The following is a 72,089-nucleotide window of genomic DNA, read 5'->3' as shown; positions in this document are numbered from 1 at the left end:
CACGGCCCTGTGATGCACCTTATACCATCTCTCTTATAATTTGGTGCATTCCGCTAGCCTTAAAATTACACTAGCGCCAGGGTCTGGCTAGTAATGATGGACAAACAGCAATCCTTGCTGTACATCCAGCAGCTGGAGGGTAGATTGGTGGCTCTCGAGCACACAACATCAGCTGTGGATGTAACCGCAGTTGCTGTTCAGGCTGCTAGCGTGGCTGCAGCAACCTTGTCCGCTGCCACCCCTGTTCTGACTCTCGCCTCCCGCTGCCAGAAAAAATTTCTGGTGATAGTAAATCTTGTAGGGGTTTCGTGAGTCATTGCTCTATACATCTCAAGCTTCTGGCCGCATGTTTCCCCACAGTGTGGGCAAACGTGGGATTTATTGTGTCTCCCTTGTCAGACAGGGCGTTGGAGTGGGCTATGCCGCTGTGGGAGCGTGGCGATCATGTGGTGCAGAGTGCTTCGTTGTTCCTAAGCACTCTGAAACAGGTCTTTTTAGGACCTCATGTCACCCATGATACGGCACTCAAACTGTTGGCATTGACTCAGGGCTCATCCTTGGTCAGCCATTTTGCCGTCCACTTTCGCACACTAGCATCTGAGTGGGAGTGGTTTGCTAAAGCCCTTATTCCGATATTTTGGAGGGGCTGGCTGACCACGTGAAGGACGCTCTGGCCACCAGGGAGATTCCGGCCACACTGGAGGAGTTAATAGCAGTGTCCACTCGTATTGACCTACGTTTTCACGAGCGGAGGTTATAGCGAGCCCAGTGTAGGCAGAGGTTTCGGCTGGCTCCCACCTTCGCCAAACCTTTGGAATCTCCAGTCCAGGCCTCTGAGTCACATGAAGCCATGGAAGTGTCACGAGCGGGATCTAAGTACCGGACCGCTCGTGCACTCCAGGTTTGTCATGTTTGCCAGCAGTCAGGACATCTTGCCACCAGATGTCCCCAGCGGTCGAGGAAACGTCAGTGTCTAGTGGTAGTAGGTGGAGGTACACTAGACACGGCGACGTTTGCCTCAAAATTGTCCTTTAAGGGGACAATTATTATAGGCTCATTCTCCCACTCAGTAGAGCTCTGCTTTGATTCTGGGGCGGAGGTCAATTTTATGTCATCTGCCTTCGCCCAACGTCACGCAATGCACCTGGTAATGTTAGCTCAACCAGTGACTGTACGTGTGGTAAATTAGTCGACACTGCCCTCACAGATAATACACCAGGTCATCCCTTTCACTCTGTCCATGTCGCCATCTCATCAGGAGATTATAGCTCTGCTCATCATTCCTGAGGGAATTGACGAGGTCCTGTTAGGGATGCCTTGGCTACGGTACCATTCTCCTCATATTGAGTGGTCCACAGGCAGAATTTTGGGATGGGGTGAATCTTGTGGGGGTAGATGTCAGAGGGAATGTGTTCAGGTTGCTACTACTGAGGTACCCACAGATCTATCCTCTCTCCCCAAGCAATATTGGCCCTATGCGGACGTGTTCTCCAAAAGAGCTGCAGAGACCCTTCCGCCTCACAGCCCCTATGACTGTCATATTGACCTCTTGCCTGGTGCTGAGCCTCCCCAGGGTCAAGTCAGGGGCTTGGTTATTCTTCGTGCAGAAGAAGAACGGGGAACTACTTCCATGCAAAGATTACAGGGGTCTTAACGCCGTCACCGTTAAGAATAAGTATCCTTTGCCCCTGATATCTGAGCTCTTTGATAGGCTTCGGGGAGCAAGGGCATTTACAAAATTAGATCTGCGGGGTGCTTTCAACCTGATTCGCATCCGTGAGGGGGACGAATGAAAGACGGCTTTTAACACCAGGGATGGGCACTATGAATATCTGGTAATGCCCCAGCCGTTTTCCAAGACTTTGTGAACGACATCTTCCAGGATATGCTCTCCATCTCAGTCGTAGTCTATCTGGATGATATTCTCATCTACTCTCCATATATTGACTCCCACCAGATAGGTGTTTGCAGAGTCTTCGACCTCTTATGGGCAAATTCCCTCTAATCAAAGTTGGAGAAATGTGTGTTTGAGCAGGAGTCCTTACCTTTCCTGGGCTATATCATCTCTGCCCAGGGATTGGCTATGGATCCTGCCAAACTACAAGCTGTGATGGACTGGCAGGAACCCTATTCTCTGAAAGCGGTGCAGTGCTTTATGGGGTTCATTAATTACTATCGCCAGATTATTCCACACTTCTCAACTTCGGTAGCTCCCTTGGTTGCCCTCACCAAGAAGGGAGCAAATCCCAAATTGTGGTCTGAGGAGTTCTTCAAGTCCTTCACTTCTATTAAATTTCATTTTGCTAGCGCTCCCATCCTACATCACCCCGATGTAGATAAGCCATTTATAATGGAGGTAGATGCCTCATCTGTTGGTGCTGGGCAGTCCTTTTCCAAAAGGATGCTCAAGGTCAAAAGTATCCTTGCTTCTTTTTTTCTAAGACCTTCTCACCAGCAGAGAGGAATTATTCCATCGGGGACAGGGAGTTGCTAGCTATGAAGTTGGCCTTCTCGGATTGGAGACATCTCTTGGAGGGAGCTCGTTTTCCCTTCCAGGTCTTCACAGATCACAAGAATTTGGTGTACCTGCAGACAGCCCAGCAGTTAAATTCTCACCAGGCAAGATGGTCCTTGTTCTTCTCCTGGTTCCATTTCACCCTCCATTTTCTTGCCCTGGAGAAGAACATTCGTGCCGATGCTCTCTCTCGCTCCATTGCACCATCTGGGGAGGAGGAAGAGGAGCCTCGGCTTATTGTCCCCACGAGAGCCTGAAAACTGTGGCCCCATTTTCACTCGAGTCTGTGCCTCCGGGCAAGACTTTTGTACCATCCCATCTGTGTCCGGAGGTTCTCTCTTGGGCTCACTAGTCCCGGGTGGGTGGACATTTTAGGTCCAAAAGGATATCTGAGCTACTGGTGAGGACATATTGGTGGCCGCATATGGCTTGTGACATCGCAGACTATGTTCGGGCGTGTGTCTCATGCGCCAAGTACAAGTCTCCTCGGCAACAGCACGCTGGGTTGCTTTACCCCCTGCCGGTGATGGACAGGCCCTGGGAGATGGTCGGGATGGACTTTGTGGTGGGCTTACCCAAGTCTCGTAGGTGCACCATAATATGGGTGATCACCGACCATTTTTACAAAATGGTGCACTTGGTGCCTCTTCCACGGCTGCCTTCTGCACGGGCTCTGGCTGCATTGTTCATTAAGCATATCTTTCACCTACACGGTATGCCAGACAAAATTGTCAGTGACCGGGGTCCCCAGTTTGCATCTCGATTCTGGAGAGAGATTTGTCGTCTACTCAGTATTGAGTTGAATCTCTCCTCGGCATATCATCCTGAGATGAATGGGTTGGTTGAGAGGGCCAACCAGACCTTGGTCACATATTTATGAAATTGTGTTTCTGCCAGGCAGAATGACTGGGCATCCTTACTACCGTGGGCAGAGTTTGCGCTTAACAGCGCCATAGCTGACTCCACCAGTTAGACTCCATTCCTCCTAAATTACGGCCAGCATCCGCGTGTCCCTGTGCCCATGCCCGTGTCTTCAGCTGACTTCAGGGAGATAGGCAGGGAAGTGGAGGCATGGGACATTTGGGACCGCACTCAGAATGCCATTCGGGCCTCCAAGGAGAGAATGAGGACCTCCGCCCGCTCTGACCTTTGCTCCTGGTAACTTGATGTTGCTCTCCGCCCGTAACAACAGGCTGCGAGTTGAGTCCACTAAGTTTGCACCTTGCTTCTTGGGGCCCTTCATGGTCTTCGAACAGGTTAACCCTGAGGTCTACCGTCTGGCACTTCCTCCATGCCTTGGTATCACCAACACCTTTCATGTGTACCTCTTGAAGCCCTTATACATGTCCCGGTTTTCCAAATCATCTGCCTGGACATCGGTTTTGTCTACAGATGATTACAAGGTGAACGCTATTTTGGGGTGCAAGGTGGTACCTGGCAAAAAATTCTATTTGATGGATTGGAAGGGTTATGGCCCAGAGGACAGGTCCTGGGAGCCTGCTGAACACATTCGAGCTCCACAGCTCATTGCTGCCTTTGAGCATAGCGAGGTCCAAGGAGGGGGGCCCTAGGAGGGGTGGTAATGTTAGCTGTCGAGATCCCGCCTCTGCACAGGGGGAATCTTGAACCATCTCCGCTGCGGTCTCTCATTCTTCTCCAGCCGCAGTGGAGGTGGAGTCTGCTCAGGGAAGACGTCGGTCCCAACGTCTAGCTCAGGCTGATACTGGACAACTGGTTACTGCTGCCTTTCCAGCTTCTGCCATTGTAGCCAGTACTGGGCAGTGGTGAGCAGATGTGTTTGGGACTATGTCCTGCTCTTCCTTTTATGAGCATGCCCAGGACAAGATCTCTCGTTGAAGATCAAGGGTCACAAGCTCAGATACTGCAGCAAATCCCATTGGTCCTTTAGGAAGGTCCTGATGGTGTTCTTCTTCTGTGGCTGACTCCCATTGGTCCTTCTGGGAAGGTCCTGTTCTTGCTGCAGCTATAAAAGGTTCACATGGCCGCACGGCCATGCGCTAGTGTACATTTGGAGTCGTGTGTGTGTTGATGAGTCCAAGTCGTTCTTTAAAAGCCCCTCTATTGTGTATAACTGTTCGCAAAAGGCGGATGCTTGCTGTCTAGCACCCAACTAAGCTGTCAACATAAAGACACACGATACAGCGTCTATTGCTGTAACCGCCAGTGCGGCGCCATGCGCTTATAGAGCGCTTTCCTATCCCAAGTCTGGGTGGTTAGTGCGTCCGCCAAAGCGGCACAGCATGCACTCTTGTGCTTTAAGTTATATTTTCTGTTACGTTAACACCCCAGTTGCGGTGTCGAGCGCAAGTGGTCTGAATGTACTCTAATCCTGTGTCTGGGGATAGAGTCCTGAGACTCCTTGCTTGCGCTCTTGGTGCGGTACCACGGCCCTGTGATGCAACAGGGTTTGCTTCCTTCACACAGGGTGAAGTTAACCCGTGTGTGTATCTACATTGTACCGCCATATAATCTGTCATTACTCAGCAGCAGGTTCCATCTCTGCACGGTGGACCCCGGGCGGCGAACGCACCTTATACCATCTCTCTTATAATTTGGTGCATTCCGCTAGCCCTAACACACAGTAGTTTGACAATAAATGGCTTCACCCAACCACTAATCATGAGAGGAGAAAGAGTTTTGGTGTTATCATTCATATTCTCTGAAAAAGGTCATAAAGCAAAAAATTCTGCTGCAGTACGTAAACTTTTGAGCACAACTGTATATATTAATTACAGTAGTTATGCATTTCAAGGAATTCACACTACATCAATTATGTACAGCAATTGTGATGGCATCCCAGCTCACCCTATTATCATTTGGCCTCGATCAAAATGTGTTCCAATACACCTGCATTAGTGAAAAGAAAATTAGGGACATGTTCAGAGTATCTTAATTGTTATTGATCTTACAATCTTGATGCTAAACTTGCACTAGTGGGGTGTGCACACTACAAAGACCAGATAGTCCTTAAAGATAGAACTGATTTTACTGTAGGTACTACATTTCTTATTATATATTTTTTGGGGGTCCAGTCAACTTTGGTCCTAATACATAGTATTTTATTTTATTCTATTTTAAGTCTGACATAATTAATATTCTCTTGTGTGCACACTTTTAATTTACTATTTTTTGTATTTCTGTCACTTGTAGTAATAAAGACATTTTTATATTAGTATTTCCTCTGTCTGGGATTTTTTTATGGTCTTCCATAGTGTTGGTCTCTTTCACTGTGTGAGTAATGATTTACTCTGTATTGTTCTGTAGTACACCGGGTGTTTTTATGTAATACTACACTTTATACATTTATATTTATATTTTTTTTTATACTGTATAATTTCTATCCCGGAAGGTGTTACTATTGTGGTTTGCAGTCATTCCAGCAAAATGCACTTTAAGAAAACTTTACACAATGCATGTTTACATGGATTCAGATGCATATGTCTCCTGCAGTGTGGTCATGTACAATTATTCTAATAAACAAAAGTGAGATGATTTAAAAGCAAGAATAATTAAGTGAATAAGTGAGTGGCCACGCTGTAAATGAAATCTGCAATATCCCTGCACCAGTGCGATATTTCCAGTGTTTTCTTGCATAATCACCTAATCTTGCAGGGACACAGCTGTTTAATCTGCAAGATAAAGTGATTTTGCCGTGGAAATATTGCAGTGAGTGGTGCAGGGATATTGCAGTTTTCAGCTACAACGTGACCGCTGCATGTGAACACAGCTTAAGACTGGCGTCACACTCAGCGTATAAAAATACGTTCCGTAATTTACGGCCGTAATACGCAGAAAAGTCCCCAAAATAGTGGTCCGTATCTCATCCGTAGGCAGGGTGTGTCAGCGTATTTTGCGCATGGCATCCTCCGTATGTAATCCCTATGGCATCCGTACTGCGAGATTTTCTCGCAGGCTTGTACGGACATACAATGGATCCACGTGCTCCAAAAAACATAAAAACATATGTACTGTCTATATATATATATATATATATATATATATATATATATATATATATATATATATAATTTATATAAATAAAATTTATATAATATAAATTTATATAATATAAATTTATATAAATATATGTATGTCAGTGAGACACATATATATATTAATATTTCATCCAGCGCGAGATAGCTTAAAAGCCGGTAATTCAATTGCCGGCTTTTGCTATCTCCTTCCCAAACCCGACATGATATGAGACATGGTTTACATACAGTAAACCATGTCATAGCCCCATTTTTTTGCATATTCCACACTGCTAATGTTAGTAGTGTGTATGTGCAAAATTTGGGCTGTCTAGTAATTAAATTAAAGGGTTAAATGGTGGAAAAAATTGGCTTGGGCCAATTTTCTCCACCAAAGTAGTAAAGCCAGTGACTGAGGGCAGATAATAATGGCCCAGAGAGGGTCCACGGTTATTGCCTTCCCCCCCTGGCTTAAAACATCTGCCCCCAGCCACCCCAGAAAAGGCACATCTGGAAGATGCGCCTATTCTGGCACTTGGCCACTCTCTTCCCACTCCCATGTAGCGGTGGGATATGGGGTAATGAAGGGTTAATGTCACCTTGCTATTGTAAGGTGACATTAAGCCAGATTAATAATGGAGAGGCGTCAATTATGACACCTATCCATTATTAATCCAATAGCATGAAATGGTTAAAAAAACTCACACAATATTGCAAAGTATTTTAATGAAATAAACACACAGGTTGTTGTAATATTTTATTCCACTCTCAATCCACCTGAAGACCCTCGACCTGTAACAAAGTAAAAATAATAAACCAACAATATCTCATACCTTCCGTCGATATGTCCCACGATGTAAATCCATCTGAAGGGGATAAATTATTTTACAGGCAGGAGCTCTGCTATAATGCAGCTGTGCTCGTGCCTGTAAAAACCCAGGGAATGAATGGAATGTAGGTCAATGACCTGTAGTTACCTTCATTCGCGGTGAAGCGCCCTCTGCTGGATGTCCTCATATGAAAATATTCAGAAAAGTTCCCAAGCTCGAGGTCATATAAGGACATCCATCAGAGGGCGCATCACCGCGAATGAAGGTAACTACAGGTCATTAACCTACATTCTATTCATTCCCCGGGGTTTTACAGGCAGGAGCACAGCTGCATTAGCAGGCTTCTGCCTGTAAAATAATTTAACCCCTTCAGATGGATTTACATCGTGGGACATATCAACGGATGGTATGAGATATTGTTGGTTTATTATTTTTACTTTGTTACAGGTCGAGGGTAGTGTTGAGCATTCCGATACCGCAAGTATCGGGTACCGGCCGATATTTGCGGTATCGGAATTCCGATACCGAGTTCCGATATTTTTGCGATATCGGGAATCGGTATCGGGATCCATATTCATGTGTAAAATAAAGAATAAAAATAAAAAATATTGAGATACTCACCCTCGGACGCGCCCTGGTTGAAACCGCTGTAACCGGCAGTCTCCCCTCCTAAGAATGAGCGAGTGAAAGACCTGCGATGACGTCGCGGCTTGCGATTGGTCGCATGAGCGGTCACATGAATGGTCACGCGACCAATCACAAGCCGCGACGTCATCGAAGGTCCTTCACCCTGCATTCTTAGGAACAGAGGCTGCCGGTTACACTGCTTATAGCCAGGGTCCGCCGGAGGGGTGAGTATATCGATATTTTTTTTTTTTATTCTTTATTTTTTACATGAATATGGATCCCAGGGCCTGAAGGAGAGTTTCCTCTCCTTCAGACCCTGGGAACCATTACAGGATACCTTCCGATATTTGCGTCCCATTGACTTGTATTGTTATCGGATATCGGTATCGGCGATATCCGATATTTTTCGGATATCGTCCGATACAATCCGATAACGATACTTTCAAATATCGGAAGGTATCGCTCAACACTAATCGAGGGTCTTCAGGTGGATTGAGAGTGGAATAAAATATTACAACAACCTGTGTGTTTATTTCATTAAAATACTTTGCAATATTGTGTGTGTGTTTTTAACCATTTCATGCTATTGGATTAATAATGGATAGGTGTCATAATTGACGCTTCTCCATTATTAATCTGGCTTAATGTCACCTTACAATAGCAAGGTGACATTAACCCTTCATTACCCCATATCCCACCACTACACGGGAATGGGAAGAATGGCCAAGTGCCAGAATAGGCGCATCTTCCAGATGTGCCTTTTCTGGGGTGGCTGGGGCAGATGTTTTTAGCCAGGGGGGCCAATAGCCATGGACCCTCTCCAGGCTTTTAATATCTGCCCTCAGTCACTGGCTTTACTACTCTGGCGGAGAAAATTGCACGGGAGCCCACACCAATTTTTTCCGCCATTTAACCCTTTAATTTAATAGCTAGAGCGCCCAAATTTTGCACATACACACTACTAACATTAGTAGTGTGGATTATGCAAAAAAAAAATGGGGATATGACATGGTTTACTGTCGGGATTGGGAAGGAGATAGCAAAAGCCGGCAATTGAATTACCGGCTTTTAAACTATCTCGCGCTGGATGAAATATTATATACCGTATATACTCGAGTATAAGCCGAGATTTTCAGCCCAAATTTTTGGGCTGAAAGTGCCCCTCTCGGCTTATACTCGAGTCAATGTGGGTGGCAGGGTCGGCGGGTGAGGGGGTGAGGGCGCTGAGGTATACTTACCTAGTCCCAGCAATCCTCGCGCTGTCCCTGCCTTCCCACGGGCTTCTGTGCTGCAGCTTCTTCCCCTCTTCAGCGGTCACGTGGGACCGCTCATTAGAGATATGAATAAGCTGCTCCACCTCCCATAGGGGCGGAGCCGCCTATTCATTCCTCTAATCAGCGGTGCCGGTGACCGCTGACAGGAAGAGCTGCGGCACCGAAGACCAGGCAGAGGGACAGCGCGAGGATCGCCAGGACTAGGTAAGTATAGCATATTCACCTGTCCTCGTTCCAGCCGCCGGGCGCCGCTCCATCTTCCCGGCCGGCGCCTCCATCTTCCCGGCGTCTGCGCTCTGACTGTTCAGGCAGAGGGCGCGATGACGCATACAGTGTGCGCGGCGCCCTCTGCCTGATCAGTCAGAGCAGAGACGCCGGGAAGATGGAGGCGCCGGAACGAGACGCCGGGAGCTGCAATCAAGGGAGGTGAGTATGTGGTTTTTTTTTTTATTGCAGCAGCGGCGGCAGAGATTTCTATGGGGCACAATGAACGGTGCAGAGCACCGTATATGGCACAGCAATGGGGCACAATGAGCGGTGCAAAGCACCGTATATGGCACAGCAATGGGGCACAATGAACGGTGCAGAGCACCGTATATGGCACAGCAATGGGGCACAATGAACGGTGCAGAGCACCGTATATGGGCACAGCAATGGGGCACAATGAGCGGTGCAAAGCACTGTATATGGCACAGCAATGGGGCAAAATGAACGGTGCAGAGCACCGTAAATGGCACAGCTATGGGGCACAATGAACGGTGCAGAGCACTATATGGGGCACAGCTATGGGGAAATAATGAACGGTGTAGAGCACTATATGGCACAGCTATGGGGAAATAATGATCTATTTTTATTTTTGAAATTCGCCGGTAAATGCTGCATTTCCACCCTAGGCTTATACTCGAGTCAATAAGTTTTCCCAGTTTTTTGTGGCAAAATTAGGGGGGTCGGCTTATACTCGGGTCGGCTTATACTCGAGTATATACGGTATATATATATATATATATATATATATATATATATCTCAATGACATATATATATACCCCTATTCTATGTGTACACATTTATTCTACCTATTCTATTCTAACCTGTCAGTGTGAATTTACTGTACACCGCACTCAATTGCCGGCTTTTCTCTCTAACACTGCTGCGTATTTCTCGCAAGTCACACGCATGGTCCGTGTGTAATCCGTATTTTTCTCGCCCCCATAGACTTTCATTGGCGTATTTTTGCGCAATACGGTGACAAACGCAGCATGCTGCGATTTTATATGGCCGTAGAAGACCGTATAATAAGGATCAGTAAAATACGGCTGATAGGAGCTGGGCCATAGAGAATCATTGTACCGTATGCAATCCGTATTTTCAGCACCTCTCTTACGTCCGTAAAACACGGTAGTGTGACGCCGGCCTAAATGTGAAATCAGTGTGCGATACAAAGAAAAGTATATTATGAATTTATTATTATAAGAGTATCTTGTTGAATGCAGGATGCAGTTTTTCAGAATTAATAGCAGTAATGGATCATAAACTGCTAAATGATCAGGTGAAGTAAAGTAATTAAACTATTACTTCTTATTCATATAAAATAATGGTTTTGGTTGTAATTAGTAATTATTCAACGTGAAGTGTTTGTACTGTTATAAAGCATATAATAATGGTTAAGTACTGAAACAAAACTGTGTTTCTACATTAATGGCTCATTACCAGTGCTCTTTGCTTGCAGCAGAATACCGTAATATCATGATGTATTCTTAACACTGACTTCAATACCAGAGCGGATAATTGGGGTGTAGACCATGACTGATAAAATAATTAAAAAGAAAATAAATTTGTTTTAGATGGGTAATTGAAAAAGCTATAAAAAAAATAAAATAGCAATTTACCTAATAAAATAGAATGATAGACAAATGTATTTCTCTCTTTCTTTCTCCTTCCTTTGGTATTTGAGATAACTTGATAGTGCTATTACATAGGATTGATTGTCTAGCTAAGCCATTTTTTCTATTTTAGTATTAATAATTATGGTTTATAATTTATGGTTAATTTCTAAAAGAAAATCAGGTAAGGTACATATTATGTTTTTCCAGATGAGGTTTTCCTGTGACAGCCATCAATCCTGAGATCCCATCCTACTAAAGCACTGCAGTCAATTATTATTCGTCTCATCAGACATGCCTGAATTTGCAGCACAAGACCTTTGAGTCCAGTAATTGTCTGCAGTGGTCACATTCACTGCAGTCTTGACAGCCAGTGAATAAATACAATGCCAGCAGCAGAGATCCAGTGCTGGGTCTGAGGAGGGTGAACATTAGTATGCATATTAGTTTTATGTCTGCCAGCTTATAGTTAAAGGGAACCTGTCACCCCGTTTTTTCAGTAGGAGATAAAAATACCGTTAAATAGGGCCTGAGCTGTGCTTTACAATAGGGTATTTTTTGTCCCCTGATTCCCTACCTATGCTGCCGAAATACCTTACAAAAGTGGCCTTTTTCGCCTGTCAATCAGGCTGGTCAGGTCGGATGGGCGTGGTCACAGTGCTGTTTCTTCCCCCAGATCTTGCTTATGTTCCCGTTGGTGGCGTAGTGCTTCTCGCATGCGCAAGTCTTGAATGCACTGCGCAGCTGTAGAAAAAGAGCGCGCTCGCCGCTATTCAGCGGCTTCTCGGTGGGCGCGGCCATCTTCCTGAGGCCGCGCGTGCGCAGATGGAGTCTCCTGCTTCCCGGGGCTTCAGGAAAATGGCCGCGGGATGCCGTGCGTGCGCAGATGGACATCGTGGCGGCCATTTTCATGAAGCCGAGTAATCTCAGGAAGATGGCCGCGCCCACCGAGAAACCGCTGAATAGCGGCGAGCGCGCTCTTTTTCTACAGCTGCGCAGTGCATTTGGCACTTGCGCATGCGAGAAGCACTACGCCACCAACGGGAACATAAGCAAGATCTGGGGGAAGAAACAGCGCTGTGACCACGCCCATCCGACCTGACCAGCCTGATTGACAGGCGAAAAAGGCCACTTTTGTAAGGTATTTCGGCAGCATAGGTAGGGAATCAGGGGACAAAAAATACCCTATTGTAAAGCACAGCTCAGGCCCTTTTTAACGGTATTTTTATCTCCTACTGAAAAAACGGGGTGACAGGTTCCCTTTAAAAACAAAAATATTCCAAGACAACATCTTTAACATGTAAATTGAACTTATAAGAAGTGAAATGAACTGGATCAACTGGATCAATAATATTCCCCAGTTTATTCATTGGGCAATAAATGGACAATGTTGTTTTGGCATCTTAGGGAAATGCTATTTGGGTACTGTAGGGCATGGTCTTTGCACCCATGATTGAAGCCCTCTATAACTTTATTTAGGGCCATCAAAATGTATAATTGTATTAGTAGTGACACCTTTACTTATAGAGTTGGGCAAACCTGAACAGTAAAGTTTGGCGTTTGTACCGAACACCAACTGTTCAGGCACGGACACTGAACACGAACTTCATCAGGAAGTCCTTGTTACTGTTCGGGTTCGGCTGCCCAAACACCGGGTGGTTGTCACACTGTCATGTGCATGAGAGCATAGCAAACACCGTTTCTGATAGGCAGAGAAAACATCCCCACCGGTCAGAGAGCCATGGTTACCATGCTGTCAAAAGACAGCGTAAGCACTCAGCTGTGATCAGAGGTATAAAGTTTACCTCCGGTCAATGGTGTCAACTGATGGGACTACTGCTCCCATCATCCAACACCTGCTGACGCTAATAACAGCGACAGCAGGAGAGACTGATGGAGTATTCATTTGCTGGCTCCTGCGCTGTATATAAATATTTAAAAAAGAAAAACGGCATGGGTTCCACTTCAGCAAGGCTGGTTATCAAGAATAAAGGGGTCCCCACGCTGTATTTTTAATTAAATAAATAACTTTAAAAAAACATCATGGGGTCCCCCCATTTTTCATAACCAGCCTTGCTAAAGCAGACAGCTGGGGGCTGGTATTCTCAGGCTGGTAAGGGGCCATGGATATTGACCCCCCAGTCTAAAATAGCAGCCTGCAGCTGCCCAGAAAAGGCACATCTTTGCATTGTCAGGTGACATCAAGCCCACAAATTAGTAATGGAGAGGCGGCTATAAGACATCTATCCATTACTTATACTATGGAACTCTCTGCCGTATGATGTTGTAATGAGTGATTCATTACTTAAATTTAAGAGGGGACTGGATACCTTTCTGGAAAAGTATAATGTTACAGGGTATATACACTAGATTCCTTGATAGGGCGTTGATCCAGGGAACTGGTCTGATTGCCGTATGTGGAGTCGGGAAGGAATTTTTTTCCCCAATGTGGAGCTTACTCTTTGCCACATGGTTTTTTTTTGCCTTCCTCTGGATCAACATGTTAGGGCATGTTAGGTTAGGCTATGGGTTGAACTAGATGGACATATAGTCTTCCTTCAACCTTAATAACTATGTAACTATAGTTACATGGCAAATAAAGACACAGCAAGAACAAAGTCCTTTATTAGAAATAAAAGAAAACACACTTTTACTGTTTTATTTAAAAATAACAAGCACAGTTATACTCACCTAACACCCAATTCCACTGAAGCCCTTGTCTTCTGTAATAAACAAAAATACAAAAATAAAAAACAACAATATCCCCCACCTATGCATCCTTCTGTCCCATGCCATAATCCATGTCTGGGGGGAAAAGCACTTTTCAACCTGTACGGTGCCAAAATGCGACCATCCAGGCTGAGAACCACCGGTGACTGGACAGCAGAGAGAGCAACCTCAGTGACCGACAGTGACGTCATTGAGATTACCTCCGATCTCTGAGGCTGCGTTCCCAGCTGGGCTGAACTGCTGTTACCTCAGTGAGATCACCACTAGCACTGTGAGAGTTGATCTCCCTCTACAATTTTTGAGGGCTGCCTGCTGGCCCTAGAAGTTTCAAGCTTTACAGTATTGATACGAAAAAGAAAATTTGGCCACCTCAGATGGATAAATTATATTGCAGTAGCTGCAAAAATGCTTAGTGAGGGTTGGCTTCTGGCCCTCTAAAATAACAATAAGTGCTGCCTGATAGCACTCTGACAGTAGTGAGTGCCGACTGCTGCCCCTCTAACAATAGTAACGGCCTCCTGATGTCCCTTTACAAATAGTAAGAGCTGCCTTAGACTTTCAGAGTCCCTCCTTCATAAAATACAAGGATGTGCCTGATCAAGTGTCACACACCATTACATTTTCTAATGAATATTTTTTTCACCAAACGTGCAAAAACACTGCTAGTAAACATAGCCCAAGGTGTGGAGGAGCTTTTTTTTTCTTATTTATTTTAACTTATATACAAGTCATTATTAGTGTTGAGCGATACCTTCCGATAGCCAAAAGTATCGGTATCGGATTGGATTGGCCGATATTCAAAAAATATCGGATATCGCCGATACCGATACCCGATACCAATGCAAGTCAATGGGACCAAAATATCGGAATTAAAATAAACCCTTTCTTCCCTTATAGGTTAATTCTACATGAAGGAAAACAACTAACAATAATGTAGGCTTTATTGAAGGAGGTGGAGGAGACATTAAAGGCATAGAGGTTTAGCCCAATCAAGTGGAATAGCAGTAATTATTATTTTTTTAAGACATTCAGAGTTACAAAGCTATTTACTATGTTACGATTTTTTATATTTAGTCAGATATTTATGTTTCACTTCTTCCATGCTTTTCACCTTCTTTTTAACTTCTCCCACACTTTCTTCTTCAACATCCTCAGTCGTTTTTTCCAGGGGCACCACGAGGAGGAACGGACTCACCCCCATGCACTGCTTAGTCTTCTTCTGCTTATAATTTAGATAATATCTTTTGCTCTGATTTTTAGTCTTATGCTTAATGTTCTTCTGCTTTTTGTTCTGCAGCTTCTTGTTCTTCTGCTTCTTGGTCTTCAGGGTCATCATCTTTAGGGTCTTGAACTTGAAAATGTGGCACAAGGTACAAAAAAAAAAAAAACACTGCCGAGAACCAGTAGACGGTACTGGAACCCGGATGGCTAGCCGAAGGTACAAGAGCCAATGGAACTACCGAGGACCAGCTGACGTTACTGGAATCTGGTTACTAAGCAGGAGGCACCCATGCCAGAAAGCACTACCAAGGACCACCTGACGTTAGTGGAACTCGGATACCAAGAAGGAGGCACCTAAGCCAAAGGCTCTGCCCAGAACCAGCTGACGGTACTGGAACCAGGATGGGCAGGAGGGACTACCCGTGACAAAGACACTTCTGAGCAGCAACTGGCGGTGTTGGAGCCCAGGGAATCCAGGAGAAGCAGAGCATAGGCTGAGGCCTAATTGGAGCCAGTTGAAAGGGAACCTTTAACCCCCAAAGGTGTTTGCAACTAAAAGAGCCTCCTTGTGCGGCACTAATGCTGCACAAGGAAATGTGCCTCTTTTCGTTATGCTCCTTGTACACGCTGAAGCTAACACTTATAAAATGTGTCCCCTCATACCCTGAAACCGTCCCAGAGGCGGGACTTTCCTTCTTAATGAGACGCAGCACAGCTGTCATTCACACCCCCTTGGTGCCATGCGCCGCCTCCTCAGCATTGTTTGAATCTGTCCCGGAGCCTGCGCTGTTATGTTATCCCTTGGCCATGCGCAGTTAGCGCTGCCTGTCTTCAGACATCATTTGTTGTCAGGCTGGCTGAGGCTGTGTGGCTGCCCTGCCAGAGATCCCGCCCCGCCGTGTCTTCTGATTTATTCACACTGCGGGCCTGGGATTCATGGGCATCCGCAGTGCATATCTTCGCCACTCACTCATCTCCTTTCACCTTCTTCAGACTGAGCTGCGCCAGTTGATCCCAAATTGCATGTCACGGCCGTGACACGGCACAGTCAGAAGAAGGCGGAAGGAGATGAGTGAGAGGCGAATACATGCACTGCGCATGCCCATGAATCACAGGCCCGCAGTGTGAATAAATCTGAAGACACTGTGGGCCTGGGATTCATGGGCATCCGCAGTGCATATCGTCGCCTCTCACTCATCTCCTTCCGCCTTCTTCAGACTGTGCTGCTCCAGCTGATCCCAAATTGCATGCCATGGCTGTGACGCGGCACAGTCAGAAGAAAGCGGAAGGAGATGAGTGAGAGGCGAATAAATGCACTGCGAATACCCATGAATCACAGGCCCACAGTGTGAATAAATCTGAAGACACTGCGGGCCTGGGATTCATGGGCATCCGCAGTGCATATCTTCGCCTCTCACTCATCTCCTTCTGCCTTCATCAGACAGTGCCGTGCCAGCTGATCCCAAATTGCATGCCACAGCCGAGACGTGACACAGTCAGAAGAAGGCGGAAGGAGATGAGTGAGAGGCGAAGATATGCACTGCGCATGCCCATGAATCACAGCCCCGCAGTGTCAATAATTCTGAAGACACTGAGGGGCGTGATCTCAGGTAGGGTGGCCGCACTGGCGCAGCCAGCCTGACAACAAATGTTGTCTCAAGACGGGCAGCGCTAACTGTGCAGGGCCAAGGGACAACATAACAACGCAGGCTCCGGGACAGATTCAAACAATGCTGAGGAGGCGGTGGCGCACGGCACCAAGGGGGTGTGAATGACAGATCTGCTGCGTCTCATTAAGAAGGAAAGTCCAGCCTTCGGGATGGTTTCAGAGTATGAGGGGACACATTTTATAAGTGTTAACTTCAGCGTGTGCAAGGAGCATAATGAAAAGAGGCACCTTTTCCTTGTGCAGCATTAGTGCCGCACAAGGTGGCTCTTTTAGTTACACATGCCTTTGGGGGGACAGGTTCCCTTTAATATTTGTTGTTGTGTCAGCGTGGTGGTCGCAGGAAACATTGCGGCTACACAGCAGGGGAACAGCTGACGTTACTGAACCCCACTGACACAGTGGCAAGTGTTTTTCTCTGTGCAGCCAGCACTTCCGAGCAACAACTGGCAGTAATAGAGCCAAGGGAATCCAGGAGGAGCAGAGTGTAGGCCAAGGCCTGCACTGGGGGCAGTTTAATGTCTGTTGTTGTGTCTGGGGGCAGTCGCAGGACACATTGCCGGCTACACAGCAGGGGAACAGCTGGCGTTACTGAACCCCACTGACACATGAGCGAGTGTTTTTCTCTGTGCAGCCAGCACTTCCGAGCACCAACTGGCGGTATTGGAGCCCAGGGAATACAGGAGGAGTAGAGTGTAGGCCGAGGCCTGCACTGGAGGCAGTTTAATATCTGTTGTTGTGTCTGCATGGCAGTCGCAGGACACATTGCCGGCTACATAGCAGGGGAACAGCTGGCGTTACTGAACCCCACTGACACATGAGCGAGTGTTTTTCTCTGTGCAGCCAGCAGTTCTGAGCACCAACTGGCGGTGTTAGAGCCCAGGGAATCTAGGAGGAGCAGAATCTAGGAGGAGCAGAGTGTAGGCCGAGGCCTGCACTGGAGGCAGTTTAATATCTGTTGTTGTTTCTGCGTGGCGGCCGCAGGACAAGTTGCCGGCTACACAGCAGGGGAACAGCTGGTGTTACTAAACCCCACTGACACATGAGCAAGTGTTTATCTCTGTGCAGCCAGCACTTCCGAGCACCAACTGGCGGTATTGGAGCCCAGGGAATCCAGGAGGAGCAGAGGCCGAGGCCTAATTGGAGCAAGTTGAAAAGGAACCTTTAACCCCACCTGGCGTTTGAAACTGAAAGAGCCACCTTGTGCAGCAATAATGCCCAGTGGCCCACAGTGTGATTAAATCAGAAGACACTGCGAGGCGGGATCTCGGGCAGTGCGGCCGCACAGGCACAGTCCGCCTGACACCAAATGATGTCAGAAGACTGGTGGCTCTAACTGTGCATGGCCAAGGTTGAACATAACAGCGCAGGCTATGGGACAGATTCAAACAACGCTGAGGAGGCAGCGCCTGGCGCCAAGGTGGTAGGAATGACGGCTGCATTGCGTCTCATTAAGAAGGAAAGTTCCACCTCCGGGCCGTTTTCACGGTGTGAGGGGGCACATTTTATAAGTGTTAAGTTCAGCGTGTGCAAGGAGCATTACTAATAGAGCCACCTTTCCCTTGTGCAGCCTTAATGCTGCACAACGTGGCTCTTTCAGTAACAAACGCCTGGGGGGACAGGTTGCCTTAAATTTCAGATGTTGTGTCAGTGGGACACATTGCCGGATACACAGCTGGGGATCAGCTGACATTACTGAAACCCAATAACACTGGGTCATGTGTTTTGACTGTGCAGATGGCACTTCTGAGCAGCAACTGGCGGTGTTGGAGCCCAGGTATTTCAGTTCAGGTGGTAGAAACATGAACGCAACAGGAGACCTGGATATTGTAGCCAACCAATTTTTTAATCTGGAAGAGGAGTTGCAAATTCCTGCGAGATCCAGGCCTTATTCATTTTCAGAAAAGTAAGCCGGTCAACGTTATCGGAGGATAGTCGCATGTGATGGTCTGTTAGTACACCACAAGCGGCACTAAAGACACGTTCCGATAATACACTAGCAGCAGGGCAAGCCAGCACCTCCAACGCATGCTGGCTAAGCTCTGGCCATGTATCCAGCTTAGAGACCCAAAACTTGAATGGGGAAGAGCCGTCTGGGAGTACACTGAGAGGGCAAGCCATGTAGTCTGTCACCATCTAACGGAAACGTTGCCTCCTGCTGACTGGAGCCGTCTGTGATGGTGTAGACATTTGTGGCAGGCACACAAAAGTTTGCCACAGTTGGGCCATACTGGTTTTGCCTTGTGCTGAGTCACTGCTTCTGCTCCCTCTTTGTGCTGACCTTCCTCCTCTGCCTCGACGCACTGAGCTGCTTTGTAAAGCATTAGCAGCACTGCTCTCAGTTGGACAGGAGAAGATGATGGAATGCACCAGTGTGTCTTGGTGCTCCCGCATTTTATGCTCGCGGTTCAACGGTGTTATGAGGGTTTGTAAGTTGTCCCGGTAGCGCAGATCTAGGAGGGTGTACACCCAATTATCAGCCGTGTTGAGAATGTGGGCGATGCGGCGGTCATTTCTCAGGCACTGCAGCATGAAATCAACCAAGTGCTGCAGACATTTTAAACTGGCCAAGAAACGCTGTCCCCTGCTTGAGGCCTGATCTCTGCCTGCTCTGCATCACCCTACCCTCGCTCTACACACTGACTACTTGAGAATTGTGTAACTCCCTCCTCTGGACCGATGTCTTCCTCCTCCATTGACTCCTCCTCATCCTCCTCACAAAGTGTCTTCTGCCTAGGCCTTTGTGAGGAATCACGTTGCGCTGACTGTCCAGAAGCAGATGGAATTGGTGACTCCTCAGCCTCCACCTCTTCCACAACATCATCCCTTAGCTCTTGCAGTGTTCTTTCAAGCAGGCAAATAAGGGGGACAGTCATACTGACTAGTGCATCATCCGCACTCGCCATCCACGTGGAATCATCGAAGGCACGCAAAACCTGGCAGATGTCCTTCATAGTGGCCCACTCAGTGGTTGTGAAGTCTGAACGGTGCGCAGTGTGACTTCTTTGTGCTGATGCAGCTGGTACTCCATTAGTGCTTGCTGCTGCTCACACAACCGCTCCAACATATGTAACGTGGAATTCCACCTGGTAGGTAGGTCACATATGATGCGATGTTCCGGAAGGCGGAATCGGCGCTGCAGAGCTGCAATGCGCGATCTTGCCATGCTGGAATGCTGCAAGTGAGCATACTCTAGGCGGACCTTGTGCAGCAGTGCATCAAGATCCGGACAGTCCCTCAAAAAACTCTGCACGACCAAGTTGAGCACATGTGCCAGACATGGGATGTGAGTGAGGTTGCCTAGGGCCAGAGCTGCCACCAGATTTCGGCCATTGTCACACACTACCATGCCTGGCTGGAGATTCGCTTGCACAAACCACACGTCGCTCTCCTGCTTGATGGCATTCTAAAGCTCCTGCGCTGTGTGGCTTCGATTCCCCAAAGAAATTAATTTCAGTACGGCCTGTTGACGTTTGGCCACGGCTGTGCTTATATCGGTCGTAACAGGTAAGCATTCATGAGTCAAGGTGGAGGTAGACCGTGACGGCTCCAGCAGCGATGATTCTGAGGAACTGGAGTATGAGGAAGAGGCAATGTGTACAGACTGGATTCCTGCAATCCTTGGAGTTGGCAGAACACATCCTGCGCCAGTCGCACAATCTGTACCCGGCTCCACAACATTAACCCAATTGGCAGTGAGGGAAAGGTATCGCCCCTGTACATCGGTGGTGAGGTGGACTTTGCTACCGACGGCGTTCAGTAGCGCATGTTTTATGTGTCCCTCCACATGCTTTTGCAGGGCAGGGATGGCTTGCCTGCTGAAATAAAAGCGGCTGGGCACATTGTATTGTGGGATTGCCAATGCCATCAAGTTACGGAAGGTGTCAGTCTCCACCAGCCTGAATGACAGCGTTTCAAGGGACAGTAGTTTTGCAATGCCAGCATTCTCTGGACAACAGTGCCAGAGGTTCTTCCATGGCGATCCTGTGAGGAAGACGAACCAGCTGTGTGTGAGCTGGAGGAAGAGGCAACAACACAAACTGAAGAGGTGGTAGCTGCCACTGTAGGTTCTTCTAGGTCTTCAGTGTGTTTTTGTAACTCCACCGCGTGCTTGGTCCGCACATGTTTCCACATATTTGTGGTATTGAGGTTGCTGACACTTTTTCCTCTTTTGACTTTCTGATGACACACCTTTCATTTGACTAAGCAAATGTCATCTGCAACTGTGTCAAAAAAGGACCAGGCACTGCAAGTCTTGGGAGCGCCCGTTTTGGCTTTTGGAAGAGCAATGCTCCGATAGGGTGCCGAAGTGGAGGCTATAGGCACCGCAGTCTTCCCCCTCCCTCTCCCTCTTTGGGCAGTTCGGGGAATCTCTTCCTCAGAGCTGCTCCCACCACCTTCCTATACCTCACACGACAATGGGTCAAGGACCTCATCATCTACACTACCCTCTTCCACCAACTGCTTCTCCTGGGTAGTCTCGGCAGCAGAGTAGCCACCAGAAAGTGGCACCTGAGTCTCATCATCAGCTGCGTACTGAGGTGTGATGACCGCAGTCACTGGCCAACCCGCATCTTCAGAATCAGAGAGAGAAAGCTGTTGGGCATCACTGCATACTGCCTCTTCTTCCATTTCTACAATGCTGCTTGGCTGGCCCTATCTTTCCAAGCCAAGAGATTCAGAGAACAGAAGTAGAGATGGCTCCTGCCTGGGCTCTCTGACTGCCTGAGCAATTTGGCATGTGGTGAAGAGACAGATGGGCGCTCTCCAGTGCTCTGTGCCTGAGAGGATGTGGCACTAATTGAAGTCGATGCATTAGCTGCCATCCATCAGACAACAGCTTCACTTTGTTCTCCCCGCAGCAGCGGGGTACGGCGATCTCCTACAAAGCTGCGCATGAAGGACTGTTCCCTGCTGAAACTGGGTGATGATGAGTTACCGATGCCCGCAGCAGGCACAGAATCCACATGTCCTCTCCCTGCCCCACGCCCACATGCCTTACTCCCTGCCTTCTTCATCTTGATAGACTGATAAAGATAGGCAGAAAAGTACTAAGGGCTTGGTGTGCTTATTCCTGAACAGCTCCTAACAGGTATAAGAAACACTAATTTTCTAAAGTGTGGACTAGACTTTTATATGAGCTAATGTGGCCTACACAACTGTAAAGTGGTGTGTTTGGTGAACTTTATTATTTTTTATTTTTTTTGCAGAACAGACTAGAGTGAGCTGCACTCACACCCAGACCGTGCAGACAGCCGTGAACGGCGCTGCAAGGCCAAAACAAGCTCCTCTATGTAATCCTATATAGTGTTTTTCCACAATCTAGCAGGATATGGATGGAAAGCCACTAATAGGATAAATTTGAAAAAATGTGCAGCAGGCTGCACTAATTGAGAAACGGACAATGGAATGGTATGAGGCAGTGACGCACCCTGAGCTGACTACAACCGGCTGTGGTGGTAGAACAGACTACAGAGCGAGCTGCACTCACACACAGACCGTGCAGACAGCCGTGAATGGCACTGCAAGGCCAAAACAAGCTTCTCTATGTAATCCTATATAGTGTTTTTCCACAATCTAGCAGGATACGGATGGAAAGCCACTAATAGGATACATTTGAAAAAATGTGCAGCAGGTTGCACTAATTGCAAAAAAGGACAATGGTTTGAACAGTATGAGGCCGTGACACACCCTGAGCTGACTACAACCAGCGGTGGCTGTGGACAGACTACAGAGTGAGCTGCACTCACACACACAGAGACCTTGCTGACAGCTGTGAACAGCGCTGCAAGGAAAAGCAAGGTTCTCACACAGCGGTTGCTAAATTAGCCTGGGTAAAGCACAATGAAGCAAATCGCTATCTCTAAACTGGCCCTCAGTCAGAACACAGCGTCCTGTCCCTAACTGAATTTACAGCAGAGTGAGTCCAAAATGGCGGCGGTGACTTTTATAGTGCATCATGACATCATTTCAGCAGCCAATCACAGCCATTCCAGTAGTTACATGCCTACCTTGCAGAACAGGATGTGCCCACACTTCTAATCATTCCTCATTGGCTGAATTCGGGCTCTTAGAATGTTGGGAACTTCCGATTCCGGTATCCGATATACTAAAAGTATCGGAGCTCGGTATCGGAATTCCGATACCGCAAATATCGTCCGATACCCAATATTTGCAGTATCGGAATGCTCAAAACTAGTCATTATGTTTCTTAACGTTTTTTTTTTCCAGTAAAGTCCATTTTATCTTTGGTTTTGTATGTTATATTGTCAGTCCGTAAAGTGGTGTAATAATCTAACAACATTGTTCCCAGCAAGCGACCTCGAATTCCGAGAAGCTTCCAGGTGTCTGTTCCCATGCCATTTTAGTGCTGTTTCCATCGATTTGAGCAATTTTTAGACACCTACAGACCTCCAGGGTGAGGTCGGCATAAAAAAGGCTTTAGTTTCTATTTGACTTCTATTATACTAGCTAATCGGGTCGAGCACCCAAGCATTACAATTTGTTCGACTCGAGTAACGAGCTCCCACGAATTTTTGTGCTCACTTATCACTAGTGGCAATCACTCAAAAAAGATTGGAAATGACCAGTAACAGTAGCAACATTTTCTGATAGACCCAAGAACATAAGCTGAAAGAAAAAATAATGTACAAGAGAAAACAGGAGGAAAAAACAATAAGGGCTTAGTGAATTATGAGATTGAAATCTAAACATTCACGTCGAAACATCTGAACACGATTCACACCGTGACTGTCACCCCTACATCATGGATCGGGGTAACTTTAGGCCAACAGAAGGCTATCACATGTGCAGGGGGGCTTATCTTAGTTATCCCTCCACTGCTACAATGTGATGAAAACATACACGAGGTTATTGGCCTATCAGTTTACAGCAGGGTCTTATTTTAGTTATCCCACTGCTCTACAGTATACCACCAACTGCAGAAATTTATGTATATTCCACTGTACAGTTCTGCTTGAGAACTTGCAGCTCTCTGGCGTCCCATTACCCTCAGGTCAGACTAGGTACTGCACCTAGGGTAATTAGTCGCCAGAAAAGCTGCCTGCTATGCACTGGCTATTGGGCACGCTGCGTCGAGGGTGATATAACTACTCCCACTCAGACAGGAAAAATAATTATCAACGCTGCCGTCGCTACAACGACTCCCAATTACCCAGAACAAGGTATGCCACCACCAGCTTCGATTAACGGGTCCGAAGCTAACCCAAAACAGTAGCGTAATTCCCTTAAGAAGGCGTAGGGTACGTTTTAGAGCAAGAAGATCAAAACTAGTAGTTTTATAGTTTACTCCAAAATATTAGGCAGTGTTTATAAAAATATCACAAGGATGTTACAATAAAAGACAATTGAAAGTATGTACAAAGTAATTATAAAATAACAGGAATTAAATGAGAAATTAACACTTACATGTGTTCAGATCATTTCAGGCAATATCCCTCTGTGTCTGTACTGCTACATACTTAGGCAGTTAACTGGTTCATGCAGCTTTACATGAACACCTGAGCCTTACACTATGGCTGCTCCGAATAACTAAAGCAATTGTTACCATCCACCTCTCGTGTCTCCCCATTTCCTCATAGTTTGTAAGCTTGTGAGCAGGGCCCTCATTCCTCTTGGTATCTATTTTGAACTGTGATTTCTGATATGCTGTAATGTCTATTGTCTGTACAAGTCTCCTCTATAATTTGTAAAGTGCTGCGGAATATGTTGGCGCTATATAAATAAAATTATTATTATTATTATTATTATTATTATTATTATTAAACATTCAGTTATGTGTAGAGATATTCAACCTCCATCCCTCTCCCACTGGACTGCCTTGTTCGAGGTGAGTCTAGGACTTTTTAAAGAGAATTTCTGCAAGATTTTATATTCTGAGCTATCCAGTGACAGATGCAATCCAAAAAGTATTCCTTCAGAGAAGGCTCAAATGCCCGTAATTTTCATTTGTGTTACATGTGCCATATTGCCCGACCCTGGGTGAGGGTGGGCATCGGGGGGGTGAGCCCCAATTTCCCTCAACTTGCCCTTATCCTTGTCCTGCAGCAGGGGGTTCTTTGTCCTTTTTGGCCGTCTGGTGGGTTCTGCTTTTTCCCCCTCATACTCTGCTGGACATATAGACAGTCTTTGTATTAATTATAGAGCTTTTGACATTGGTCTCGTGTGATTGTTACCATATCATGTGTTCTTTTAGTGCCAAAATATTTTTTCGGCTCCATGTGGAGTATTACAAATAGCTCTATACATAAAAAAATAAAAAAATAAATAACATTCCATACTTTGATTGCACATTTTTGTCCCAGAGCCTAGGTGTCGCCTGTGTGTGCACAATTAAACTTCATCTATAAATGTCAACATCGGTAGATTCACGTTTATTGTGATAACTTACTTATTCTTGTTATGACTGATTGATTTGGATGTTAGGTGTGGCCGTACTTGACTGTTGTTCTGTGTGAATGTGCCGATCTTATGCTATCCAAACTGGCCTTTACGGTATATTGAATTCTCACATTATTATTTTCACACATTAATTGGTTTTCAATTTATAATATTATTTATTTGTATGTATTTTTTGCGGTACATTCACAATATATTTATGTCCCATTCACTTATCTGTCAGACATTTTAGTATTACACGACTTCATTATATACTATGTTAGGTTGTTCTTGTCACTACTTCACATACATTAAAACAAAAATTCAGGTTTCAATTGCCGTCCGATAGATCTACTTTTTGCCATATTGGCACTTCAAGTACTGTGTGCTTCCTCAATTGTCCTAATTGTACACACAATCCCAAAATTATAACATCAAAAATTTTCTTTATCCATTTAGTGTTGCTCTTTTTCAGCCGATGGCCCCCTTTATGTGTTTTTCACACCTTTGTCCAGATTGTATTTTATGGACAAATATTATTTTTGTTCATCTTTGCTGATTGGACTTTAACGTGAAGTGTGTACAACGTCACTACTGTAAACATATTTTTAGGTTCGTTCATTTTTTCCTTACGTGTTTTCCTTTCATATAAGATAGATACAATTTTTGATGTTATTATTATTATTATTTATTATTATAGCGCCATTTATTCCATGATGTTCATGTCTATGAAATTTTGCCACTATTAGGCGAGATTAAATATTTCCTACTCCTATGTTTGAGTCGGGAGATTATTTATCTCTGCCCAGATAAGACAGATTTATCTTTGCAAAGACGCGATGCTTCAGCGAGTCCACCTATGAACAGTAATTCCAGAGCAGCATTTTTGCCTGATCTGTGCATTACTTCATTACACCTTGTGTGTTAGCCTTTTCTATCACTGTAGGTGTGCAGCTTTGATTGGCGCACTCCAGGGGATTCGGCAATTCTATGCCCCTTGAGTGCGTGGGTGCACAAGTCTCTGTGTATTCATATATGTCCATGGTTCACTTCCGGTGCGCCTAGTGAGTTACACCATGGCTCTTCACTTGCACTTCTGGTACGTGCATGCGCACTTGAATTTCAATCCATAGCTCCGATGGAAGCTTCTCACGGCAGGAAGAAGTCACAGTAATTACTGTACTTACTGTATACTGTATATATTCGACTTTATGAGCCATTTTTTTACAATTTCTCCTATGATGAAGTCACCTTCCTGAGTGGCGATAAATGTGGGGATGGGGTCTATTTTTCTTTTCCGCTCATTGGTATAGGTATCCATTTCCTTCTTAATATTTTTCTATCTTCCTGTTCCAATTGTGTCAGCAGTATTTATTACTTATGTACATAAGAACTTTGGATACTGGTCAGTTATTTCCGCATTGGTACTTTGCTGTTTTTCTTATTGTAACATAGTTAGTAAGGCCGAAAAAAGACATTTGTCCATTCAGTTCAGCCTATATTCCATCATAATAAATCCCCAGATCTACGTCCTTCTACAGAACCTAATAATTGTATGATACAATGTTGTTCTGCTCCAGGAAGACATCCAGGCCTCTCTTGAACCCCTCGACTGAGTTCGCCATCACCACCTCCTCAGGCAAGCAATTCCAGATTCTCACTGCCCTAACAGTAAAGAATCCTCTTCTATGTTGGTGAAAAAACCTTCTCTCCTCCAGACGCAAAGAATGCCCCCTTGTGCCCGTCACCTTCCTTGGTATAAACAGATCCTCAGTGAGATATTTGTATTGTCCCCTTATATACTTATACATGGTTATTAGATCGCCCCTCAGTCGTCTTTTTTCTAGACTAAATAATCCTAATTTTGCTAATCTATCTGGGTATTGTAGTTCTCCCATCCCCTTTATTAATTTTGTTGCCCTCCTTTGTACTCTCTCTAGTTCCATTATATCCTTCCTGAGCACCGGTGCTCAAAACTTGACACAGTACTCCATGTGCGGTCTAATTAGGGATTTGTACAGAGGCAGTATAATGCTCTCATCATGTGTATCTAAACCTCTTTTAATGCACCCCATGATCCTGTTTGCCTTGGCAGCTGCTGCCTGGCACTGGCTGCTCCAGGTAAGTTTATCATTAACTAGGATCCCCAAGTCCTTCTCCCTGTCAGATTTACACAGTGGTTTCCCGTTCAGTGTGTAATGGTGATATTGATTCCTTTTTCCCATGTGTATAACCTTACATTTATCATTGTTAAACCTCATCTGCCACCTTTCAGCCCAAGTTTCCAACTTATCCAGATCCATCTGTAGCAGAATACAATCTGTTAGGGTTGGCGGAACGCACCAAATATATAATTTATTAAATGGAATTGGTGCGTTTGCAACCCAGGATCCACCGTGCAGGAAAGCACCTGCTGCTAAATAATGGCGGCTCAATATGGCGGTATATACCACCTCTGTTAGCTTCACAGAGTAACCGCGAGAGGAAAGCTCTGTGCCCTGTTAGACTTTCACAGAGGCACAGGCCAACTACCCAGATGTGAGCAGTGAGTGGTCATGCATGCATACAAAACTCCTCGCCGGAGATGCCAGCATTCTAGGGGCTTATTTCAGCCGGGTCCCTGAACACACTTAAACACAATCTCCTCGCCGGAGGTGCCAGCATTCTAGGGGCTTATTTCAGCCGGGTCCCTGAACACATTCAAACTCATGACCACATTGGCGCAAAGCATATAGCATAAGACGATACTAGCGCATGGCCGTGCGGTCATGCGCAGTTTATATAGTTGCAGCACAGGAAGCTGCCACTGAAGTTTTTGCCCTTTCAGGACCTTCCAGAAGGACCAATGGAAAGTGCTGCAGTACCTGAGCATGTTTTGCCCTTTCAGGACCTTCCAGAAGGACCAATGGAATGTACTGCAGCACCTGAGCATGTGACCAAACATGTGGCCCTCGACCTCCAATGGGAGACCCTGCCCTGGGCATGCTCAGTGTGAGTAAACAAGGACTTAGTCCCAGAGAGGCTCGCTCGCCGCAGATCAGTGCAGGGTACCATAGGAAAGCCAGAAAAGGCAGTAGTGACCCTATGCACCGAATCAGCCCCAGCGAGACGCTGGGAGCGACGTCTCCGCTGAGCAGAGCCCACTGCGGCCGATACCGAATGGGAGACCGCAGCAGAAACGGATCGAGATTCCCCCTGTGCAGCAGAGGAAACTTGACTCCTAACATTACCCCCCCCTCCTAGGGCCCCCCCCCTCCTTGAGCCTCACTACGCTCAAAAGCTGCGATAAGCAGCGGAGCCCGAATGTGCTCCACAGGCTCCCAGGTTCTATCCTCTGGGCCGTGACCCTTCCAGTCCACCAGATAAAATTTCTTGCCACGTACCACCTTGCACCCCACAATAGCATTCACCTCAAACTCATCCGTGGATGAACCCGATGTCCCAGCAGATGACTCAGAAAACCGGGACAAATGAACGGGCTTTAAGAGGGAAACGTGGAAAGTATCGGTGATACCAAGGCGTGGAGGAATAGCCAAACGGTAGACCACAGGGTTGACCTGTTCCAGAACCTTAAACGGGCCAATGTAGCGAGGAGCAAACTTAGTGGACTCAACTCGCAGCCTGATGTTACGGGCGGAGAGCCACACTAAGTCGCCAGGAGCAAAGACCGGAGCGGGGCGCCGGTGTGTATCAGCCGAAACCCTCATTCTCTCCTTGGAGGCCCGGATGGCATCCTGTGTGCGGTCCCAGATGTCACGTGCCTCCACCGCCCAGTCTGCCACCTTAGAATCGGTGGATGACACGGGCATGGGCACAGGGACACGCGGATGCTGGCCGTAATTAAGGAGAAAAGGAGCTTGACCAGTGGAATCGGCTACGGCGTTGTTCAGGGCAAATTCCGCCCAAGGTAGCAAAGATGCCCAGTCATCCTGCCTAGCAGAGACGAAATGTCGCAAATATGTCACCAGAGTCTGGTTGGTTCTCTCCACCAACCCATTCGTCTCGGGATGGTATGCAGAGGAGAGGTTTAACTCTATGCTGAGTAAACGGCAGAGCTCTCTCCAAAACCGAGATGCGAACTGGGGACCCCGATCGCTGACAATCTTATCAGGCAAACCATGCAAACGGAAAACGTGTTTAATGAACATCGCCAAGGCCCGTGCTGAGGGTAACCGAGGAAGCGGCACCAAATGCACCATCTTGGAGAAATGGTCGGTGACAACCCAAATAATGGAGCAGCCACGCGACTTGGGTAGACCCACCACAAAGTCCATCCCGACCATCTCCCAGGGCCTGTTTGCCACCGGTAGAGGGTAAAGCAACCCAGCAGGCCGTTGCCGAGGAGACCGATTCTGGGCGCAAAAAACGCACGCCTGAATATAGTCCTTGACATCTCGGGACATATGCGGCCACCAGTATGTTCTCGCCAGAAGCTCAGATGTCCTCTTGGTCCCAAAATGCCCACCCACTCTGGAGGAGTGAGCTCAAGAGAGAACCTCCGGTCGCAAGTTAGCTGGTACGAAAGTCTTGCCCGGGGGCACAGACTCTAGCGAAACCGGAGCTACAGTTCTCAGGCTCTCAGAAGGGACAATAAGCCGAGGCTCCTCCTCCTCCTCCGATGACACCACAGAGCGGGAGAGATCGTCAGCACGAACGTTCTTCTCCCCGGAGAGGAAATGGAGAGTAAAATGGAACCGGGAGAAGAACAGGGACCATCTAGCCTGGCGAGAATTCAGCCGCTGGGCCGTTTGCAGATACACCAAGTTCTTATGGTCAGTGAAGACTTGGAAGGGAAAGCGAGCTCCCTTCAAGAGATGTCTCCACTCCGAAAAAGCCAACTTCATGGCCAGCAACTCCCTGTCCCCGATGGAATAATTCCTCTCCGCTGGTGTGAAGGTCTTGGAGAAGAAGAAGCAAGGATGCTTCCGACCTTGAGCATCCTTTTGGAAAAGGACTGCTCCAGCACCAACGGATGAGGCATCCACCTCCAAGATAAATGGCTTATCAACATCGGGGCGATGTAGGATGGGAGCGCTAGCGAAGTGTGACTTGATCGAGAGAAAGGCTTTGGAGACCTCCTCTGACCACAACTTGGGATTTTCTCCCTTCTTGGTGAGGGCAACCAAGGGAGCTACCAAAGTTGAGAAGTGTGGAATGAACTGGCAATAGCAATTAATGAACCCCATAAAGCGCTGCACCGCTTTAAGAGAATGGGGTTCCTGCCAGTCCATTACAGACTGTAGCTTGGCAGGATCCATAGCCAAACCCTGGGCAGAGATGATATAACCAAGGAAAGGCAAGGACTCCTGCTCAAACACACACTTCTCCAACTTGGCGTACAGGGAGTTTGCCCGTAAGAGGTCGAAGACTTTGCAAACATCTCTCCGATGGGAGTCAATATCTGGAGAGAAGATGAGAATATCATCCAGATAGACTACGACCGAGGTGGTGAGCATATCCCGGAAGATGTCGTTCACAAAGTCTTGGAAAACGGCTGGGGCATTACAGAGCCCGAAGGGCATCACCAGATATTCATAGTGCCCATCCCTGGTGTTAAAAGCCATCTTCCATTCATCCCCCTCACGGATGCGAATCAGGTTGTAAGCACCCCGCAGATCTAACTTTGTAAATACCCTCGCTCCCCGTAGCCTATCAAACAGCTCAGATATCAGGGGTAGTGGGTACTTGTTCTTAACGGTGATGGCGTTAAGACCCCTGTAGTCTATGCATGGACGTAAGTCTCCAGTCTTCTTCTGTACGAAGAAGAACCCTGCCCCTGCCGGTGACACTGACTTCCTAATGAATCCTCTTGCCAGATTCTCCTGGATGTACTGGGACATTGCCTCCGTCTCCGGGAGAGATAACGGATAGACTCGACCCCGGGGAGGCTCAGCACCAGGCAAGAGGTCAATAGGACAGTCATAGGGGCGGTGAGGCGGAAGGGTCTCTGCAGCTCTTTTGGAGAACACGTCTGCATAGGGCCAATAGTGCTTGGGGAGAGAGGAAAGATCTGCGGGTACCTGTGTAGTAGCAACCTGAACGCAGTCCCTCAGACATCTACCCTCGCAAGATTTACTCCAACCCAAAATTCTCCCAGAGGACCTCTCAATATGAGGAGAATGGTAGCGAAGCCATGGTATCCCCAACAGGACCTCATCAATTCCCTCAGGAATGACTAATAGGGAGATTATCTCCTGATGTGATGGAGACACAGATAGCGTGAAAGGAATGGTTTGGTGGGTAATCTGTGAAGGTAGTGTTGACCCACTTACCACTCGAACGGTTACCAGCTTGGCGAGCATCACCAAGGATATTGCGTGACGCTGGGCAAAAGCGGAAGACATAAAGTTACCCTCTGCCCCAGAATCCACGCATAGCTTGACCATAAGAGTGAATGGGCCTATGGTAATTGTCCCCTTGAAGGACAACTTTGAGGCAAACGTCGCCGTGTCTAGTGTACCTCCTCCAACTGCCACTAGACGCTGACGTTTCCCCAACCGCTGAGGACCCTTGGAGGCAAGGTGTCCTGACTGCTGGCAAACATGACGGACCTTATGTGCACGGGCAGACTGATACTTGGATCCCACTCGTGTCACCTCTAAGGCCTCATGTGACTCGGATGCCTGGACTGGAGATTCCAAAGGTTTGGCGAAGGTGGGAGCCAGCCGAAACCTCTGCCTACACTGGGCTCGCTCCAACCTCCGCTCGTTAAAACGGAGGTCAATACGAGTAGATACGGCTATGAGCTCCTCCAGTGTGGCGGGAATCTCCCTAGTGGCCAAAGCGTCCTTCACATGGTCAGCCAGCCCCCTCCAAAATACGGGAATGAGGGTTTTATCTGGCCATTCCAACTCAGACGCTAATGTCCGGAAGTGAACAGCAAAATGGCTGACCATGGTTGAACCCTGAGTCAAAGCCAGCAGTTGGAGCGCTGTATCATGGGTGACTTGAGGTCCTAAAAAGACCTGTTTCAGAGTGTCCAGAAACCTAGGAACGCTCCGCACCACACGATCGTTGCGCTCCCACAGCGGCGTAGCCCACTCCAACGCTCTGTCCGACAGGAGAGAGATTATGAATCCCACCTTTGCCCGCTCAGTAGGGAAACGTGCAGCCAGAAGCTCGAGGTGTATACCACATTGGCTCACGAAACCCCTACAGGACTTACTGTCCCCAGAGTATCTCTCAGGCAAAGGAAGGTGAGATAGGGTCGGAACAGAGGTGGCAGTGGGTAAAGCTGCTGCAGCCACGCTAGCAGCCTGAACAGCTATTGCGGTAACATCCACCGCCGAGGTTGCACGCTCAAGAGACGCCAACCGGCCCTCCAGCAGCTGGATGTACCCCTGCAATCGCTGTTCATCCGCCATTACTTAGCCAGATCCTGGCGCTAGTATACTGTTAGGGTTGGCGGAACGCACCAAATATATAATTTAATAAATGGAATTGGTGCGTTCGCAACCCGGGATCCACCGTGCAGGAAAGCACTTGCTGCTAAATAATGGCGGCTCTATATGGCGGTATATACCAACTCTGTTAGCTTCACAGAGTAACCGCGAGAGGAAAGCTCTGTGCCCTGTTAGACTTTCACAGAGGCACAGGCCAACTACCCAGATGTGAGCAGTGAGTGGTCATGCATGCATACAAAACTCCTCGCCGGAGATGCCAGCATTCTAGGGGCTTATTTCAGCCGGGTCCCTGAACACACTTAAACACAATCTCCTCGCCGGAGGTGCCAGCATTCTAGGGGCTTATTTCAGCCGGGTCCCTGAACACATTCAAACACATGACCACATTGGCGCAAAGCATATAGCATTAGACGATACTAGCGCATGGCCGTGCGGTCATGCGCAGTTTATATAGTTGCAGCACAGGAAGCTGCCACTGAAGTTTTTGCCCTTTCAGGACCTTCCAGAAGGACCAATGGAAAGTGCTGCAGTACCTGAGCATGTTTTGCCCTTTCAGGACCTCCCAGAAGGACCAATGGAATGTACTGCAGCACCTGAGCATGTGACCAAACATGTGGCCCTCGACCTCCAATGGGACACCCTGCCCTGGGCATGCTCAGTGTGAGTAAACAAGGACTTAGTCCCAGAGAGGCTCGCTCGCCGCAGATCAGTGCAGGGTACCATAGGAAAGCCAGAAAAGGCAGTAGTGACCCTATGCACCGAATCAGCCCCAGCGAGACGCTGGGAGCGACGTCTCCGCTGAGCAGAGCCCACTGCGGCCGATACCGAATGGGAGACCGCAGCAGAAACGGATCGAGATTCCCCCTGTGCAGCAGAGGAAACTCGACTCCTAACACTATCTTCTCTTGTATTAACTGATTTATATAGTTTTGTATCATCTGCAAATATCGATATTTTACTGTGTAAACCTTCTACCAGATCATTAATGAATATGTTGAAGAGAACAGGTCCCAATACCGACCCCTGCGCTACCCCACTGGTCACAGCGACCCAGTTAGAGACTATACCATTTATAACCACCCTCTGCTTTCTATCACTAAGCCAGTTACTAACCCATTTACACACATTTTCCCCCAGACCAAGCATTCTCATTTTGTGTACCAACCTCTTGTGCAGCATGTAAATGCCTTGCTGCATATAAATTTTATTTTTTGAATGCAATGGCACTTTACACATATCTATATAATTTTAAATTCCAGATAATACACTGTATGCTTCCAATAAGTTACATTCATCATCAAACATGTGTAGATAGATTCCTCTGTATAGTGGATGAATTGGTCTGTGACCTACTTTTTGACACCTAGCAGATTAAAGAATTGGACTTACAACATTATAATGTTGTTGTCCTGTGTTATTTGTTTAAGCTATTTATGCTTTTTTATTGTTTTTAAATGTCTTGCTTGGCTTGTTTTGTTAATAAACTGTTTAATTTTATTTAGTGATCCCTGTCATTGCATACTGATTTTTCTCCATTATTGATATAACTGAGTGTCTTCGGCATGCATGAAAATGAAGTTTGCGTCCTTGCAGCTGCATGTCTTGCCTGTTTGACAGCCGCAGCACCTGCATGGATTGCCTGTTCATTAGGTTAGCACCTGAGCATGCTCAAATAAAGCCTTATCCGAGCATGTTCGCTCATCACTATGTGGTACCCTACTTGAACCTACATAACCACACCCAATGTTTTATAGCTAAAAAGCATGATGTGTAGACATCGGGGGTCACCTAGTGCTCTAGTCCGCTAGCCAGAGACAGCATGGACCAAGGCTAATCCCACTGAATGCCCGCTCTCCTTTATCCATGGGCATAATACAGCTCAGACAACACAGGGTGAGGGTAAAACAGAGTGAAAATGCTTTAGGAAACCACAAAACAGACAATAACACATAGAACAGTCCCAGCAAAATACCCAAGATGGTGCAAAATTACAGAGTCTCACCCTTCTGCTGACTCACCAGGATTTAACCAGTTGTGACTTTGGAGCTTCCAGTGCCACCTACCTCCACCTGTGGCATGCACAGAGAGGAGGTGTCGACAAGGTTAGGAAGCTGGCAACCCATTAAGGTATATGACCAGCTGACCAGAGTGTCACAACCTGACTTCTCCGATGTCTCCTTAGAGCCAGGTGACCGGTGGGTCCCAATCTTGGCTTCTCCCAAATGTATTCACGGATTCAGTGATGGTCAATGGAGAAGATCTGTATTCTTTCAACCAAGGTCATGGTCCCCCCTAAGCTGGCATCCTGTAGAATGTCAAATCTGTGTCCATCGTGATGGAGTCATGATGTCCTGGTTGCTGTCCTGTAGAATATTCCAGCCTGTTGTATTGTAAAGAGACTCTGAAACTCTTGTTACAGAGGCATATTCCCTTTTATAGTTCACAGCTCTTGTCCTTCAAGCCATCATCCAGAGGTCAAGAGGAAGTTGTGATGAGATTAATTTGCATTGTTTGAGTATTTAACCAATCTGCATACTTCGCGCTTCTCTGTATTGCAGGTTAACAAACTAGCTTGACCTATACAATGGGTAATCAACATATTGTCAAACATCTATTGCTGTTCAACTACCCTTTGTCTTTATCCCCCAAAGATAGCAGACACTGAGCTTGCAGCAAACAGCAACTCCAGAGTCACATTCAGGCTAGTACGATCAATAGTCTGTGTTTCTTGGCCAACCAAAGAAAGACACATAAATTGAAAAGTCAACATAAAGATAATAATATATTTCTCAGGGCCTATTAAATTGATGTCTTGGTAATTAAGATCAAATGCTGTGTCGTCACACATGACAAAGAATATTTAATGCAGATATCATATTTTTCCTTCAAATATACCCTAAACTGACATTGATGACCAGTTTTGCTTTTGCCTTCTTGCATACACAGAATATTATCATTATTAGTTTTCACTCCAGATAGTTAACCATGTGTCAGAATTTTGGCTTTTTATAATATTTCTGTTTATTCCATGTAGAAATTTTCTCCCTCAGCATGAGCACCAACTGCTTTTTTTTGCATAAATAAAAAACATTTTAAAGACTTCTGTCAGCTCTGACAAATACTGAAAAATAATATTTCGGCCATTTTTAAGCATCAATTGTGCTTGTGCGAATTTAACAAAATGCTTAGGTATTAGAACAGGAGCTGACTGGGAAAAGAACATGCAGAACTAGAGAATTAATGATGATGGAACAGATTAAAACCATCCATCCCTTCCCAGGAAAATATGCTCTCATACAGAGATAGCAGACTACAAATCAATCATTCCAGAACAATACAGCTCTGTGAGGCTACCCATGTGCTATTTACATTACTAAACCTTTCAGTGCAGCACGATGTTTATATCTTTTCAACATGCAATAAATTTCCCTGTTCGGAATATGAAATATTGTACCCTTGTAGTATTTAATATCTATTATGGTTAATGTCCTCTGTCAAGCCTTGAGTGCACATGTTGTCTTCCCCAACAAAAACCTCAAACAGTACAATCACTAACCATTATTAAAGATGACAAATGAACATGATGTTAGAAGATTATTGAAGCACGGCTCTCTCGCTTATTCTCGATAACTCGGAGTAGCTGCCAGCCAGTGTGACTGCAGAGGAAACAAGCGCAGTGCCAGGGTTTGATATGACATGTGTAAACATTTTTAAAAGCTACCCAAAAAAGCAAAGGGAAAGGGAGCTGGCAAGAACCCAAGATGCAGGATGATGATGACGAAGTGGGCCAAGAATTCAGTTTTGGAATTGTTCCATGTGTGGTTTTGAGAGTAATTTGTATGGTTTGGAAAGGCAGTAATATAGCACTGTGTAGGGAAAGGTTATCTAAGGTAATGTCTGCAAGATGAGTAGTATTTTTCTGTAGACTTCCAATAATGGTTTCAATACAGAGACAGCGCCATAAAAGGAAACTGCAGATGGATAGTAAATTATGTTACATTATTCTTTCTTCCATTGTAGCATTAGCTTTTTAAGTAGAACAGTGGAAAGGGCATTGGAAATGTGTACTTGTTATCTGTGATTCTCCGCTTTCCTCATTCTTTTTTGTGACTGTAAAATGTTCCTATTTCTGGGAAATAATTAAAAATGTGTGAATGCTCCTAAGCCACTTCATTAAAAAAAATGATAATGAAAATGTCGAAGAAATGTACAATATATCCACTAGTTGGAGCTTAATACTATAACACTGCATTTAATAGATGGGGCTTGGAGTAAGTAAAAAGTTAAAGGGGATGTGGATGTCAGATGTTAAAATGTTGCATATAATCAGGTAACAGGATAACTTTTTTTTTTTTTGGGGGGGAGTGGATAAACCCTTTAAAGGGAATCTATAACCAAGTTTTTGCTACCCCATCAGAGAGCAGCATAATGTAGAGGTAATGTAGAGATTCTAGAGATCTGTCACTTGCTGGGCTGATTATTGTAGTTTTAATCAAATCACAGTTTTCACTGCTCAGATCTGCCAGTTCTCTGAATGCTGAGCTCTGTAAAACCATGCTCTTATCACTGACTGACAGTTTTATGTGTGCACTGTGCATAGTCAAAAAGCTGCCAATCAGTGGTAAGGATGGGATTACACAGAGCTGATGAATATGAAAGATTCCATGGCAGCAGATTTATTAGTCTTCTTGTGATAAGCTCACACTGATAAAACAGCAAGCAGCACAGCAAGTGAGACATTGCTGGGATTAGGGTTTTTTTCTCTACATTATGCAGCTCTCAGATTAGGTAGCAAAAACCTGGTGACTAGAGATGAACAAACCCAAACTTAAGGCTATGTGCACACGTTCAGGAATTCATGCAGAAAATTCCTGGGGAAATCCAGACATTTCTGCCAGATTTCCGCATTTTTTGCGCGGTTTTGACACGGTTTTGACGCGGTTTTTGCGTGTTTTTGCACGGTTTTTCCCAGACATTTCCCAATGCATTAGACAGTGGGAAAACCACGAAAAAACCGCAAAATTAATGAGCAGGTTCATTATTTTTCCGCAATGCGTTTTTCATGTGGAAAAACGCACATCATGTGCACAGAAATTGCGGATTATTTGCGGTTTTATAGCGTTTTTATAGTGCAAAAACGCTAAAAAACCACAAATAATCTGCAACGTGTGCACATAGCCTAAAAGTGCAGGGTTCGAATCGGACAGTTGGTGTTCGGGTCGGTATGCAAAACTCAAACTTCCACTGGTCACTCATCCCGATTGGTGACATATTCCCTTTAAATAATAGGTAATGTTCTGACAATACATTTCCTTTAATGCACATAGGCCTTGGTGCAAAAGTTCAGCTTGGGGATACCATCCTAGCTGATTAATAATTACAGTGATCATCATCAGCAGCAGCAGAGATCATGGTATAATTCTTGTTGTCTACAGTATTATTGGAGGCAATGCTGGTATTCATTGTGATCTGGATGTTTGAAGGGTAAAAGTTCCCAAACACATCAGATTAAAGCCTGCTGAATCCATTTTTGGCACGATCTGCAGACCATCTAATTTGTATAGGGGCTAATGCATTTTTTGGCAAAGAGAAAAACATCTAATCTATATATATAATCGTCTAAGGGGCACTTGATGCCTATGCAGCATCAATAGTAAAACGATATAATGTTAAAAATGATAAAAAAATAAATAAATAATGGTGCTACTCTCACCTTCTGCCATCCACCTATGTGTGCGAGCGGCGAGGCTGCCGCCAGCTTCCGTTCCCAGAGATGCATTGCAAAATTACCCAGATGGATGGATACCGGAGGGTGAGTATATAACTATTTTTTATTTAAATTATTTTTTTTTTAACAGAGATATGGAGCCCACACTGCTGTATACTATGTAGGCTATGTTATATACTGCGTGACTGATATATACTATGTGGGCAGTGTTATATACTGTGTGAGCTGTGTTATTAACTGCATGCGCTGTGTTATATACTACGCGGCTGCTATATACTACATGGCTGCTATATACCACGTGGCTGTGCTATATGCTATGTGGCTGCTATATACTATGCGGCGCTGCATACTATGTGGCTGCTATATACTATGTGGCTGTGCGATATACTACGTAGCTGTGCTATATACTATGTGGCTGTGCTATATACTATGTGGCTGTGATATACTACGTGGCTTTGTTATATACTACGTGGCTGTCTGTGTTATATAGTAAGTGGGCTGTGTTATATACTACATGGCTGTGCTATATACTATATGGCTGTGCTATATACTACCTGGCTGTGCTATATACTACTTGGCTGTGCTATGTACTGCGTGGCTACTATATACTACGTGACTGTGCTATATACTATGTGGCTGCTATATACTATGTGGCTGCTATATACTATGTGGCTGCTATACTACGCGGCTGTGCTATATACTACATGGCTGTGATATATACTACGTGGCTGTGCTATATATTACGTGGCTGCTATATACTACGTGGCTGTGCTATATACTACGTGGCTGTTCTATATATTACATGGCTGTGCTATTTACTACATACTACATGGCTGTGTTATATACAGCGTGGCTGTACTAAATCCTGCACACCAAATCCCCGACATCCAGCACCCCGAACCCCCGACATCCTGCGACCTTTCAGCGACAGACACAGTCCAGCCACGAATTGATGTAGGATTTAAACCACACTTCACTGATTGGTCGCGTCCGGCCGGCCGCGAGCAATCAGCGATATTGGCATGGGATTTAAACACCACTTCAGTGATTGGTCACGGCCGGCCATGCGTGACCAATCAGCGATATTGGCGCAGGATTTAAACACTGCTTTGGTCATTGGTCGTGCCCGGCCAGCCGCGACCAATCAGTGACAGGCGCAGTCCGGCCGCGAATTGGCACCAGATTTGAACTACGCTTCGCTGATCGGCCAGCCAGGCGCCACCATTCAGCTATATTGGCGCAGAATTTAACCCCCACTCACAGCCCAACGTACATACATACATGCATATTCTAGAATACCCGATGCGTTAGAATCGGGCCACCATCTAGTCTATTATATATAGTGATGGGCAATCCCCCTGATGATTGGGATCAGCGGGTTCGCCCAAGTTTTTCTGTAAAATTCGAGTTCGGGGCTCGAGATGATGCAAACTTGTGTCCGAACCCCAAACTTATACTTTACAGATATGGAATGGGGCAGGGGGGCTGTTAAAGAAAGCATATAATTAATAATAAACATTATAATTATACTTACCTGTCCAGCGACGTATCTTCCCTGTCCTACTTTCTCCTGGTCGCATCTGCTTCCAGGGCCGCTTATTACCTTCCGCCAGTATTCACTGCACTCGGCAGTCTTCGCTTTTTTCCTGCAGTGTTCGTGCGGTGACGTCACAGCATGAGCACTGCCTGAAAAAGCCGAAGACTGCCGAGTGCAGTGAATACCACTGGAAGGTAAAAAGCAACCCCGGAAGCAGATGTGGCCGAGAGACAGCAGGACGGGAAGATGCATCGCTAGACAGGTAAGTATAAGTATAATGTTTATTATTAATTGTATGCTTTCTTTTACAGGCCCTCCCTGGACCCGAGCTGTAACACGGGTTTCCAATGGAAACCCGTGTTCGGGACCTTGTGACCGAACACTATGTGTTCGGTACAGATCCCGAACTTTACAGTTCGGGTTCGCCCATCCCTAATTATATAGTCATGGCCGAAAGTGTTTGTACTCTTGAAATTGTTCCAGAAAGTGGAGTATTTCAAGCTGAAAATTACACTTTTTTTGTTATTCACATGTTCATTTCCATTGTGTGTATTGGAAAAGCACAAAAAAACAGACAAAAAACGGCAAATTTAACATCATTTCACACAAAATACCAAAAAGGGGCCTGCCAAAATTGTTGGCACCTTTCCAAAATTGTGGGTAATCAGTAGTGTTGAGCGATACCGTCCGATACTTGAAAGTATCGGTATCGGATAGTATCGGCCGATACCCGAAAAATATCGGATATCGCCGATACCGATATCCGATACCAATACAAGTCAATGGGACATCAAGTATCGGAAGGTATTCTCATGGATCCCAGGGTCTGAAGGAGAGGAAACTCTCCTTCAGGCCCTGGGATCCATATTAAAGTGTAAAATAAAGAATTAAAATAAAAAATATTGTTATATTCACCTCTCCGGCGGCCCCTGGACATCAGCGGGAGGATCCGGCGTCCGGCACGGCTTCTTTCTTCAAAATGCGCGCCTTCAGGACCTGTGGAATGACGTCCCGGCTTCTAATTGGTCGCGTGCCGCCCATGTGACCGCCACGCGACCAATCAGAAGCCGCGACGTCATTCCTCAGGTCCTAAAAGGCGCTTATTCTAGGACTTTAGCTGAGGAATGACGTCGCGGCTTCTGATTGGTCGCGTGGCGGTCACATGGGCGGCACGCGACCAATCAGAAGCCGGGACGTCATACCACAGGTCCTGAAGGCGCGCATTTTGAAGAAAGAAGCCGTGCCGGACGCCGGATCCTCCCGCTGATGTCCAGGGGCCGCCGGAGAGGTGAATATAACAATATTTTTTATTTTAATTCTTTATTTTACACTTCCGATACCGATACCCGATATCACAAAAATATCGGATCTCGGTATCGGAATTCCGATACCGCAAGTATCGGCCGATACCCGATACTTGCGGTATCGGAATGCTCAACACTAGTAATCAGCTTTGTTACAAGCATGTGATATGTTCAAACTCACCTGTGTCAAGTGACAGATCTGGGCAATATGAAAACCTCACCTGAAACCATAGTAACATAGTAACATAGTTAGTAAGGCCGAAAAAAGACATTTGTCCATCCAGTTCAGCCTATATTCCATTATAATAAATCCCAAGATCTACAGAACCTAATAATTGTATGATACAATATTGTTCTGCTCCAGGAAGACATCCAGGCCTCTCTTGAACCCCTCGACTGAGTTCGCCATCACCACTTCCTCAGGCAAGCAATTCCAGATTCTCACTGCCCTAACAGTAAAGAATCCTCTTCTATGTTGGTGGAAAAACCTTCTCTCCTCCAGACACAAAGAATGCCCCCTTGTGCCCGTCACCTTCCTTGGTATAAACAGATCCTCAGCGAGATATTTGTATTGTCCCCTTATATACTTATACATGGTTATTAGATCGCCCCTCAGTCGTCTTTTTTCTAGACTAAATAATCCTAATTTCGCTAATCTATCTGGGTATTGTAGTTCTCCCATCCCCTTTATTAATTTTGTTGCCTTAATTTGTACTCTCTCTAGTTCTATTATATCCTTCCTGAGCACCGGTGCCCAAAACTGGACACAGTACCCCATGTGCAGTCTAACTAGGGATTTGTACAGAGGCAGTATAATGCTCTCATCATGTGTATCCAGACCTCTTTTAATGCACCCCATGATCCTGTTTGCCTTGGCAGCTGCTGCCTGGCACTGGCTGCTCCAGGTAAGTTTATCATTAACTTGGATCCCCAAGTCCTTCTCCCTGTCAGATTTACCCAGTGGTATCCCGTTCAGTGTGTAATGGTGATATTGATTCCTTCTTCCCATGTGTATAACCTTACATTTATCATTGTTAAACCTCATCTGCCACCATTCAGCCCAAGTTTCCAACTTATCCAGATCCATATGTAGCAGAATACTATCTTCTCTTGTATTAACTGCTTTACATAGTTTGGTATCATCTGCAAATATCAATATTTTACTGTGTAAACCTTCTACCAGATCATTAATGAATATGTTGAAGAGAACAGGTCCCAATACCGACCCCTGCGGTACCCCACTGGTCACAACGACCCAGTTAGAGACTATACCATTTATAACCACCCTCTGCTTTCTATCACTAAGCCAGTTACTAACCCATTTACACACATTTTCCCCCAGACCAAGCATTCTCATTTTGTGTACCAACCTCTTGTGCGGCACGGTATCAAACGCTTTGGAAAAATCGAGATATACCACGTCCAATGACTCACTGTGGTCCAGCCTATAGCTTACCTCTTCATAAAAACTGATTCGATTGGTTTGACAGGAGCGATTTCTCATAAACCCATGCTGATATGGAGTTAAACAGTTATTCTCATTGAGATAATCCAGAATAACATCCCTCAGAAACCCTTCAAATATTTTACCAACAATAGAGGTTAGACTTACTGGCCTATAATTTCCAGATTCACTTTTAGAGCCCTTTTTGAATATTGGCACCACATTTGCTATGCGCCAGTCCTGCGGAACAGACCCGGTCGCTATAGAGTCCCTTAAAAATAAGAAATAATGGTTTATCTATTACATTACTTAGTTCTCTTAGTACTCGTGGGTGTATGCCATCCGGACCCGGAGATTTATCTATTTTAATCTTATTTAGCCAGTTTCGCACCTCTTCTTGGGTTAGATTGGTGACCCTTAAAATAGGGTTTTCATTGTTTCTTGGGATTTCACCTAGCATTTCATTTTCCACCGTGAATACTGTGGAGAAGAAGGTGTTTAATATGTTAGCTTTTTCCTCGTCATCTACAACCATTCTTTCCTCACTATTTTTTAAGGGGCCTACATTTTCAGTTTTTATTCTTTTACTATTGATATAGTAGAAGAACAGTTTCGGATTAGTTTTACTCTCCTTAGCAATGTGCTTCTCTGTTTCCTTTTTGGCAGCTTTAATTAGTTTTTTAGATAAAGTATTTTTCTCCCTATAGTTTTTTAGAGCTTCAATGGTGCCATCCTGCTTTAGTAGTGCAAATGCTTTCTTTTTACTGTTAATTGCCTGTCTTACTTCTTTGTTTAGCCACATTGGGTTTTTCCTATTTCTAGTCCTTTTATTCCCACAAGGTATAAACCGCTTACAGTGCCTATTTAGGATGTTCTTAAACATTTTCCTTTTATTATCTGTATTCTTATTTCTGAGGATATTGTCCCAGTCTACCAGATTAAGGGCATCTCTAAGCTGGTCAAACTTTGCCTTCCTAAAGTTCAGTGTTTTTGTGACTCCCTGACAAGTCCCCCTAGTGAAAGACAGGTGAAACTGAACAATATTGTGGTCGCTATTTCCTAGATGCCCGACCACCTGCAAATTTGTTATTCTGTCAGGTCTATTAGATGGTATTAGGTCTAAAAGTGCTGCTCCTCTGGTTGGATTCTGCACCAATTGTGAAAGATAATTTTTCTTGGTTATTAGCAGAAACCTGTTGCCTTTATGGGTTTCACAGGTTTCTGTTTCCAAGTTAATATCCGGGTAGTTAAAGTCCCCCATAACCAGGACCTCATTATGAGTTGCAGCTTCATCTATCTGCTTTAGAAGTAGACTTTCCATGGTTTCTGTTATATTTGGGGGTTTGCAACAGACCCCAATGAGAATTTTGTTAACATTTTTCCCTCCATGAATTTCGACCCATATGGACTCGACATCCTCACTCCCTTCACTAATATCCTCCCTTAAAGTGGACTTTAGACAAGACTTTACATAGAGACAAACCCCTCCTCCTCTCCGATTTTTACGATCCTTTCTAAACGGACTGTAACCCTGTAAGTTAACTGCCCAGTCATAGCTTTCATCTAACCATGTCTCGGTTATTCCCACTATGTCAAAGTTACCTGTAGATATTTCTGCTTCTAGTTCTTCCATCTTGTTTGTCAGGCTTCTGGCGTTTGCGAGCATGCAGTTTAGAGGATTTTGTTTTGTTCCAATCTCCTCGCTGTGGATTGTTTTAGAAATGTTCTTACCTCCCTTCTGAGTATGTTTTCCTGGGTCTTCTTTGTTCGAGTCTAATGTTTTTCTTCCCGTCCCCTCTTCTTCTAGTTTAACGCCCTCCTGATGAGTGTAGCGAGTCTTCTGGCAAATGTGTGTTTCCCAGGTTTGTTGAGGTGTAGTTCGTCTCTGGCGAGGAGTCCATCGTACAAGTAATTCACACCATGGTCCAGGAATCCGAATCCTTGTTGTCTGCACCATCGTCTTAGCCAGTTGTTCGCATCAAGGATCCTGTTCCATCTCCTGGTGCCATGCCCGTCTACGGGAAGGATAGAAGAAAAAACTACCTGTGCATCCAGTTCCTTTACTTTCTTCCCCAACTCTTCAAAGTCCTTGCAGATTGTCGGTAGGTCCTTCCTTGCCGTGTCATTGGTGCCAACATGTATCAGAAGAAATGCGTGGACGTCCTTGGAGCTGAAGAGCTTTGGTATCCTATCGGTCACATCCTTGATCATCGCACCTGGAAGGCAGCATACTTCTCTTGAGGTTATGTCCAGTCTGCAGATGGCTGCTTCTGTGCCTCTCAGTAGTGGGTCTCCCACCACCACCACTCTTCGTTGCTTCTTGGCTGTACTTTTTGCTGTCACTTGTTGCTGTGTGCCCTTTTCTTTTTTGCTTGCTGGTATTGCTTCATCCTTAGGTGTGCCATCTTCATCCTCTACAAAGATTTGATGTCGGTTCTTCAGTTGTGTGGTTGCTGATTTCTCCATGGTCTTTTTGCTTCTTTTGGTCACATGCTTCCACTCATCTGCTTTTGGAGGTTCTCTGACACTTTTTCACCTTCTGTGACCAGTAGAGATGCTTCTGTTCTGTCTAGGAAGTCTTCATTCGCTTTGATGAGTTTCAAAGTTGCTATTCCTTTTTCCAGACCCCGCACCATTTCTTCTAAAAGGGTCACTAGTCTACCCTTCTGACAGGTGAAATTGGATTCTTCTTCTGGTCGATCTGTGAACATGTAGCACATGCTGCAGCTCACCATGTAGGTTGTCACATCTGCCATGTTGCTCCTAGATCCTGCTGACTTGCTGTGTGTTTTCCTTCTTGTGTAATCTACTCAGCCAAGCTTTCTTGCAATAATGTCCTACAGGCAAAAATTTGTGCGCCGTAAGGCGCACAGTTTGGTGATGCTTTCCAAGCAGCAGGTCCCGGCTGTACCCAATGATCTTCTTGCTGAGGGAGACTCTTCGCTTTTCCCAGAAGGCACCTGGAATATGCAAATTATCCTCCTCAAGCTTGAATCCCTGATTTCGTGATGCTTTCCAAGCATCTGGTCCCGGCTGTACCCAACAATCTTCTTGCTGAGGGAGACTCTTCGCTTTTCCCAGAAGGCACCTGGAATATGCAAATTATCCTCCTCAAGCTTGAATCCCTGGTTTGGTGATGCTTTCCAAGCAGCTGGTCCCGGCTGTACCCAACGATCTTCTTGCTGAGGGAGACTCTTCGCTTTTCCCAGAAGGAACCTGGAATATGCAAATTATCCTCCTCAAGCTTGAATCCCTGGTTTGGTGATGCTTTCCAAGCAGCTGGTCCCGGCTGTACCCAATGATCTTCTTGCTGAGGGAGACTCTTCGCTTTTCCCAGAAGGAACCTGAAATATGCAAATTATCCTCCTCAAGCTTGAATCCCTGGTTTGGTGATGCTTTCCAAGCAGCTGGTCCCGGCTGTACCCAATGATCTTCTTGCTGAGGGAGACTCTTCGCTTTTCCCAGAAGGCACCTGGAATATGCAAATTATCCTCCTCAAGCTTGAATCCCTGGTTTGGTGATGCTTTCCAAGCAGCTGGTCCCGGCTGTACCCAACAATCTTCTTGCTGAGGGAGACTCTTCGCTTTTCCCAGAAGGCACCTGGAATATGCAAATTATCCTCCTCAAGCTTGAATCCCTGGTTATCCCCCAGATAAGAAGGGGAGATGTTGTCCCAATCTTTGCATTGTGTGTCTGCGTTTGCCACACTAAGCATAGAGAACAGAAAGAGGAGAAAATAATTGTTGTTGACTTGAGAATCAAAATTCATGAAAAATACACACGTGGTCAAAATTGTTGGCACCCATCGTTTAATGACCCACAATGGTCACAGAAATAACTTGAATCTGACAAACGTAATAATAAATTAAAAATCTATGAAAATAAACAAATGAAAGTCAGACATTGCTTTTCACCTATGCTTCCACAGAATTAAAAAAAACAAAACTAAAAATCATGAAATAGGCCTGGACAGAAATGATGGTACCCCTGAAAACAATGTGACAAAAGGGACATGTTAACCCCTTCATGACCTTGGGATTTTTCGTTTTTCCGTGTTCGTTTTTCACTCCCCTCCTTCCCAGAGCCATAACTTTTTTATTTTTCCATCAATTTGGTCATTCGAGGGTTTATTTTTTGCGGGACGAGTTGTACTTTTGAACGACATCATTGGTTTTAGCATGTCGTGTACTAGAAAACGGGAAAAAAATTCCAAGTGCGGTGAAATTGCAAAAAAGTGCAATCCCACACTTGTTTTTTGTTTGGCTTTTTTGCTAGGTTCACTAAATGCTAAAATTGATCTGCCATTATGATTCTCCACTTCATTATGAGTTCATAGACACCTAACATGTCTAGGTTATTTTTTATCTAAGTGGTGAAAAAAAATTCTAAACTTTGCTAAAAAAAAATAAATAAAAATTGCGCCATTTTCCGATACTCGTAGCGTCTCCATTTTTCGTGATCTGGGGTCGGTTGAGGGCTTATTTTTTGCGTACCGAGATGACGTTTTTAATGATAGCATTTTGGTGCAGATACGTTCTTTTGATCGCCCGTTATTGCATTTTAATGCAATGTCACGGCGACCTAAAAAAACCTAATTCTGGCGTTTCGAATTTTTTTCTCGCTACGCCGTTTAGCGATCAGGTTAATGCTTTTTTTTAATTGATAGATCGGGCGATTCTGAGAGCGGCGATACCAAATATGTGTAGATTTGATTTTTTTTATTGATTTATTTTGATTGGGGCGAAAGGGGGGTGATTTAAACTTTTATATTTTTTTTATTTTTTTCACATTTTTTTTAACTTTTTTTTTTTACTTTTGCCATGCTTCAATAGCCTCCATGGGAGGCTAGAAGCAGGCACAACGCGATCACCTCTGCTACATACAGCGATCTGCTGATCGCTGCTATGTAGCAGAAATGGAGGTGTGCTGTGAGCGCCGACCACAGGGTGGCGCTCACAGCCACCGGTGATCAGTAACCATAGAGGTCTCTATGACCTCTATGGTTACCATCCTGACACATCGCCGACCCCCGATCATGTGACGGGGGTCGGCGATGACGTCATTTCCGGCCGCCCGGCCGGAAGCGGTAGTTAAATGCCGCTGTCTGCGTTTGACAGCGGCATTTAACTAGTTAATAGGTGCGGGCAGATCGCGATTCTGCCCGCGCCTATTACGGGCACATGTCAGCTGTTCAAAACAGCTGACATGTCCCGGCTTTGATGCAGGCTCACCATGGAGCCCTGCATCAAAGCAGGGGATCTGACCTCGGACGTACTATCCCGTCCGAGGTCAGAAAGGGGTTAAATCCTGGTGTGTCCACTAATTAGCATCACAGGGGTCTACAATCTTGGAATCAGTGGGCCTGTATAGAGGGCTACAGATACTCACTGTGCTGTTTAGTGACATGGTGTGTATCACACTCAACATGGACCAGAGGAAGCAAAGGAAAGAGTTGTCTCAGGAGATAAGAAAGAAAATTATAGACAAACTTGTTAAAGGTAAAAGTTATAAGACCATCTCCAAGCAGCTTGATGTTCCTGTGACTACAGTTGCACATATTATTCAGAAATTTAAGATCCATGGTACTGTAGCTAACCTCCCTGGACGTGGCCGCAGGAGGAAAATTGATGACAAATCAAAGAGATGGATAATACGAATGGTAATAAAAGAACCCAGAAAAACTTCTTAACAGATTAAAGGTGAACTTCAAGCTCAACAAACAGCAGTGTCAGAACGCACCATTCGTCGTTGTTTGAGTCAAAATGGACTTCATGGGAGATGACCCAGGAGGACACCATTGTTGAAAAAAATCCAGACTGGAATTTGCCAAACTTCATGTTGACAAGCCACAAAACGTCTGGGAGAATGTCCTATGGACAGATGAGACAAAAATTGAACTTTTTGGCAAGGCACATCAGCTCTATGTTAACAGATGAAAAAATGAAGCATATCAAGAAAAGAACACTGTCCCTACTGTAAAACATGGAGGAAGCTCTGTTATGTTCTGGGGCTGCTTTGCTGTATCTGGCACAGGTTGTCTAGAATCTTTGCAGGGTACACTGAAATCTCAAGACTATCAAGGAATTCTAGACAGAAATATGCTGCCCAGTGTCAGAAAGCTTGGTGTCATGGTAAACTGCAGCCGCTTATGCGGCCCAGCACATAGACGCCCCCAAGCCGACCAACCTCAGAAAGCGCGGGGCGTGTGTCCTCCGGGGACGCAATATGGACCCTTTATACTGGAGAGGGAAACCCGGGCCTACGTGCACTAGGGGAGGGCAGAGACCAGGGTTCTGTGGCATCTGAGCATGTGGACAAGGAAAGAGACACGTAGGACTTGATTACACCGCACAACTTCAGGTATAGAGAAAGTAAAGTTTACTAACGTAAAGTCAAACAGTACATAAACCAAACATGACTATGCCAGGCTCCCGATTCCACACCTCCAGAAGAGTACCACCCAGTGGACCCCAAGGCACCAACAGATCACCGAGGCACATATAGGCGGGACATCAGGACACAGGCAGGACACCAGGGTAAACAAGGTCATCAGGATGCAGGCAAGATGTCAGGGTACAGACAGGACATCAGAACATCAGGAAGGACATCAGGGAACATGAGGTCATCAGGTCACAGGTAAGACATCAGGGTACAGACAGGACATCTGGACCCAGGGTCATCGGCAGACATCAGACAGGAGTCGTTCGGTTCTGGACATCTGACATGACCTACAGGCACCAATCTCCAGACAGCGGTCATCAGGTTCCAGACTGTGGTTGTCAGTCTCCGGGCATTGGACCTAAGAAGGAACTCAAGCGGGATGGTGCTAGATCCGCAGGATTGCTGGGCCTGCCAGGAGCTAGCACCGCATGGTATCCAGAGCACAGAGTAGATGCTCAGCAGAAACACCGGTTACAAGAGACTCAAAGTCACTGGGTGCGAGGCTCCAGATGCAGAGGGATTCCAGGAACATGGCACAGCAGACAGAGTTCAGAAAGGTTCAGGATCAAGGATTTAGGCCTGGATATACCGCCTCCAGGACAGGCGCCAGAACAGGACAAAACAGGAATCAAGGCAAGGACTTTGGTACCAAAACATAGACAGGGAGGTGAAGGAACACAAACACAAATAGCAAAGTTCAGGAGCTTTGTGAGTAGCTCATACCCCGCCCATAGGGCAGGGGAACTTTATATAGGAGCTGCCCCTCAGCAATTGGCTGAGGACAGCATTTCAAGTACACACCCTAACCCTGATAAAAGCAGGGGAGGTGTGGCCGCACATGCCCTAAGCACAAACAGAAACCATTACAGCACAAGCAGTGCAGGAACTGAGGCTCAGGGCACCAGGCACACGTGGAAAGTCATGCACCAGCATCAAATGACCTTGCAACCCGCGGACAGCTTCCACAGTGGCAACCAGGGATCGCACATGCGGATGGTCATGCAACAGGGCAAAGACCTAACTACCCATGTACGGCTGCGCAGCAGAGCAGGGAACTGAGAAGGTTCCATACAGATAACAGCCAACAGTATCCCAGCTCAAATTAGGGGGAAAGGAGCAAAGGGTTAAAGCAAAGACATGCACTGTCATGCCGAAAACCAGATACAGACAGAACGGCGTGAAACTTGGTCTCAGTCGCAGGTCATCAGTCTTGCAACTGGATAATGACCCAAAACTCACAGCTTAAAACACTCAGGAATGGCCAAGAGAAAAACATGGGACTGACTATTCTGAAGTTGCCTTCTATGAGCCCTGACGTAAATCCTATTGAGCATCTTTGGAAAGAGCTGAAACATGCAGTCTGGAAAAGGCAACCTTCAAACACGAGACAACTGGAGCAGTTTGCTCTTGAGGAGTAGGCCAAAATACCTGTCGAGAGGTGCAGAAGTCTCATTGACAGATTCATGAATTATTTGATTGCAGTGATTGCCTCAAAAGGTTGGGCAACAAAATATTAAGTTAAGGGTACCATCATTTCTGTCCAGGCCTATTTCATCGGTTTTTTTTTTATTCTGTGGAAGCATAGTTGAAAAGCAATGTATGACTTTCATTTGTTCATTGTCATAGATTTTTTATTTATTATTACTTTTGTCAGATCCAAGTTATTTTTGTGACCATTGTGGGGTTTTCTGTCATTAAACGAGGGGTACCAACAATTTTGACCACGTGTGTATCAACAATCTCAAAATTACAAGTCCATCTCCAGAGAACTATATGCTCGTTTGTCCACTGTGAGCAAAATAATCAAAAAGTTTACAACCCGTAGCACTTTAACACTTCTCCCTGGATGTGGTCGACAGAGGGAAATTGTTGAAAGGTTGCAACACAGAATAGTCTGAATGGTGGATAAGCAGCCCCATTCAAGTTCCAAATTCAAGCTGTCCTGAAAGCTCAGGGTGCAACAGTGTCAGCATGAAATATCTGGCAACATTTGATTAAAATTAAATGCTATAGCAGGAGACTCATGATGACCCCAAAGCTAAGACTAGGTTCACACTGCGTTATGGTGGTCCGTTAAATGGACTACGTTACTCCACGGCATAACGCGGTGCAGCGTAGTCCGTTAATGCCGCCATTGAAAGCAATGTTGGACGCATCGCTAGCGCACGCCCACAATGGGTGTGCGCTAGCGATGTGCCATCATTGAGTGACGGACCCTGAGATGCGGGCTGCAGCGTTTCCGGGTCCATCACCACTAGCGCAGATAGAGCTAGAAGATGCTCTATCTGCGCTAGCGCGATGTAATGCCGAGACCTCCGCTAGCAGCAGCCCGTTAGCGTATGTGCTGAACGGGCTGCTGCTAACGCAATGTGAACCTAGCCTAATACAGAGAAAAAAAAACTTGACTGTAGTTTGCCAAAATGTTTGTGAGTAACCCAAAATACTTCTGGGAAAGCGTCTTGTGGACAGATGAGACCAAGATAGGGCTTTTTGGTAAAGCACACCATTCTACTGTTTACTGAAAACGCAATTAGGCCTACAAAGAAAATAACATAGTCTCTATTATCAAAAATGGTGGAGGTTTAAAGATGTTTTGGGGTTGTTTGGGTGCCTTAACTGTGTGCAAGGCATCATGAAATCTTAATATTCACAAAGGATTTTGGGTCACAATGTAGTGCCCAGTGTCAGAAAACTGGCTTTGCGTCCTAGGTCGTGGATCTTCCAGCAGGAAAATTACATCAAACATACTTCAAGAAGCACCCAGAAATAGATGAAAACAAAGTGCTGGAGAGTTCTGAAGTGACCAGCAATGGGCCCATTGAACACCTCTGGAGAGATCTAAAAATTGATGTTGGGATAAGGTACCCGTCAAAAATGAGAGACCTGGATGAAAGATATAAGAAGCTTGTTGATATTTAAAGAAAGCAATTGATTGCAGTAATTTATTCCAAAGAGTGTGCAAAAAAAATTGAGGGTGCAAACAATTTTGTCCAGCCCATTTATGTTTTTCTATGTGTGAAATTATGTCCAATTTCTGTTTTACGTCCAGTCACTGAGGCTCCATTCCAAGCCGGGCTGAACTGCCGTGACCTTGGTGACATTCCCGCTAGCACAATAAGAGTATTTCTCACAGTGCTAGTGATGATCTTACGGAGGTCACCGCAGTTCAGCCTGGCTGGGAAAACAGCCTCAGTTCACTGAGGCAGCGCTGGCAGCGGCTCATTCACCAGTAGCTTTCAGCCTGAATGGTCACATCTTGGCACCGTCCAGGTTGAAAACTGTTTATCCCCCAGACACGGATCACAGCGTGGGACAGAACGACAGACATGTATGGTATATTAGTACCAACCAAGAAACTAAATGCATATTAACAGAAATCTGGAAAAAACGGGCACGTATATGTAATGATCCCCCAGACTATATATAATCGCTCCAAATATCAAATATGAAAAAGAAGGAGAAACGGGAGCATATAGTCAATATGTAAAACGAACAATCTTTATTTATACATGGAAATTTAAAAGAAGGGTATAGGACATAAATATGCGTAATAATATTACCATGACATAACATAGATAGGGGAAAAAATCCCACATCCCACCACCCCGATGTCAAGTAAATCAGATGGTCGTAATATAACACCAGGTGGGCACCTATGCGGGTGACCACATAACGACACCAAACAAGTAAGAACCAAAAAGCACACTGGCAGGAAGCAGAAATATCTACAATAATGCTAGCACTAGGCTAACGAGTGACTACCTATGTGCGGGGCTAGAAAAAATGTCTATGCTAGCACTCATGGTCCCTGCCACGCAAAAAGACGTAACATATCTAGAGCAAGTAATAGGGTAATATAGCGTGACAGGAAACCACCACTACACATAGCACTGAAATAAGGGTGCATAGCCAGCGTGCAAGGTTAACCGAAAAACGGCAATGGTTCCGACAGTAAAAGAACACGCCAGGTGCTCACCTGATATCCGTGGGGGGAGAGAGATGCAGGGGTCCCGCCGGTAGAAACACCCCGACGCGCGTTTCGCAGCGAAAACACGCCGCTTCCTCAAGGGCTATGTGTGCTAGCATAGACATTTTTTCTAGCCCCGCACATAGGTAGTCACTCGTTAGCCTAGTGCTAGCATTGTTGTAGATATTTCTGCTTCCTGCCAGTGTGCTTTTTGGTTCTTACTTGTTTGGTGTCGTTATGTGGTCACCCGCATAGGTGCCCACCTGGTGTTATATTACGACCATCTGATTTACTTGACGTCGGGGTGGTGGGATGTGGGATTTTTTCCCCTATCTATGTTATGTCATGGTAATATTATTACGCATATTTATGTCCTATACCCTTCTTTTAAATTTTCATGTATAAATAAAGATTGTTCGTTTTACATATTGACTATATGCTCCCGTTTCTCCTTCTTTTTCATGTATGGTATATTGTTGTTTTTTTACTTTACTTTTTTTTACAGGAGATCGAGGGCTGACATTAGGTATTTAAGCACAGTTTTCTATTTTTATTTAGTCTTATTTCAAATAAAGGACTTTATTCTGGCTGTGCCTTTATTTACCGTACAACTATAGGATTAGCAATGAATTGCTGTTTTATAGATGCCGCACCATTAATAAGTCATGGGCTTGATGTTACCAGACAATACAAAGGTGACATCAACCCCACAAATATCAACCCCACTTGCCACCGCTACAGGGCAAGTGGGAAGAGCCAGGCAAAGCGCCAGAATTGGCGCATCTAATAGCTGTGCCTTTTCTGGGTGGCTGCAGGCTGCTATTTTTAGGTTGGGGGGCAATATCCATGGCCCTTTACCAGCCTGAGAATACCAGCCCCCAGCTGTCTGCTTTAACAAGGCCAGTTGTCAAAAATGGGGGAGATCCCATGACATTTATTTAAATTCCTTATTTAAATAATTACAAAAACAGCATGGGGAACCCTCTATTCTTGATAACTAGCCTTGCTGAAGCTGACAGCTGAGGTTTGCAGCCCCAAGCAGTGAGTTTTGTCTGGCTGGTTAGCAAAAATACAGGAGAACCCATGCCATTTAAAAAAAAAATCAATTACAGCGCAGAAGTTGCTAATGAATACTCCCATCCACCGCTTCGGCGCTTGCTATTATTTGCTGCAGCAAGTGTCATCTGATGGGAGCTGTAGTCCCATCAGCTGACACCAGTGACCGGAGATAAAGTTTATACTGATGATGATTTCCCCGCCGATCAGAAGCAGTGTTTGCCACGCTGCTATGCACATGACAGCGCGACAAACACCCGGTGTTCAGGCAGCCGAACTTGAACAGTAACATGGACTTCCTGGTGAAGTCCTTGTTTGGTTCCACGCCCGGACGCCAAAGTTTACTGTTTAGGTTCGCCCATCTCTAATGAACAGTAAAAATATTTTGAATATTTATAGAAACATAGAAATGGTAACTTTAACAAAATATTCAAAATTTCAACAAACAGGAGATATGTTATTGTATTTGTAGAAAAAAGAACAAATAATGCAACTGTTTTACATAAATTCAGATGCACATGGAAAATATCCAATACACAGGGAACACCAACTAAGATGTTTTCTGTTACTGGCTCTTTTAACTGTTACCTTGTAAAACAAAAAAAATGGGTTCTCATATCTTCTAAAGTAAGTGAGGTGAAACCTAAGAGGTGGCAAAAGGTGTTAGCTTTCAACATATAAAAATGTATTTTTCATGGTACTTTGAGGTTAGATTTAACCTAATTTATGTGGACTCTGAATGACTATTTATTATTTACTCCACCTAGGCTTTAGTTAGAACACTGTTGCCTTCATCACTGGTTTATAGTTGAAGCAAGGTTAATTTGTGGATTAGGCTAAAAAGAAACGACGGCTGTCTAAGTAAGACCCAGGTTGTATCTCCATGTAATGATTTTTCTGTTTTCTGTTGTAATGATCTATAAATTTACCATATAATGCATACAAAAAACTGAAGCACTGTACATAGTCTGTAAGGGAAAAGCCCATAGTTTTAGATCACTTAGGAAGTTATGTAGATGCTTGAAAGTCATGCGTCTACCTAAGTCTACAATCACACATCTCTGTGACACGTTTTAGTACCATCCGTTTTCTTTTTCTTAGGCAACATACTAACCCATAGAGTTTTATGGAGCCTTTTGCACATCAGTTTTAAAAAGATACCATGACTGCCATCTCAAAGACTCAGAGCAGGTCCTATTCTCATCAGATTTTGTAGACGAGACTTGGATATTAAAGTCTCTATGGATCTGTGAAACAGGATTAAGAAGACAGGAACTGTAGCCCAAAGCTCCTATCTAGTTTCATCTGTTTTTAGCTAGCACATTGTAAAGTGTAAATGGATAAAAATAACAGTCTACCTGCTTTAGTGAAACAAAAGGGATAGGAAAAACTGAAAAAAACTAGGATTCAACTATGATGACACCTACGAAAAAAACGGTTAGTTTGGATGGTGGTATATGGATGTGTGACTATAGCCTATCTTGAAATATTAACCCCCGAAGGTGGTTTGCGCGTTAATGACCAGGCCAATTTTTACAATCCTGACCACTGTCACTTTATGAGGTACCGTATATACTCGAGTATAAGCTGACCCGAGTATAAGCCGACCCCCCTAATTTTGCCACAAAAAACTGGGAAAACTTATTGACTGGAGTATAAGCCTAGGGTAGGAAATGCAGCAGCTACTGGTAAATTTCAAAAATAAAAATAGATGCTCCATACCGTTCATTATTGCCCCATAGATGCTCCATATACAACTGTGCTATATAGAATGCTCTGCACCGTTCATTATGGCCCCATAGATGCTCCACATAAAGCTGTGCCATATGGAATGCTCTGCACCGCTCATTATTGCCCCATAGATGCTCCATATAAAGCTGTGCCATATAGAATGCTCTATACCGTTCATTATGGCCCCATAGATGCTCCTTATAAAGCTGTGCCATATATAATGCTCTGCACCATTCATTATGGCCCCATAGATGCTCCACATAAAGCTGTGCCATATAGAATGCTCTGCACCGTTCATTATGGCCCAATAGATGCTCCATAGAAAGCTGTGCCATATATAATGCTCTGCACCGTTGATTATGGCCCCATAGATGCTCCTTTTAAAGCTGTGCCCCATATATATTGCTCTGCACTGTTGATTATGGCCCCATAGATGCTCCTTATAAAGCTGTGTCATATAGAATGCTGCTGGTGCTGCAATAAAAAAAAAATCACATACTCACCTCTCTTGCTCAGGACACCGGCGCTTTCAATATTTACCTGCTCCTCGTGCAGCTCCGTCTCCAGCACTGATGCTCAGCAGAGGGCACGCACTGACTACGTCACAGTGCCCTCTGACCTGAGCGTCACTGCTAGAGGACGCTGCAGACGGAGCCGCACCGGAGCGAGGAGCAGGTAAATATAGCGCAGCGCTGCGCTCCCCGTATACTTACCTGCTCCTGGCGCGGTCCCTGCAGTCCCTGGCTTCCGCGGCGCTGCATCTTCTTCCTGTATTGAGCGGTCACAGTTACCGATCATTTACAGCAATGAATATGCGGCTCCTCCCCTATGGGAGGTGGAGCCGCCTATTCATTTCTGTAATGAGCGGTGCCATGTGACCGCTCAGTACAGGAAGAATCGGCAGCGCCGGGGAAGCCAGGGACAGCAGGGACCGCGCCAGGAGCAGGTAAGTATAACTACACAGCCCCCGCTCCCCCTCCCCTGCTGACCTCCCGGTATATGACTCCAGTATAAGCCGAGAGGGGGACTTTCAGCCCAAAAAAATGGGCTGAAAATCTCGGCTTATACTCGAGTATATACGGTAATAACTCTGGAATGCTTCAACGGATCCCAGTGATTCTGACACTGTTTTCTCGTGACATATTGTACTTCATGATAGTGGCAAAATTTATTCAGTATTACTTGCATTTATTCGTGATTTGCAATTTTCCAAATTTGAATTTTCATGCCTTTAAATCACACAGATACAGTATGTCACACAAAATAGTTTATAAATACTGTAATATATCCCACATGTATATTTTATATCAGCACAATTTTGGAACCCAAATTTTTTTGTTAGGAAGTTATAAGGGCTGAAAGTTGACTAGCGATTTTTCAATTTTCCAACAAACTTTACAGAACCATTTTTTTACGTACCACATCACATTTGAAGTCACTTTCAGGGGTCTATATGATAGAAGATACCCAAAAATGACACCATACTAAAAGCTTCACCCCTCAAGGTGCTCAAAACCACATTCAAGAAGATATTAACCCTTCAGGTGCTTCACAGGAATTTTTACAATGTAGGGAAAAAAATGAAAATATAACTTTTTTTTCAGAAAAAATGGATTTCAGATCCAGGTTTTCTATTTTGACAAGGGTAACAGGAAGGAAATGGACCCCAAAATTTGTTTTGTAATTTCTCTTGAGCATGCCCATACCCCACATGAGGGAGAAAACCACTGTTTGGGTGCATGGCAGAGCTCGGAAGGAAAGGAGTGCCATTTGACTTTTTGAATGCAAAATTTGCTGGAACAATTGGCAGATGCCATGTTGCTTTTGGAGAGCCTCTGATGTGCCAAAACAGTGAAAAATCTCCCACAAGTGACACCATTTTGGAAACTAGACTCCTCAGGGATCTGATCTAGATGTGTGGTGAGCACCTTGAACCCCCAGGTGCTTCACAAAAGTTTGTAATGTTGAGTCGTAAGATATTGCATTTTCATAAGGGTAACATGAGAAATTTCACCATACAATTTGTTATACAATTTCTCCTGAGTATGCCGATACCCAATATAAGGAAGAAAACTACTGTTGGGTGCATGGCAGGGCTTGGAAGGGAAAGAGTGACATTTGACTTTTTGAATGTAAAGTTTAATGGAATTGTTAGCGGAGGTCATGTCCCATTTGGAGAGCTCCTGATGTGCCTAAACAATGGAAAACCCCACAAGTGACCCCAATTTGGAAACTAGATCCCTCAAGGAATGTATTTAGATGCATGGTGTGTAACTTGAACCCTCGGGTGTTCACAGAAGTTTTTATCATTGAGCCATGAAAAAAAATAAAATAAAATTTTGCTCACAAAATGTTGTTTTAGCCCCAAGGTTTTAGTTTTTTTAAGGTCTAATAGGACATTTTTTTTCAACAAGCTGAGGTCCTTTTTTTCTGAGGGCGCCAATACCCTACATGTAACCTGGAAATATTTTTCAGTCACAGTGCAAAGTTCAGAAGGCAAGGAGCACCATATTTTAATGTTATGGTTTCCAGGTGCCATGACCCACTGGGAGAGCCCATGAGGTGCCAGAACAGCAGAAACCCCCATAAGTGACCCATTTTACAAACTACACCTCTCAATGAATTCATCTAGGGGTGCACTGATCACATTGACACCACGAGTGTGTCACAGAATTTTATTGAGCGGTGAAGAAAAAATTACTTTTACCATCAAAATATTGTTTTAGCCCCATATTTTACATTTTCGCACAAGAAGTGGGTAAAAATGACACGATAAATTGTCCCAAAATTTCTACTGAACGTGGCAATAGCCATTTGTATCTGTACAGTACTACCTTGCCATATGGAGAGATTTAGGAGAAACGGAGCACTATTTTCCTCTTGGAGCACAGATTTTCCTAAAACAGTTTGCGGACTCCATATACAGAGCCACTAATTGCTAGACGAGCAGAATCCCCCCTCAAGCGACCCCATTTTGGAAATTATTCCCCTTTGGGAACTTATCTACCGGTGTAGTGACAATTTTGATGCCACGAGTATTTTCCAAAAACAAGCAGCAATGAATTTTGCAGAATGAAAATTGCAAACTGCCATTGTAGTGACCAATACGCTGTAGTGACCAATACATTGCAGTCATCAGTACATTATGCCCAGCCTGTGCTTCTGGAGACATGCACCCGTAAGTTAGGCGGGCTCTCATTGCTTCAGAAATGGGAAACATGTGGAAGCTATATTTGGTTTAGGTACACTGTGGGGCTCAGCAGGGAGGGGGCATTTGGATTTGGTAGTGCAGAATTTGCTGAATTTCTTTTGGAGGGTTATGGAGCCATTTTGCTTTTCCAGAGCCTTTGTACTACCAGTAATGTGGAAACACCCTATATTTTCGTTAACAGATGACAGACCTGAGTGAAGGCTTGCTTTTTTATGAATTGAGTTTATGAAGACTTTCTAGACAGAACAGAAGCATCTCTACTGGTCACAGAAGGTGAAAAAAAGTGTCAGAGAACCTCCAAAAGCAGATGAGTGGAAGCATGTGACCAAAAGAAGCAAGAAGACCATGGAGAAATCACCAACCACACAACTGAAGAACCGATATCAAATCTTTGTAGAGGATGAAGATGGCACACCTAAGGATGAGGCAATACCAGCAAGCAAAAAAGAAAAGGGCACACAGCAAGAAGTGACAGCAAAAAGTACAGCCAAGAAGCAACGAAGAGTGGTGGTGGTGGGAGACTCACTACTGAGAGGCACAGAAGCAGCCATCTGCAGACCGGACATAACTGCAAGAGAAGTATGCTGCCTTCCAGGTGCGATGATCAAGGATGTGACCGATAGGATACCAAAGCTCTTCAGCTCCAAGGACGTCCACCCATTTCTTCTGATACATGTTGGCACCAATGACACGGCAAGGAAGGACCTACCGACAATCTGCAAAGACTTTGAAGAGTTGGGGAAGAAAGTAAAGGAACTGGATGCACAGGTAGTTTTTTCTTCTATCCTTCCAGTAGACGGGCATGGCACCAGGAGATGGAACAGGATCCTTGATGCAAACAACTGGCTAAGACGATGGTGCAGACAACAAGGATTCGGATTCCTGGACCACGGTGTGAATTACTTGTACGATGGACTCCTCGCCAGAGACGGACTACACCTCAACAAACCTGGGAAACACACATTCGCCAGAAGACTCGCTACACTCATCAGGAGGGCGTTAAACTAGAAGAAGAGGGGATGGGAAGAAAAACATTAGACTTGAACAAAGAAGACCCAGGAAAACATACTCAGAAAAGGAAAACAGAAAGGAAATCAAAAAGGAAACAGAGAAGCACATTGCTAAGGAGAGTAAAACTAATCCCAAACTGTTCTTCAACTATATCAATAGTAAAAGAATAAAAACTGAAAATGTAGGCCCCTTAAAAAATAGTGAGGAAAGGATGGTTGTAGATGACGAGGAAAAAGCTAACATATTAAACACCTTCTTCTCCACGGTATTCACGGTGGAAAATGAAATGCTAGGTGAAATCCCAAGAAACAATGAAAACCCTATATTAAGGGTCACCAATCTAACCCAAGAAGAGGTGCGAAACCGGCTAAATAAGATTAAAATAGATAAATCTCCGGGTCCGGATGGCATACACCCACGAGTACTAAGAGAACTAAGTAATGTAATAGATGAACCATTATTTCTTATTTTTAGGGACTCTATAGCGACAGGGTCTGTTCCGCAGGACTGGCGCATAGCAAATGTGGTGCCAATATTCAAAAAGGGCTCTAAAAGTGAACCTGGAAATTATAGGCCAGTAAGTCTAACCTCTATTGTTGGTAAAATATTTGAAGGGTTTCTGAGGGATGTTATTCTGGATTATCTCAATGAGAATAACTGTTTAACTCCATATCAGCATGGGTTTATGAGAAATCGCTCCTGTCAAACCAATCTAATCAGTTTTTATGAAGAGGTAAGCTATAGACTGGACCACGGTGAGTCATTGGACGTGGTATATCTCGATTTTTTCCAAAGCGTTTGATACCGTGCCGCACAAGAGATTGGTACACAAAATGAGAATGCTTGGTCTGGGGGAAAATGTGTGTAAATGGGTTAGTAACTGACTTAGTGATAGAAAGCAGAGGGTGGTTATAAATGGTATAGTCTCTAACTGGGTCGCTGTGACCAGTGGGGTACCGCAGGGGTCGGTATTGGGACCTGTTCTCTTCAACATATTCATTAATGATCTGGTAGAAGGTTTACACAGTAAAATATCGATATTTGCAGATGATACAAAACTATGTAAAGCAGTTAATACAAGAGAAGATAGTATTCTGCTACAGATGGATCTGGATAAGTTGGAAACTTGGGCTGAAAGGTGGCAGATGAGGTTTAACAATGATAAATGTAAGGTTATACACATGGGAAGAAGGAATCAATATCACCATTACACACTGAATGGGAAACCACTGGGTAAATCTGACAGGGAGAAGCGAAAATAGGATTATTTAGTCTAGAAAAAAGACGACTGAGGGGCGATCTAATAACCATGTATAAGTATATAAGGGGACAATACAAATATCTCGCTGAGGATCTGTTTATACCAAGGAAGGTGACGGGCACAAGGGGGCATTCTTTGCGTCTGGAGGAGAGAAGGTTTTTCCACCAACATAGAAGAGGATTCTTTACTGTTAGGGCAATGAGAATCTGGAATTGCTTGCCTGAGGAGGTGGTGATGGCGAACTCAGTCGAGGGGTTCAAGAGAGGCCTGGATGTCTTCCTGGAGCAGAACAATATTGTATCATACAATTATTAGGTTCTGTAGAAGGACGTAGATCTGGGGATTTATTATGATGGAATATAGGCTGAACTGGATGGACAAATGTCTTTTTTCGGCCTTACTAACTATGTTACTATGTTACTATGTTTTACTGGGAACATTTTACATAATGTTTTGAATCACATTTATCCGGCACTCTACACTGAGCACTTACTTTGTGGTTTCCATCCAAATCTCTGAGTGACTTGATTCAGATGAAACCCCAGAGGAATCCATTCGCTATAATGAGGCAGCAGCAGCAGAGTTACTCTGGACTCCGTCTAGCCTATGTTCAGCGGTGTCCTTTTTTTCAGAAGTGCACAAAACTGTGTCAGACGGCATCCACAGTGCCTCCATCCACCTCATTATAGAGAATCTTCCGTCTGCACTGCATGTAAGCAGGTTGTGGGATACAGTGACGCAAGACAGGCAGAGCAAGGGTTAGCAATTTAATTTTAACAGTGAAGGTACTCCACGCAGGGAGATAAACAGTTAAATAGAAAATAAACGAAAGGGAAACAATGGCAATGCAGCAACAGTTCACTTAATAAACTTATCACGTCCTTGGTTTCCTCAGCCGCAAATGATCCGGTGAGGTCTGTAGTTCCAGCAACAGCTGATGAAATGTCCTCAGAGGAGGCTCCACAGATCATGGTCTGGCTTCTGGTGGCAACAGGCCTGTCTCTGATCACAGTCCCGATGTAGTGTTCGTGGGATGTCAGCCGCAGTCTGTCGCGGTGCTGATGCCTGGAACTCGGAGCACGCAGCTCACGCACCTGCTCTGCCTCTGCTGGCAGGAAACTGCCTGTCGCTGTGCATGCTTTTTTTTGTTTGCCACACCCCCTGCTTCTGGGTGAAGAGGTCTGTCCAGTTCCTTATTCTTTCCCCCAGACAACCTGGGACTCAGCCTCAACAGTTCCAGACCTGTCTCCGCACAGGTGCCTGCAGCCCGGTCTTCTTCCTTACATGCGCATGACCAGGAACTCTTCTAGCTCTGGTGACCTGGATGTCATCATGATGACATCTAGTCACCATGGAAACGGTCGGGCTGTCAGCCCTCTGCCGGCTCCTGGAATGCTGAGAATGCCGGAAGCATATAATATTTTAAGTAAGTCATATTTTATTGGCATAACACTATTATTTAACCAAGCTTAAAAAAATAATTTCCTATTTGCAGTTTATTTCTTGAATCATTCTAGAGGCCAGCACTCCTTCTATCTAAAATCGTGAAAAGTGCTACATCAACCATTGAGGCTTATCATGGAAATGCTGACCACATCAGTCTTCCGGCACATAATGTACTCTGTTCTGCTTGGATGACTGTTCTGTCTGATTAAATGATTTAAGTGTTTGGGATTTATGATCAGGTGTTGAACTACTGTCTTGTGAGCATCTTGCGCTAACTTGTAAAATAAGGGTGGAGAAGCCTAATAAAGTTGAAACTATCTATTTTGTTCATGTTGACAAATAGAAACTCGAGGGATTTACCGTACCATGAACCATTACAATTCTCCACACAATTTGTAGATTTGAAAGGCAGAAGTAAACAGTCAAAAACTGTAATAAATGTCTCCAAATCCCCAATTACTGTAGACTCAACTATTCCCGGAAGGGATAAGTCTGCTTTCATTTTTTTTCAACACCTTTTAAAAATTCCTCTGTTTCCTTACCTAAGGTTAATTAAAAAGTGGAATTAACCCACTGAAACCAACCTCTAGGATTTAATAGAGCTGCTCTTTTCCTCCATGTCCCTCAATGGGACTAGTACATATGAGATATTAATTTGGCTTTTTGATTTGATCTTGTGCTAAGGTTCTTTGTGCATTTAGTTTTGATGGAGGAGAGTGATACAACATCATTTTACTGTTCTCTGTGTAATGTCACCAGATAATGTTATACAGCTCATTGATCAGATTGTAATCTAGAAAAAGGCACAGAAATAAAACAGCCAATTAACCAAACCTTGTTCGGAAGGATTTATTTGTACACTGTCTAAATGTTTTACTTAATCCCTATGGACTTTTTTCCTTCTAACAAATGATTAGAGCTTTTCAATAAAAACATAAACACTGTGCATAAAAGATTACAGGATAGTCCACAAACGGCACAATGTTCACGGCTGCTGTTAATTGATTTCCAAATTAAAAGTCAATTAATATTTTCAGGAAAATTCATACAATTTATTCTTCTACATTAAATAATCCATGATTTATATTTATTAAGATGGCCATACATTTGGTGTATTGTAGTTTTTAATTATTCTTTATTGTATATATCAATTTATAACAAACAAAACATTTTTTAAAGGGAATCAGTCAGTAGGATCAACCCTCCTAAACCATGCGTATATAGGTCATAGGAAGTTCAATAATATGATACCTTAATGTCTACACACCTAATGTCTTATTCCAGAGAAATCTACATTTTTCATATACTGTATGTAAATGAGCTATTGTGATCTATGGACAGGACATAGATCTCACTGAGATTACGCCTGCAGAAATTATTTTAAATTATAGGAACATTACCATTGTGAGACTTGTAATGACTGACGGTCTATTGCCCTGAGTGTGATTACAGACTATATAAACTGAATGATGTCATTTGGTGTGTATATGTAGACAAATATACAGGACATTAGTCTAATGTTCGCCAGGACATTAAAAATGGGACAAGGCTGGGTCTTCCAGCCAGACAATGACCCAAAATATACAGCCAAGGAAACAAAGGAGTGGTTCAAAAAGAAGCACATTAAGGTCATGGAGTGGCCTAGCTATTCTCCAGACCTTAATCCCATAGAAAACTTATGGAGGGAGTTGAAGCTCCGAGTTGACAAGCGACAGCCTCAAAATCATAACGATTTACAAATGATCTGCAAAGAGGAGTGGATCAAAATTTCTCCTGAAGTGCACAAACCTCGTCATCATCTACAAAAAACATCTGACTCATGTGCTTGCCAACAAGGGTTTTGCCATCAAGTATTAAGTCTTGTTTGCCAAACGGATCAAATACTTATTTCTCACTGCAAAATGCAAATACATTTATATAATTTGTATAATGTCATTTTCTGGATTTATTTATGATATTCTATATCTCAATGTTAAACTTAACCTATCCTTAAAATTATAGACTGTTCATGTCTTTGTCAGTGGGCAAAATAAAAAAATCAGCAAAGGATCAAGTACCTATTTCCCCCACTGCGGAGTACAGGAAACCGCACACAGGTAGATGACATTAGGAAACATGTAGGTGGAGTTCAGGAAACTACATACAAGAGGAGAACATCAGGAAACCTCAGGCGGGAAGGTGGAATGCAGGAAACCGCAGGCAGGGGGAGTATAGCAGGAAACCGCAGGTGAACATGTGCAGTGCAGCAATGCCCGATTGTGTGTCTTACAAGTTCCTAAATAGGCCCAGGCAGTTCATCACATGGAAGCAAGCCAAGCCACCAGCAAAACCCGATGTGCAGCACAAAAAAGTTCAATGGACAGGGGAAGATGGAGCAGAACCCAGACCAGGGACCGGTGTGTAACAGTTGTACCCAGACAAATAAATAGTTGTCAGAATTTGTCAGGAAGAGCATTTATAAGTATCTCAATCTTCCTTTAATGTGCACCACTCAATTGCATGGATATTAGGCGTCAATCTTACTATTTAGTCCATGTGACCTGGGACTTAATTCCCATGGATGGGATAGTACATCATAGGCGATCAGCCGTCCTCACGGAGGGAGTGAGTGCGGCCGGGTGTCAGCTGATTATCACAGCTGACATCTGGCACTATGTGCCAGGAGTGGTCATGGACTGCTCCTGGCACATTAACCTCTGGAACACCGCGATCAAACATGATCGCAGTGTTCTGATGGCATTGGGAAGCATCGCGCAGGGAGGGGGCTCCCTGTGTGCTTCCCTGAGACCCTCGGAACAATGCGATGTGATCGCGTTGTTCCGAGGGTCTCCTCCATTCTCCTCCCTGCTGGCCCCAGATCCAAAATGGCCACAAGGTCCTTCCGGGTCCTGAAGGGAGGTGGCTTGCAAGCGCATGCTACCTGTGAGTCTGGATGACCTCCTAGACCATCACCCAGACTCAGCAGCTTGTTACTCGATGGACAAGAGGGGCAGTCCTTCTTCCAATGTCCCAGATCTCCACAGTAAAAACATAGTTTCCCATCATGTCACTGTTTCCTCTTCTTCTCCTTGAAATTGATGGCACCAACTTCCATAGTCTCCTTGAATGATATCATCTCAGACTTGGCAGGCAAAACAGGAATCTCACTCTGGATAATTCTTCTCTCCCGAAACCTCTGGTCCATACGAATGGCCTGAGTCATGGCCTCCACCAGGGAACTGGGTGGCGTATGAAGGGCCAGCGCATCCTTTAGATGATCTGAAAGTCCTCTCTCAAACAGGCGCTTCAGAGCAGAGTCACCCCAAGACACCTCAACGGACCACCGCCTAAACTCAGAACAATACTGTTCAGCGGTGAGTTCATTCTGGGAGAGACTCATGATCATGTCCTCTGCTACTCTGACCCGGTCTGGTTCGTCATAAATCAGTTCCAAAGCCTCAAAGAATTTGTCAACATACACACGTTCAGGGGCAGAAGCAAGTAAAGAGAAGGCCCATGACTGAGGTCCCTCCCGCAGTAAGGAAATAATTATCCCCACTCGCTGTTTCTCATCTCCAGAATATCTGGGTCTAAGAGAAAAAAATAGCTTGCAACTCTCCTTAAAAGTAAAAAATCTCTCCCTCTCCCCAGAGAAGGTATCTGGGAGCTTGACTGTAGGTTCAGGAGAGTGCAAAGAGACATCAACAGTGTCAGATAGTTTAAAGTCAGTCTGCAATTATTTAAATGTGTCTGAAAGCTCCCTTTTCAAGTGGTTATGAGAAGAGGACAATGCCCTCTGTTCCACAAACAGGTCTTGTATCATAACAGTCAAGCTATCCATTTGATCTGCCAAGGTATGGAGCCGATCCATAGCAAACAGAGCAGAGAAAAAAATGCAGAAATCCCTTTAAATGTGTTGGTCAGCTATAATGTCATGCAGCTGCAGTGCAGTTCAGCGCAAACTCCACCAGGGGGAGGTTGGTAGGGAAGCCAGACTGCACACACAGAGAAACTGAACAGATGTCACCTAGTGGCGAGAGGGAGGTCAAGAAAGCCGAGTCAGATTACAAGCACAATAAAAAACACCAAATAGTAACCCTACCGGGGTCATGAAGGAACCAAAATACAATACCAACAACAAACCTTCACATGGCAGACCCAAAGAAAATAAATAAACCAAGGATATATAGAAAATATATTTTATTAAACAAATACACATACAGGATAAAACCAGGGCAGTAGCCACCAGTGCAGCAGCAAAGGTGGGACTCCCACAGGGACTACCTCATAAACGTACTTAGCAAGTAAAACAGTTACAGTTACTCAGGTGCCTAGTTTTGCATCCAATAAAAGGATATATGTGAAACATACAATATGATATAAGATCAATAACAATAAACAGAGTGATCAATATATTAATAATAAGTAGTCCAAGTGAACCACACTATACACGTATAGAAATAAATATATATACTAAAAATAGCCAGCTAGGAAACCATATATATGAGCATAGTACTAATAAAGGTATAGTTACCATGAGGAAGACCCCGGGGACCCACCACACCCGACGCGCGTTTCGCAATGAAATGCTTCGTCCAATAATACAAATGGAGTTAGACAGAATGAATGGTCAGGAGGACATAGCAAGGGATCAGTAAACCAGGATGGACAAAATACGGTACAATAGCGACAAACTGAAACAGAGTTAAAGAGCTAAGCCAAGATCATAACCAGGGAGTCAAGCAGATATACAAACAAACAAAGAGACACTGGGAAAGGGCAGGCAGGGGGAGATAACAGACACAGGACAAGTCAGGGTTCACAGTAGGACAAACCAAGGGCTTCCAGAGTCAGGTTCACACGTCAAAGACAGAGCTATAGCTGACACCACCCTCAAGATACCTGGGAGCTAAATAGCAAACCCGAGCCCAGAATGAGGCAGATCAAAGTTAACCCTTGACATGATCCACTCAGAGAAAGAGCAGACAGGACTAAACTTCGGAACGGATCATGACATATATATTTCTCAAAATGTGGTGACGCAAAAACTATTTTTTGGAATAAAAAGAGTCTTTTAGTGTGTGACAGCTGCCAAATATAAAACCCCGCTATAAAACCCCACTATAAATAGTAAATCAAACCCCCCTTTATCGCCCCCCTTAGGCAAAATTAATAAAATTTAAAAAATGTATTTATTTCTATTTTCCCATTAGGGTTAGGGTTAGGGCTAAGTTAGGGTTGGGGCTACAGTAAGAGTTGGAGCTAAAGTTAGGGTTAGGGTTGGGGCTAAAGTTAGGGTTGGGGCTAAAGTTAGGGTTATGGTTTGGATTACATTTATGGTTGGGATTAGGGTTGGGATTAGGGTTAGGGGTGTGTCAGGGTTAGGGGTGTGATTAGGGTTATGGTTGGGATTAGGGTTAGGGGTGTGTTAGAGTTAGGGGTGTGATTTAGGATTGGGATTAAGGTTAGGGGTGTGTTTGGGTTAAGGGTGTGTTGGGTTAGGGATGTGGTTAGGGTTGGGATTAGGGTTAGGGGCATGTTTGGGTTTGGGGTGTGGTTAGGGTTATGGTTAGTGTTGGGATTAGGGTTAGGGGTGTGGTTAGGGTTATGGTTAGGGTTGGGATTAGGGTTCTGTGTGTGTTCGGGTCCGAGTTGGAGTTAGAATTGGGGGGTTTCCACTGTTTAGGCACATCAGCAGCTCTCCAAACGCGACATGATTCTAAACCTAATTTCAGCCAATTCTGCGTTGAAAAAGTAAAACAGTACTCCTTCCCTTCCAAGCTCTCCTGTACGCCCAAACAGGGGTTTACCCCAACATATGGGGTATCAGTGTACTCAGGACAAATTGGACAACAACTATTGGGGTCCAATTTCTCCTGTTGCTCTTGGTAAAATAAAACAAATTGGATCTGAAGTAAATTTTTTGTGAAAAAAAGTTAAATGTTCATTTTTTTAAACATTCCAAAAATTCCTGTGAAACACCTGAAGGGTTAATAATCTTCTTTAATGTGGTTTGAAGCACCTTGAGGGGTGCAATTTTTAGAATGGTGTGACACTTGGGTATTTTCTATCATACAGACCCCTGAAAGTGACTTCAAATGTGATGTGGTCCCTAAAAAAAGTTGGTGTTGTAAAAATAAGAAATTTCTGGTCAACTTTTAACCCTCATAACTCCATTAAAATTGTGCTGATGTAAAGAAGACATGTGGGAAATTTTACTTATTAAGTATTTTGTGTGCCATATCTCTGTGATTTAAGGGCAGGAAAATTCAAAGTTGGAAAATTGCAACATTTTCAAAATTTTTGCCAAATTTCCATTTTTTTCACACATAAATGCAAGTAATGTTGAGGAAATTTTACTACTAACATGAAGTACAATATGTCATGAGAAAACAGTCTGAGAATCACCAGGATCCATGCAAGCATTCCAGAGTTATAACCTCATAAAGGACAGTGGTCAGAATTGTAAAAATTGGCCCGGTCATTAACATGCAAACTACCCTTGGGGGTTAAGGGGGTAATATTGTACATATTTATTTATTAATTGCTTTGGATTAATAAATTTGGATGCAACTATTTAACCCTTTTCCGACACCGGGTGTAGTAGTACACCAATGTCGGGCTTCCTCCCTTTGATGTTGGCTCCGGCACTGAGCCCACATCTTTTCTGTCAAATTTTTTGAACAGCTGACATGTGCCTCTAACCGCCACGGGTGGAATTGTGATCCACCGTGGCTGTTATCTAGTTAAATGCTGCTATCAATCTCTGACAGCGGCATTTAACTCATGTTTCTGGCAAGTGTGATGGAAATCCTGCCCATCGGTGATGGGTTGGCATGACAACCAGAGGTCTTTAGCTAGTTTGCTCTGACTGAAATAGAAAAAAAAATATTTAGTTTGTGCACTGTATTTTCTATTACTATTATTTTATTTTTATTTTCATGTTTATTTATTTTTAATTTTTAAATTTTGTTGTTATCACTAAACTTTGTTATGGGTTATGTATTATCACTGTATACACAGCAATGGTGTGTACATACACCTTCTTGTGTATGTCCCATCCTCATTATGATATATGATTATGCATGCACTTTTTGTTATAATAATTTATCACTTGGTTGTTAATAATATTGCATGTTATTAATATATATGTATTGAGCCCTTGTATCTATTGAAGTAGATGGTACCTGATGATTTTTAATTTATATTACACATTTTTTTATAGAGATAGCAGCAATGAAAGTTGTAGCCATACATACATGTGTTTTTTGTAGGTTCTGTGATTTTTAACTTTAATAATGTTTATCTCATAATTGGGCTAGTATTCATTAATATTCTAATGATATTTATACCTCTGGAAAGCTAGTTTTCTATATGCAGACTTGAGCGCGTACCGCGCATGTGCTGCAGCTCGGTGCGAGAGTCAGCGGGCATCGCGTCAACTTGGTTACAGGCCTAGTCAGCTGACCGGATCATGTGACCAGAAGACGTAAGCTCAGAGCGACGCTCTCGTTACAGAGCAGCAACATGCCTGGAACGTGCCGTTACAGCTGCAGGCACCTGACTAATCAGCTTACGAAATAAATAGACGCTGGACACAGTACTATCTATCTCCTGACTAAACTGCAGAGGCGGTGAAACGCGCGTTGAGGTGTAGCCACAGACCTTCATCCTGGTATTAATATGGCCGCAGGTAATCTATTTATCCTTTACATGATGCATGACTATATATCCAGCCGTCAGTATGTATAGCTTTCACATAGCTTCTTTGAAGGTAAATAGTGAGTACTTGTTTCATGCACTGCAGGCCTGTTAACCCTATACACTGTGTGCAGAATTATTAGGCAAGTTGTATTTTAGAGGTTTATTTTTATTATTGATCTACAACTATGTTCTCAATCAACCGAAAAGACTCATAAATATCAAAGCTTAATATTTTTGGAAGTTGGAGTGGTTCTTTTTTAGATTTGGCTATCTTAGGAGAATATCTGTTTGTGCAGGTAACTATTACTATGCAGAATTAATAGCGAACTTAATAAAAAGCAAATCTATTCCCATCTCACTTGTTTATTTTCACCAGGTAAACCAATATCACTGCACAATATTTAGAAATAACATTTCTGACATGCAAAAACAAAACCCCCCAAAATTAGTGACCAATATAGCCACCTTTCCTTATGATGACACTCAACGGCTTTCCATCCATAGATTCTGTCAGTTGCTTGATCTGCTTGTGATCAACATAGCGTGCAGCAGCCACCACAGCCTCCCAGACACTGTTCAGAGAGGTGTACTGTTTTCCCTCCCTGTAGATCTCACATTTTATGAGGGACCACAGGTTCTCTATGGGGTTCAGATCAGGTGAACAAGGGGGCCATGCCATTATTTTTTCTTCTTTGAGACCTTTACTGGCCAGCCATGCTGTGGAGTAGTTGGAGGCATGTGATGGAGCATTGTCCTGCATGAAAATCATGTTTTTCTTGAACGATACCGACTTCTTCCTGTACCACTGCTTGAAGAAGTTGTCTTCCAGAAACTGGCAGTAGGTCTGGGAGTTGAGCTTCACTCCATCCTCAACCCGAAAAGGTCCCACAAGTTCATCTTTGATGATACCAGTCCATACCAGCACCCCATCTCCACCTTGCTGGCATCTGAGTTGAAGTGGAGCTCTCTGCCCTTTACTGATCCAGCCTCTGGCCCATCCATCTGACCCATCAAGAGTCACTCTCATTTCATCAGTCCATAAAACCTTTGAAAAGTCAGTCTTAAGATATTTCTTGGCCCAGTCTTGACGTTTTATCATATGTTTCTTGTTCAAAGGTGGTCATTTTTCTGCCTTCCTTACCTTGACCATGTCCTTGAGTATCGCACACCTTGTGCGTTTTGTTACTCCAGTAACGTTGCAGCTCTGAAGTATGGAAAATGGGTGGAAAATGGAATCTTGGCAGCTTCACACTTGATTTTCCTCAATTCATTGGCAGTTATTGTGTGCCTTTTTTGGCCAACATGCTTCTTGCGACTCTGTTGGCTATGTGCCATGAAATGCTTGATTGTTCGGCTGTCACGCTTCAAAAGTTTGGCAATTTCAAGACTGCTGCATCCCTCTGCAAGATATCTCACAATTTTGAACTTTTCAGAGCCCGTCAAATCTCTCTTCTGACCCTTTTTGCCAAAGGAAAGGAAGTTGCCTAATAATTAAGCACACCTTATATAGGGTTTTGATGTAATTAGACAACACCCCACCTCATTACAGAGATGCACATTTACTTAATTGGTAGTTGGCTCTCAAGTCTGAACAGCTTGGAGTGGGACAACATGTATAAAAAGTATCATGTGACCAAAATACAACTTGCCTAATAATTCAGCACACAGTGTATATATGGACATGTGTGCTGGCATCAAAGTTATCTACTTGTTATAATTATCTACTTGTTCTT

The sequence above is a fragment of the Ranitomeya imitator genome, chromosome 5 (assembly GCF_032444005.1).
Source record: "Ranitomeya imitator isolate aRanImi1 chromosome 5, aRanImi1.pri, whole genome shotgun sequence".
Lineage (NCBI taxonomy): Eukaryota > Metazoa > Chordata > Amphibia > Anura > Dendrobatidae > Ranitomeya > Ranitomeya imitator.
Note: the sequence above shows the minus strand (reverse complement) of the source record.